We start from the raw sequence: 72,089 nt of genomic DNA, 5'->3' as shown, positions 1-72,089 counted from the left end.
TCAAAAAATATATAAATGTGACTAAATTGTATAATTCTGTGTCTTAATAAATGGAAAGTACTTATCCCAGATAGCCTGCAATCATTCCCTGTATTCAAACAGATTTGAAAAATATCCATTAAGCAAATTAGAAGATAAACTACAAAGACAACTGTAAACTGCAGTATTTAATGACTTCAAAATATTATAAATATTTAATCCAAGCTTCCTCTCTGGGATTTTCTGATTTAATACCCTACCTCAGTGAGTATCAGTGAAATAGTAAGATTTGTTGTTAATATTATTGACACATGCCTCATCATATTATACATAATACAGGTATCAGACCCCTTATCCGGAAACCCATTATCCAGAAAGTTCCGAATTACAGAAAGGTCATCTCCCATAGACTCCATTCTCTGTAGTAATAAAACAGTACCTTGTACTTGATCCCAACTAAGATATAATTAATCCTTATTGGAGTCAAAACAATCCTATTGGGTTTAATTACTGTTTAAATATTTTTTTTAATAGACTTAAGGTAGGAGATCCGAATTACAGAAAGTCCCCTTATTTGGAAAACCCCAGGTCCCAAACAGTCCCATACCTGTATTGTCTGGTTACTCTAAGGGGCCCATTTACTAACATTCATTTTTTTCCCCCACAATTTGTAATTTTTGTTCTGAAAACATGAATTTTTTATTAAAAAAAAAAAGTTATTTTTTGGCATTTATTATAAATACACCATCTAAAAGCTGTCAATTAGTGAGGAACAAATTTTTTCACCAGGCATGGATTTGCAGCAAAATTCGGTATTTCACAATCTGCAAATTTGTTGGCAAAACGGGCGCAAAATTGTGGCGCAGAAAATAAAGTTGTGTAAAAAAAGGTGCGGCCGCGTCAACAAACTAAAAAAATATTTCGCTGTTTGGCATGTTTCTTTTTACATTTTTTGGTGAAGCAAAACGGGACAGATTCACTCATTACTACTGTCGCGCTCACGTAGAAGCCAATGGGAGTTTTCCTAGGCAAATTGTAACTGTAACTTTTATTTAATTCCTGAATTTAGAGGTTTTGTTTCTTTTTTACTAACATGCTCCTGGTATGTGGTGTTTTATCTGCCACATTGAGGAGATACTAATTTAGGGAGATATACAACCCCATAAATCCTTTTTACCCTAGGCCCTGGCCATTTCATAATTACTATATCTCCAGCTGGATCCACCGTTATTAACATCATTGTGAGACATTATTGCACACTGTACAAAGGTACAATTCCGTATTCTTTAATTGACGTTTATCAAGATTCGAATTTAGCCTAATTTCTTTTATAATTTGTAAGACCTTTTTTATTTTTTGTTACGCTCAGTTTCTGTGGCAACTCAATTTAAGATATTACCTCTGTAGGCTTTATATCCTTTCAAACATTGCAGGAACATCTGATGCATGATCTCTGCTACTGAACTAAATCCAAAGGAAATACACTTAAAACAACAAATTCCCCAAGGTGCATAAAATAGGCACAGTTTTCTACTTTTGTTAGACAAATTGCCTTAAATCCATATACAGACATCTAAAACTGAGAATGATTCTTCATTTGCCATTTCACCAAGTATTGTATTTCTTGTAGGTAGTGATGGGCGAAATGGAAGGAAAAATTAGCTGCGTGTCCAAAAATTGCAGCAAGAAATGGGGCGTCAAAAGAATATTCACGCAGCCAAAATTGTCGCAAGTATAGTCGCAGGCGTCAAAAGAATAGTCGCACGTCCAAAATTGTCACAAGAATAGTCCCAGGTGGCAAAAGAATAGTCGTGCGGCCCAAATTGTCACAAGAATAGTCACATGTCCAAAATTGTCGCAAGAATAGTCGCACGTCCAAAATTATCGCAAGAATAGTCGTACATAAAAAATTGTTGCGGGCGACAATATTTTTTTTCCGCTCAACATTTTCACCGTTTGGCTCATCACTACTTGTAGGTATAAGGACATTTTCTCCCCATGCATTCAGATTTAAAGCAGACCTTTTACTCAGACATAAAAAGTTTTATAATAAAAGTCATTTTCAATTTAAACATGAAACCCAGCCCAACCCTCATAGATTACTGGAAACAAATAACTCAATTTATTCACCAGGCATGCATTCGCTGCAAATTTCTGCATTTCCGCATTGGTGAATTGTTTTGTGAAAAAAAATTTTCGTTGCATGTCAAAATGGGCGCGGTCGCTGGAAAAAAATGCAGGCGGCAAAAAATAGCCGTGGCGACAAAAAATAGATGCGGGCGACAAAAAAATCGTGCGACAAATGTGTTTAGCAAATTTTTCGCTGTTTCGCAAATTTTCTTGCCGTTTTGCATACTTTATGGAGAAGCGAAATGGGACAGATTCGCTCATCACTACCCAGTACACACAAAAGAACAGCAATAGCTGAACTTCTCTATTTAGCCCGCAAACACATAACAAGCAAATGGTTATCAACAGAATCCCCAACATTAAATGGCTGGAAGACGTGTAAACCAAGTACTCCCCTATAGAGAAATCACCTATAAGAACAGAGGGCATCCAGACAATATGATAAAGTTTGGGGCCCATGGCTCGGAAACCCCCACACAGCAATACACTAAAAATTAGTCACGCATAAATGATCACCATAAAGATGCCTAGTGTCTCCGTACGACCACGGTGTCTTGCATTACTAACCCATAATCAACCCCAGGATTTGTCTGCGAACTATGTATAAAACTACATGTAAAAATAAAATAATCCACTTATAAGTCTTGCCATACTTGAAACTACTACTGTATAAACAATGCAACAACCCTGTTTATATTGTTTTTATTTGTAAACTCAATAAAGTGTTGAATAAAAAAAAAAATGAAACCCAAATTCTTTTTCTTAAAACATACATATCTGTTATAAATTCATTTAGAAATCTCAAATGTCAATCATATTTTGCCTTCCCCACTTTAATTTCTCAGGCATAGTGGCAGGGCAGGCAATTACTTTCACTTTCCATTCAACACTTCCTAGATGTCACTATAATCCTCATATTCCCCCTTCCTCCTCATGCACTATAATTGTGTATCCTGTGCGTGGTCATAGGCATCAGGTCTCCCTTTTCTGGCAAATACACAAGATTTGGATGATGCAAAGCTTCTCCCACAAAGTGGTGCCTGTTTTCTTCCTGTGATTGTGAATTCTGTAAACTGAAGACTGAAAAAACCTGACTAACACAATAGAAAAATAATTTGAAATTGTTTCTTAGGGTGACAGTTGAACATTTATGGGATTGATAGCCAAACCCATGTGCCCATGTGAAGGATGCACAGAACAGCTCAGAGACATCTAATTCTCTCAGTCACTGCAGATTCCACATGGAGTTATTAAGTAGCAGCTACTTGTCATGGCTCTTAAACGCCAGAAAATCCCCTGCCATAGACAATACTGAGAATTACCTCTGTTAAAACACATGTAAAGACAATTATCAGTAAATAATCAGCATTGTTTGTTTTTGTAGCTGTGCCAAATAGCTGCTACTAGTAGCTCTGTGTGTCTTCATCCTTAAAGTTTTCTCTAAGTGCCACTGGCATATATGTTTTGGCCTGTGCAATTGGTTATATACAGGCATGGGACCTGTCATCCTGCATGCTCGGGACCTGGGGGTTTCCAGATAAGGGATCTTTCTGTAATTTGGATCTCCATACTTAAATGGGCTTATTTATCAGTTTTCGAGTTTGTGAATTTGAGCTTGTTTTTTGAAACTGAATAAACTCACATATAGAATGCTTCCTTATTTATTTAATAAAAATGTAAACTTGTTTGAATAAAAAAACCTGAATACAGTACCTTGATTTTTTTAAGTTTACAAACTTGAATAAATATTTCAATTTGAAAATATGGCTTTGCCTAGGATAAATCCCATTAATGTCTATAGAGACTCACTTTTAGATGGCAAAGTTTTACATTTGACATCTGAGTTTTTGAACCATAATTTGAATTTGAATTTTTTTAGTGCAACTCGAATGTTGATAAATCATCCCCTACTAAAAAATATTTTAAACATTAAATAAACCCAATAGGATTTTTTTTGCCTCCAGGACTCATTATATCAATGAGTTAAGTACAAGGTATTGTTTCATTTTTACAAAGAAAAATATGTTTTAGAATTTTGAATAATTTAATTAAAATGTCTATGGGAGATGACCTCCCCGTAATTTGTAATTTACTGCGTAACATGTTTCCAAATAGCAGATTCCATACCTGTATCTACTTTTAAAGAAATATTCAAAGTAACTAGTAGCTAACTGATACCTGTATATTTTATATATCAATATATGACTCATGATTGGTGATTCCTCCACAAAAAGTTTGTCCATTACTCACACATTGTCACATGTTTATAGAGCTAATATTGAAAACTAATTTCCAGACACAGTTTATCATTTGTCAGTCTACTGCAGGTAGAAATAGCAAACTAATGAGTTTCACCAGAAGGATGATTACAGCTCCATATATCATGCTGAATGCTTTTTCATCTTTGTTTCCCCAGTGTTATTAATAAATAATGCAACCATGCACACAATATTTGCCCAAATTCATCTTTTTGCTCCCTATGAAACTTGGACTATTGTCAGACTCAAAACTCAAGACTTGATATTGTGTATATACAGTATTAGAGTAGCCTTACAACTGAACCAGTGTGAGCAGTTATACTAAAATTAAGATATAATCTACTGTTGATCTGTACTGTTAACACTGGTGTGTTTGCTTTAGAAACTCTAATAAAGTTTATATAAATAAAGATGCTGTGTAGCCATGGGGGCATCCATTTAAGCTGGGAAGAAGGGAGAAAAGACGCAGGTTACATAGTAGATCGCAGATATGTCCTGTAGAATACAATGTTGCTTTATCTGTTATCTGCTATGTAACCTGTGTCTTTTCTCCTTTTTTCCAGATTGAATGGCTGCCCCATGGCTACACAGCAGTGTATTTATATAAACTATAGTAGGGTTTATTAAAATGCACAAAACCTTTACCAGTGCAGGGCAACAGTACATTATGTTTCAATTACTTTGATACATTTTCATTTCTTGGTGTTACTGTTCCTTTAAATTATACATACAATGATTGGTGCCACTATTTATTAAACTTAGCATTGTTAACATTTCACCATTCATGATGCTGCTTGTGCTTTGTCTCTTTATGGGCACTCCCTGGAACACATCACTGCATCAACCCCATCTCTTACAGCTCAGCATTCTAATATCCCCCATTTAAGGGTATCCAACTTGTATTTTATTCACCAGTGGGAGGTCACCTATATACCACAGTAATGGAATTATCTTGTATCTTGTATTCTTCTTCTGCTAGGTAGGTTATGAATTTTATCTACTTACTAGGGTCACTAAATACATGTGGTAAACACAGATTTATCAAAATGTGAGTTGAATACATAAAAACTTACCCATGTTCTGTTAATTTCTTGGGATTTTTAGATGCTTATTTATCAATAGGTGAGGGAGTTCACCAATTGATACATTTGTTTATTAAAATTCCATAGGAATGAATAGAAAGTGAGTTAGTTTTATGTATTTAGTGCTAAACAAACATTTATATAAATTTGCCCATTAATATATATAGTTTACTACCATGTATTTAGTCATTTCCATTGTCTTAAATTGACTAACCATTTCACTCTTAATATAGACGGTGGTACAAAGACATCAGTGCCTCAGTAGACATTACTTTTATTTGAGCCAAGCAATGATTACTGTGATAATTGCTATTCATTAAGACAGAAAGCTTTTTAAATGTCAAAAACCTATACTGAAATAGAACTCCAGGTGGCACTCTATATATTAATGAAAAAATATCAACATGCATTAACACGTAACAAATGTGAATGGATTAAATATGTTTCCTGATTTATCTGCATTATACAAGATAAGACTAGTATATGTTATCATGTGTTATATATTGTATATATTCTTGTATTATGTAATGCATGCATTACAATAAATACTGAATTATTAGACCCACTAATTGTGTACTGAAAATGTAAAAATTTATGTTACAAAAAGCTGATTCATTCACATGCCACTCCCTGCCACTCCGATGTACGATTGCCAAGATAATCATATATCTATTGGAGGTTATTTTAGGATTGCAGCAAGTAATTTGGTTCAACTTTTTGTGTAGCCTTCTGGTAAAATATATATAAGACAAACCAGCAGGCAATTTGGTTGCCAAAGAGTTATGAGCCAGCCACAGGTTTTACTACTGTTAACAAATGGCAATATAACTAGATAATTATGGGGTTTCTTTCTGTTTTTTTTTCACTTATGTCCGAGTGTTTCACCTGAAGGTTCTGGTTCTTACATCAAAATGTTGCTTGTATTTGTGGGTGTCCTCTTCCGAATAGCAAACAGAAGTGAAGAAGCTCAGCTATAGGCTTATTCAATGGCAAGTGTTTCTATACAGCTTACTGCTGGACAATGGACTGGAACCTGCATTGCCCTAAAACAGCTGATTCTCTAGGAGGTGATTTATCAAATTTCAAAGTTGTTAAAAAAAAAAAAAAAAAAGTGACCGGAAAAAAAACTGCCACCAAACTAGTGCAACTTGTTTTTCTTGAGCATAAAACAACATTATAGAAAACAATTTGCACCCAAGCAAGAATCACATTGTTCCATTCATCTTCAGTGAGGCTGACAATCTTGAATGTTTTAATAAACTTGGAATAAATAAAAATCTAAAGTTGTTAGAAACTATTTCCATTAACTTATATAAAAACTCACCAGTTCTTACATGCCAAGTTTTTACTGGCACATTTTTTTTTCTTTAATAAATCCCCAATACTTGAGTTCCAGAAAAAAATTGCATGTATAATTGCATTCATGAAAATGCCAACTCAGTATTTGGTAAATCTGCCCATAAGTGTGTATGATGTATGTGCAGCTGTGGGGGGGGGGGTGTACCAGTGTGTTTAGGTAGAGGATGCATGCTGTGACTGATTAGGTATATGTCATTTGTGGTTCTTAAGGGTGCCTCATTATCCTATCTCTGTAGGTATCAAAAATAATTTTGCCAATCAGGCTGGTGAAATACTGGGTAGGTGGCATCCCTAGTGGCCATATGTGTGTATGTTTGTGGGGAAGGAGTGCAAACTGATCTTTCAGTAACACTCCAAGAACAAGAATCACCTGCAAAATTTCAACCTGTCTCCACCTTCTGTTGCACAAAAAGCAATTTGAGTAACTGGTCAGTGCTTGAGGCTAGAAGAGCAAAACAGAGTGCATCTCAGACCTGGGACAGTGCAGCCTGGGAAGATGAATGACTATATACTTATATAAAAAACAGAATAGCTGCAATGTGGTCTATTACACAATTGCACACATTCATCATCAGCACAATGTTAGCCAAGCTATGTACTCCATGTTGCCCTAGGTTTGCCAGTTTACCTCTTATTATAAGGGTTCACAAAGGCATTGCAGCCTGCAAATAGAAATATATTCTTGATGCGGGGGTTACCCCATTCTGCTGAAATGCAAATGTTACATGTGTAGTATCTGAGTGCTTGCCACAGTGGCTAATGTGCTTATGAATAAGAGTTCTGCAGTTACCATCTGCTCTGAATTAGACATTAATGGCAGATTTTTAAAACTATCTGAACCCCAATACATTATTAATTTGTATTTGTTTTAGGCATAATTATATGCATTGCAACATCATACTAGCACCAAATTTTCCAAACACACATAGGCACAAATATGCAGCATTTTGAGATAATGGAAAATTATTAAAACAACATTGCTCTGGTGTTGCTTAAATGTATTTTTTTGCAATGCATTTTTTTGGAAATGAACATTGTTGGTACAAACATGGTTCAGTTTCAGTTATACCAAAGCAATGGGGAGAGTGTGGAATCCCTTTGGGTAGAGATTTCAGCAGGGCTAAAGGTTACAAAGAAAATTATCATTGGTGCATGCTATAAACCACCACAATCAAATAATTCAAATTTTTCAAAATTGTTTTTTTTTTCCTGTAACAATAAAACAGTTCCTTCTACTTGATCCCAACTAAGATAAAATTAATTTTAGTAGACAGATTATGGGGATACAAATTACAGAAAGACTCCATGTCCGGAAAACCCCTAATCTCGAGCATTCTGGATAACGGGTCCCATTGCAATAGTCTGGATCTCATAGTTACTAAAGATAGGCAATATGCATCAGAGGGAATAAATTATCCCTTAGTTGCTGTGTTTACACAAGCCTCCTAAACAATCAAAGAAGATTATCTAAGAACTACATCTTTTATTTTAAATCATTTCTTACATTTGTTGCTGTAAAATATTTTACGCTCATTTAAAATATGCCTCCTTCTGAGTAATGCCCTAAAAATCAAAAAGTTGAAATCTCATGACCCATATTAGCCAAGTAAGTATGTTAAAAAGCAGCAACTGACAGGTTACTAGACCTTGGCTAAACACCTTTAATTACATTACCTCTTAAATGTGTTTTTCTTGTGGGCTTTGTGGATATTTTTAATATTGGTACTTAACACTGGTGAGCACCAACTGCATGATTCAAAGGTTGCATAGAAGTAGTTAGGCTGATGTTTATTTGGATTGTTTCCCTTAAACAAGTATTTACAAACCACTTCCTTTATGTTATGACCTTAATGCATCATGCACAATAATTACAAAATAAAGGACTGGTTTTAACTTTGGCAAAGGAGTGCAGCCTCTTTTTCCCTTTTTTTTCTGTCATCATCCACAATACAAATGTCAGTGCAACAGATATCAATTAACTTTTCCTTTATCTCATATACAAACCCTGCACTCACTGAATGCTCATTCTCCTAATAACCTATATTTGTAAAATAACACCAACCATGCAATAACCTACAAGTACAAAAAAAGTGAGTAGGTATCTTGACATTACATTTTCTTACATGTTGTAGATCAAAATGTGGTGCTTCTTGGATGGATTAATGCAAATAATGTTTTTTTGTGAAAAAAGTGATAGCGCAATTAATATTCAGTTAACACTTACAATCCACTACCGGGGGGGGGAGGATTTGTGCTGGGCCCCGTGAAATCTTCTTCCGTAAGGGGCCTTGGTCGCATTGCAAAAGTTACGCAAATGCGTATAAGGTTACACCAAAACTTACACAATTTGCGTAAGTTGCATATTAAGCAAAAGACAATGCAGAGAAGCTTTGCAGGGACAAACTCCACTGACCACCAATGAATTAAAAAACTTAAATTAAATTTCACTGCCCCAGTGAACTGACTGAAACTTTCGTAACTTACATATTAAATCCACTGACCCCCCAATTAAAATGAACTACTACTGACTATTTACTGGGCCCCACAGCAATTTTATTGGGACCTAAACATACGCAGTTTACGTAACTTGTGCAAAAACTGCATATCATTACTTGCATATCAAGGTACAGGTAGGTGGAACGGAATTAAATCTAACTTCCCAATCAGGGCCGGATTTCCCAATTGGCTGCCCCCGGTAACACGCCCCTCCCCAGTGCGCATGTCCCCACTGCTCCGTATGGAGACAAAACTTTTAAAATTTTGGTGCGGCGGGGTGGCATGCCGCCCCAAGGTTTCTGCCGCCCTAGGCCCGGGCCTTTGTGGCCTCTCCACAAATCCGGGCCTGTTCCCAATGAACTTACTGACTTGCTAGCACATTAATAAATGGAACTCTTTATATGAGCTGCTTATTATAGAGTAACATCAGCTGTTTATATTGCACACACAAGGTGGTGGCTATAGTTTTGGTACCCCAAAGTTTCTGATGGTGGCCCTGAACATCTATAATAATACTTACACAATCTTCCAGCAATATGTGACCCTTCACTCAGTCACCGAAAAGCATTCTGCAGTATTACAAAAAAAAATTAAAAAAATCATAAATTGTTTTGGACCCCATGTGCTTTTTAACTTTTCTAGTGTACATTTTTAACCACAATCTTACCACTTGTATGGGTGAGATACTAAGCAATGCATGCCATTTATTTCTAGTATTCCCAAACTAGTTTACCAAAACTGCCTTTTCTACAGATTTCATACTGCTATATTGCTGCTCATAAGTTACCAAATGCTTCAATTACTGAAAACAGAAAGAAGTCTGTCAGGACTTAACAGAATATGTCTCTGCAGTTAAACAGACAAATAGACAGATTGTGTAATATATACAGAGTGGAATTGCAGTTTTTAGACAACATTGCTCCTATTACAGTACATAAAGCCTTCTTGATTGAACACACTAAATAGCACTACAAGGTGACCAGGTGCTGAACATAAGATTGCTTTTTACATTGCATGATGAAAGATAAAAAGAGACCTTATTGAAACCAATCTCAATTTAAGTATACAAAGTATAAGTACTGTAGACAAGAAAATCCTTCTATCACCATCAGTTCTCAGCGGTACAGTTTTCTGTAACTGACTACAGACTAGGGAAAACACAAGAAAAGTAGTTAAAGCAGAAAATATATCCAATGGAAAAAAATGTATAAACAATTTTTCTGTTGTGCATAATTAATGTACATAAAAGCAATTAGTGACCCATTCGCCAGTGTTTTATACTGCACTAATGCTCAGTGTATATAATAAAAATAGCCCTACAAAATGGGCCTCCTGCAAGTGAAAAATTGCAATGTAATAACTGTATAATGAAGGAGAATTACGCTGCAAATGCAATATTCTATTTGCTGTTATGACCTTTATTATATTTACCCAATAGTTTCAAAGACAGCAGAAAGGGTATTATGTGTCATGGCAATGTTTTATAGCAAACAGCTATTTGATCTTCAGTTTAACAATTTTGATAAATAATGTGGTTGTAATATAAATATCATTTAAAATTTGTAGCACTTTGAATTAACAGAAATTAAAATTTAGCATGTGGAAAAAGTAAGTACACACCTACATATATCACTAAACCTTTACTAGCATGCTTCAGTTAGGCTTAAGTAAGCAAATATCGGATTGATATGGGCCGCTGGGCTAGCAAATGTATCCATGTTACTACACTGCCTGTTGTGAGATCATCTTTGTTGGCATGAAAGACTGTTTGCTTGTGTTTACATGACTGAGTACAATAATCTATATGTATACAGTCATTATTTGCATAGAGAAAGATAAAAAAAACATTGCTAGAGCCCAATTTTCGGCCTGTGTATATTTATATTATCGGTGTTACAGCACACAATACGTAAACTCATTTCAATAGCTCATAATCTACATGAGGCCTTCTTTGTCTATTTGGGTACTAAACCTTACAGCACATTTAAAACCGTTAATTCCCCATGTTGCACTTACTCTTTACTCAGGAGCACAACATGGAAAAGCAGGGAAACCACAACTAATTAAGGTACATGCACGAGAGAATACTTCTTAAGGCTGATTGGCAGCTACTGTAGAAGCTGACCTATACTAGCTAGAATACTGACCTATAATTTGTACACAAAAGAAAACAATTAGACTAATATTTCCTCTAGCTGCCATTCAGACTTTATAATAAATATGATCTGTGTACCTTAATGTACAGGTGTTTCACTGCGAGCATGATAAGGTCTATGGGGTAGGATGTGGCACTTATTTTGAATGAAAAATTGACACAGATTATTATGAACATAACTGGATCCTTTTTTGTTTTAATTACTGTTGTCTGGAGAATATTAATTATGTTGCCTAATATTTCATGCACTGGCTTTTACTAAATACAGTATATCCTGGTAATAAGCACATAAATGAGGATAACAAAAAATGACATGAGAAGTGTTAGATGAAAAATAAGTCATACAACATGTAGTTTTTTCTGCCCCAATAAACAACGACAGCTATGATAGCATATTGATAGCATATCAGTCACGAGGCCCAGCTCTCTAAAGGTTGCCATAAATGTACCATTTGCGATCTTTCCTGCGCCTTCAATGGCCATGATTAATATCCAAAGCTTTTGCGGTAACGGTCATCTCGTTGATCCGCCATACACGTACCAATTATCGTGAGAAACAGGGTTTTGTACAATAATATGAATGCGTGTATTGCCAGCATAAGAGTGAAGACACATGGAGCTTCTAGTAGCAGCTACTTATCATGGCTACAAAAATAGACAATGCTAATCATTTACTGATAACTGTCTCTACCTGTGTTTTACCAGAGGCCATTCTCAGTATTCCCTATGGCAGGGTATTTTCTGGTGTTTAGTGGCCATGACACATAGCTGCTATAAAGCAGCTCTGTGTGTCTTCGCCCTTAGGCTAATGCCCTATGACGCCCTGGCGACCATCCCCCACAGTATCATAAATTACCCTAGGTCAGTTCATTTTTGCCTTTGGTGACAGGTTAGAAATGTTGCTAACAAATTGACAAATCCTGTATTTTTTAATTACCTTGTCCTTTAAATGGATGAATTGAGAAAGAGCAAAACGTGTTGGTCTCTACAATACCAGTATATTGTAATGTAGGCTCTCCAGCATCTTATCAGGCCCCATTAAGACTCTTCAGATATTGCAAATAATTGAAATTTTTTTTTCCAAGGGTAATAATGTGTTATAAACTGTCATTAGCAGAGGAAGCACTCTAACATACAAAGTTTGGTGTAAAAGATCCTTCACACAAGAATTTGCAAGGGACCAATAAAAGCATAACCAAATAGGCATAAAAAAATCATGTGACTCCTGAAATACTATTGTATGGAGGAGAACTGATACAATATTACAATATTTAAAGTTAGACCTAAAGAACAGAAAGGGATAAGCAACTTAAATTAGAATTACTTTATCTTTCATTATGCCAAAAAGAACCGACGAAAAAAGAACAGTCTTTGGGTGGGGGGTCCCTTTAAGATTGAGACTATGTAAGAATAATGAATGTTAAGGACATAGGAAACTGTTTAAGGGGATAATGTTTTTAAATAAGACTGATGGAGTATGTTTTTATGGATTTTTATGTATTAATTTTTGCAGATCTATACCCATTGTTTGAATTATGCCTTGCTTATGGAGGTTTCACTTATGGACACTGAATACTGGGAAGGATGGTTCATTTTGTATAATGTAATTCATCAAAGTTTTTGGGAATCATGTATTGCACAATTTGGATAAAGTTTTTTAGAGTGTTTTAAAGGTTAATATATCAACCAAACAATCACATATGTTAATGTTGTGACTATTTAATCATGTGCACTGGTGTGTCTGTATGCCTGACGAAGGGGTACGCCCCCGAAACGTTGCTTTTTGAATAAACACGCAGGGGCCAAGCCCTGCTTGCACTTTACTTGTTGTGCTGGCTGAAATATTTTGACCGGACTATGTGGAGAGTGCTGACTCTCTAGGCTGTGCACCAAGTAGTAATTCTCTGGAGGAGGTAAGGTTGTGCTGGTATAAAAAAAAATTTCCTATTGGGTCCCTTTAAGATGAAAAGGTTGTTTTTTTTTCCCAAAGTTTCATACATTCATGTGAGACATGCTAGACTAATAACAAGCTGGATTTCAGAGATTTTAATTTTTTTCTTCATTTCTGAGAAATGAAATATTATAAGGGCAAGGCAGAGACTCTTTGCCTTGGGGTTTGTATAGGAAGAAAATCCAGTTTGGGCAGCTACTTTTACCCTACCTGTGTTAAACCTCTTCATTTTTGCGGAAGCCATAGATGTAAATGTCAAGTTGATAAACTACTAAAAGTCATTAAACGTTCCACAGCAAACTATTAGCAGCTACCAAGCTATGTTTCATTTTTGTGATACTACATGAGAGTTATCTAGTTTTGCCTTTATGCAGCTGAAACTACTGAATGTCCCCTGAGGACTGTTCACAGAGGTAATCTCTAACACAGTTATGCTTCTAGGTTGACATGATTTGTTATTGCTGACTAATATATTACAAAGAAAAGTATATAACATGAATTAATATTTACATTTAAACAATATAAAAACATGATTATGTTAGTAGTGTACGTTAAGCTGCATCTGTAAATGTTTTCTTCTTCCTTTTATCTCTATTAAGCCGTTTAGGTGGGTCCTAAAGGGCACCTATTGGGGAGAAAATTGTTTCCCCCACTGCAGGCTGAAATAGACTGTTCCCCATCGCAGACTGAAATAGACTGTACTCAGGTTAGGAAAATAATACAATTTTCCAAAAAATACTCCCTCCCCCCAGTGTTATGGAGCTCTCTCTGGGAGGGAGTTCCCGATGTGGGCGGCCATGTTGGAAAACAATATTTGCGGCCCCAGCTGTTCTCCTGCAATTGTTTTCCCCAACTGGAGTATGGGTTCTATGGTGGGGGAAACTTCTAGGCAATATTAATCAGTTACATTTAATCGGTTTATTCAATTTATAATAATCACTTGAACAATGAACTTCTCAGATTTGGGGATACCAGGGTTGTCATCATTATCGTAGTTATCAAGTTCTCTAGTGAGCCCTTGATTTTCCAGTCTGAAATTGCCTGTGATTAAGGCTTGGCCTAGCTTACTGGCTTTTATATTTGCAATGAGCGTTTAGCAGTTTGCTCTTCATTAACGTAAGGAGCAACATACACTTGCAATTACTAATGCCTGTTGCCCTATCTATTTTCTACACACACAGCTTTAGTCTTATTACAAATTCCCACTTTAGCATTTTCAGCTCATTCAAATCATTCCTCATATATTTAAATAACCCCTCTTCTTCTTTCCTATTCAAAATATGGTATTGCCTACAATATTTATTCCCAGTCACGTAACTCATTTATCCAGGTGTCAGCATTACCATACTACTTATACTATGCCATATATTCAAGCTCAAACATTTTACCAGTAAGTCTTTGATTTAGTGAATATATATTTGATATACTGAATAATTCTAAAAGTGAAAACCCACCTGCACCTCACATGAAAGAATGCTCCTTTGAATATACACAATATAACAAGCCATTTAATACTCCATCTAAATTACTGCTGTACCACAAAAGTTTGGTTCCTCCCTTTTAAAACCTTTTCTTTAATATGTATATTCACACACAAAAGTTATTTCCCTTATAGCTGAATGTGTAGCCTCTAACTAGCAATAAAATACACATTACAATTTAATTAAATCATGATTTGCTGTTCAGGTATCTTTCAAACTTATACAATAAAAGATTTTAAAATGTCTCATGCAATCTGGTCACCCAGTCACTAAAAACAGACCTAAAAATAGTATTTTATTAACAGTATGGGCATTTCAAATGAAAGTGCCGGCAATAATAAGTAGCCTGGGTAGCAAGAAGCATTTAAAAAGCTGTTAGCTGTCAGTAAATTCAAAATCAAATTCTTTGATGGACTATAATCTGTAGTGCGAGCAATCAATTAATTGTTTTTTATGTACTTTATTCTGCTTTCTGCCTATTATTTGATTCTACTTACTTACTGTAATTAGTATTATTAAATATCTAAAAATGCGTTAGGGACTAATTTGGGCTCATTATTTAAGGATTTGTATGCTGTATTTCCAGAGGATTTATATAAATAACACTTTCAGTTAAGTATAACTATTTGTTTTGAATCAAGCCCTCTTCAATAGAAGAAAGTCTTAGAATATGCTATTCTGGCTGTGCTGTTCTTTTACTGTATGTTTTTAACGATGAATTAAGGAACTTTTTTTGGTTATCGTTGAAATTTGTTTTGTGTATCAATGGTCACATTTTTTATGTTATGTTTTTTTGTTATGCGGAGATCTGTTTTTAAAAGTGGACAAAAGAGAAATGTTTGTCAGTGGAGAAGATTGGTAAAGAATTATTCTAAATATACCGGTATGGGAACCCTTATCTGGAAACCCATTATGCAGAAAGTGCTGATTTATAGGAAGAACATCTCCTATAGACTCCATTTTAATCAACTAATTCAGATTTTTAGAAAAAGTTTTCTTTTTCTCTGTAATAATAAAACAGTACCTTGTACTTGATCCTAACATATAATTTATCCTTATTAAAGGCAATACCATTATATTGGGTTAAATTAATGTCTAGATTATTTTTAGTAGACTAAGGGGCACATTTATCAATGTACGATTAAGTCCGAATACAACATTTTTTTATTTTTTCTAAGTTTTAGAACTGTGTGTATTTTAAACGATATTTTCGGTAATTTGCGTAACTTTTTCGTACTTTGCACAACAATTTGTGCGACAAAATCATATTTGTCGCAATGAGTAAGAAAGTTTCGGAATTGATTCAAGCTTCAGTATCGTGACTTTCTTTGGCCAGGTTGGAGCTGCAGAGTGCCATTGAGTCTTTTGGAAAGCTTCACACATCATGTATTGAAGTGTCAAAGTCAGAAAGGGTTTTGCGCCAATTACGAACGTTGTGATATGAAAATTTCGTGACTATCGGATCGCCATTTGCAAACGATCATTTCAATACGAAAACTTCAGGACTTTCAAGTGCAAAATTTTCGTATTCAAACGAAAACAATTTTTTTTTTCAATTGCGATCATCAGAAACGATCGGATTTCATGATTCGGATTCGGACATTAGTGAATCTGCCCCTTAAGGTATGAAGATGCAAATTACATAAAGACCCCTTATCCAGCAAACCCCAAGCCCTAAGCCTTCTGAATAACAAGTTCTGTACCTGTTCCTTTAAAAGAGAGGACGCCTATCACATGTTTTACTCAAAAGTTTGTCTTGTTCTTTGGCTACTGTAGAACAGTGCAAACATTTTTATCTGAGCTATTAAACACATGTATGTATAGAATTTGGAGGTCCCTCTTTAAAACAGTTTGAAATAGGGCAGTTATGTCACAGGGGCGGAGAAGAGGCAGGTCAGTGATGTCACAGGAACGGGACTATGATGCAACAACCGGCGATTGGCTGATCCCCGCCTCAGTCTCAGTGAGTCCTGCCCAGTTTTCCTAATTTGGAAAACCGGGCAGGAGGTTTCGACCTGGACAGCACTTCTGAAAACCAGGCTGTCTGGGTCAAAACCAGAAAGGTGGCAACCCTAGTTAGAGTGCTCTTCAAAAATAAGAAAAAGAAAGAATTGCATGCACACCAGTTATATGTTACACATAGAACAGTATCAGTAGAACTTACTGTGCTGCTCTGTTTTGTCCCGCCTGGTAAATTATCTTTCTGTTCATGTACAGTAGCATCATAACAGCATGTGGATTATCCCAAGTCTTGCTGGATCTTCTACGCATTAGTCTAAGCATCATTGTTAAACCTTTTTAAGCCCCTCACTAAAACTAGTTGGAGCAATCTATTCACATGGCATGGCCTATGAATGGGGGTGGTGGTGCCCGAAACGCGTAGGCTCTTATGTTTAAAAGCTGAGCAAATAAAGATACTGTTTTTGTTGGAGGATTGCCCATTGTACTCACCCAAATTAGACAAAGATCCAATAGGAATATGTGATGCTAGGTGCCTAGGCAGCACATCAAGCAGAAACTAGGCAGCATGTTTTCTTTTTACATTGTATTTCTACAAAATTGTGACAACGATGGTGGCTGTAAGGTATCAGGCATGGGGACTTGTAAAATCTCTCAGTATTTTGATGAACAAATATATAGTTTAGGAGACCACAAGGAGTCAAATGTGTGCATTTTGCTAGATGTGTACCTTCATTCTCCTTTACATAGGTAGTGGTGAGCACAGATCTTTCTTTGCTACTAAAATACTCACTTGGGAGTCATTTATAAACACTGGGCAAATTTGCACCTGGGCAGTAACTTATGGCAACCAAACAGATGATTGCTTTCAGTGTTCAACCTGCAGCTGGCTGGGAAAATCTAACCACTGATTTATTGCTATGAGTTACTGCCCAGGTGGAAATTTGTTCAAGGTATGGGATCCCTTATCCATAAACCTGTTATCCAGAAAGGCCATCTTCCATAGACTCCATTATAAGCAAAAAATTCTAATTTTTAAAAATGATTTCCTTTTTCTCTGTAATAATAAATTTTTCCACCACAAAATAATTTTGTTTCTAGAATTTTTGGGGAGGTAGTTGTTTTTATTTTTTTTAAAGTAATATTGTTTGTAGTTATTTAGTGACTCATAGCCACATAATATGCTTCATACTTGTTAAGCTATATTTGTGATTCCATTCTTCAGACAAATTTCTTCCCTCACTTCTTGTGTGGGATAATGTATGATTTCTGATAAGATCTGTTTTGAAAAATGTAGCACTTGTTATATTTAACATAACTTCTGTTATATTTAGTGGTTTGTAGTAATGAGTGAACTTTTTCACCAGGCATGGATTTGCAGCGACATTACGCATTTTACCATCTCCAAAGTTTTTTACAAAACTGCAGCAAAAATTCACAGAAACAAAAAAAAAAAAGTTGCCGCAAAAAACGCCCGTTGACTTTAATGAATTTTGAGTAAGAAAAATGTTAAAATTTGTTGTTTGTAAAAATTGTCGTATGTATAAAAAAGTCGCCCATTGACTTGTCATGTTGTGGTCGTGTCAAATTGGTCACGGTTCCGCTAAAGTGGATGCCGTCACACCAAAATAGGCAGGGTTGTGTCAAAATAGGTGCTGTTGTGTCAAAATGGCATGGTCGCATCCAAAAAGTTGCGTGCCCAAAGAAATTGCGTTTGGGGAATTTTTCGCTATTTACCATTTTTTCTGAAGTTTCAATAATATTTGGGGGATGCAAAACGGGACAGTTTCTCTCATCACTACTCATCACTAGTGGTTTGTAACATATGTCATTCATACCTAATTTGAGTATTTCTTTTGTACCTCTTCTCTACAGGTTAATCCAGGGCTTCTTCACTTTTTTCTGTTCCCCGTTTATTCTGCTTCATACAGTTTCTTAATAATTATACTGTCTCCCTGCAACCTCTGCAGTTCCCTCTGTAGTCTGACCCTAATATAAAGCTTGTAACAGAAGGATATTTGGCCAAGTTTTTCATTAACCTTAAATCCTCCTTCAGCTTAATATTATTGGCCCTTAATTATCCTCTAGTCCTCTCTGAACTATGACCCAACAATAGCAGTATTTCAGGTTTCCCATTACTCACGCTTTTCCTCTATATTATTTAGTTTGTCAGAACTCACACCCAATCACTCCTCACAAGTCTTCTGCAATCACTCTGCATAACCTAGAACATGTATATTGAAATATGAGTAATATAGAGTCATGTGAAAAAGGAAGTACACCCCATGTGAAATTTTGAACATGTGGATATATCAATATTTGATCTTCATTTAAACAGTATATAAAAATAAAAGCGATTCAATAAAATACAAAATAATAACCCCAATACCTAGTATTGCCCCTTTGGCAGAAACAACCTCAAGTAGGTGAGTGAATCCTGTTAGATTTGGCTTTGTTGAAAGATTTGTGAAACTGCAAAAATTTGCAAAAAGCATTGAAGTCAATGGACTTTTTTCACTGTGACTCTTAATATTCTGCATTATCTTTTTTTTGTGGCCATTGGCATTCTTGGCCAATTTTGTAAGCCAGAAAGGGAACAGCCCTTTTCATAAATGCAGATCAGAGTTTGATTCTTTCTTCCAACTAGAAAGGCAACTTCCAGAGGTGGCCAATCACGTGACTATCCAGGTGGGTCATTATAGGAGCCTATCTGGCTCTGAATTGTGATTGCAACAATCACAGCTAATCCTGCAGGGCCAATGGGTTGCCTTTTGGTGAACATGCCCAGTTTAGTCTGTTTATAGGATCCATACAGTGCACAGCTCTTACAGAGGGTCCTGGCTTTTTTTGTTGTCAAGGTAGGGCTCAATTACCTGGGGAGGATAGGAATCCTGACTGTCTACACAACATGAAACACACAGAGCAAAGGTTATCACTTACATACCATTTGGTGCAACAGTTTAGGAGGGGGTATTGGGAAACATTTAAATATTTCAGATTTTTCCCTTTAGATGAATAAAGTTGTTTCATAACACTGAGAGCTACCTGTTGGTCCCGTGATGAAATTCTGAGGTTCCTAGAGATATCTGTTGGCATCTTACTTATGATCTTAGGCTGAATTTGCTGGAACTGCCGGGCCTGGCAACTCTTCAGTTTGAAATGATCTCCAATTGTAGATGATCTTCTGAACAATTTAATGATTCATGTTTCATTTTTTGGGAACCTTTTGAAACCCCTTCCAGACTTTTAGGCATCTATAACTTTTTTTTAAAGGTCTCAAAGAGCCTCAACTAAATGTTTGAGATTTAAATAAGACAGGTTCCTCCACAAATCGTGTTCTAATAATTTGTCTGATTTGATGCATCTCGTTATAATTTTAGATATTAGAGCTGGTGATAAATATCATATGTACATACTTTTTATACAGGTATCAGACCCCTTATCCGGAAACCCGTTATCCAGAAAGTTCCGAATTACGGAAAGGCCATCTACCATAGACTCCATTTTAATCAAATAATTCACATTTTTAACAATGATTTCCTTTTTCTCTGTAATAATAAAACAGTACCTTGTACTTGACCCCAACTAACAATAGCCCAGGTCCTGAGCATTCTGGATAATGGGTCCCATACATTACCTGTACTAAATTAGCATTTATGTTTCCTTTTATTACACAAAAAAATAAAAAATGTAAATGGTGCATTCTTTTTGTTATATCACCTTTATGTATCAATATGCATTGAAATGAAGATAAAACATCAATAAAATATCTTTATGTTGATAATAAAACGGTCACGGGGTGTACTTTTTTACACGACTGTAGGCAAGTTTATAAACTACTTTGGTATGGAAGATCCCTCTGATATACTGTATATACTGATTTTAATCCACAAAGCCTCTAAAAACATCCTAAATATTCAGTATCTATGATATGTCTTGGATATAAAGCATGACGATACTTGTTGTATCTTGTATGTAGCTTCAGAGATATTTAAATATAAGCTATTTTTAAATTCAATTGCAGCTGCATGTTTAGGGTGGGGGAAATAAAAAAAATGAAAAAAATCACAACTTTTCTTGTGCCAGAACTTTTCTTATTTAAAATAACATAAGATTTAGAGTTCTTTCTGTAAGGACGATCTATAATGAACACTATTTTGGCTCATTTAACGTGATTTAGTTCTGATCTGGTTATTGTGATTGTTTTCGTGTTTGTGCTTACCACTGGAGATGTTAAAAGTTGCATTTATGATCCAGACCATGGCTGAAGCGATCTGGCTGGGTGTATAAGTGCATTGATATACTGTTTACATTAAATATTAACTTAGTTTCCTATTTTCATTTAATGGGACCTACAATTCATAACATGATATTACTGCCCAAATCATTATAAAGCCCACTACTTGTTTAAAGGGGAACTGTCACCAAAGCTATAGCTGTCTGACTAATAGGACACACAATAAAATAATTCTAGGTACCCACATTCTATCAGCCTTTTTCAAATATTAGTTTCAACTTGCAGCCTTGTGCATCCTATAGCTGGCTGCTTATGGTTGCAGACTTTACATCATTCATTGGGATATGAGTTTCTACGAATGAACCTCTGACTGTCTCCTCCACATGCATACGTGCTAATGAAAACTTTCTTTTTCTGCCTTTCAGAAAGGCACACCATCCTTTGACTTACAGAGCTTGTCACTGGCTAGTTTGACAGGTTAGAGGTACTGACTGCCTGGAAACTCTTTGTACATTTATCATTGTGCCTGCCTGGTTATAGTTACAATATCTATAGTGCTTACCTCCCAGTGATGATGCAGGGCAGTCAGTACCTCTGCTGCATGCTGTACTGACAGATGGGTAGGCAAGGTGGGACTTGCTCTGTTGTAGGATGTAGCCCTGGCAATGCCTATTTCAAAGACTGAAAATAGACCATTTTAAAAAACAGAAAGAGGAGTGAGTCGTTGCTGGGAATTAGCACCTGTTCTATTGCACACAGAGATGATATTAGAAAAGAGGTCAGAGTTTCCCCTTTTCTGTTGGCTCTGTTGACAGTAGATGTCACATGGCATATTTCCAATCACTTGCCTTATTGTTCCTGTGGCCATGGTTCTATTTCACCCTTTTTAGAAGTTGGCTGTGCTGTAGATGTTGGCAAACATTGCATTCAGTTCAGTACTGAATTCTACAGTTACCTGTTACAATAGTGTTTTGCATTTTTTTTTACACATTTTAGATTCATGCCCCACAATCTCTTTCAGTTGGCTTAATTTCCCCATGCTTTGTGAATTATATGAGAACCACAGATGCAGTTAAATTGTACAGTTTATACCCCACAGAGATCTAAATATTTGGACAAAGGTATAAACAGAAAAAACAGTAAAAAAAAAATTGTATTACAAATTGATTGCATTGTTTAGGTATTCAAATGTGTTAGGAAAGGTTCATGCATGATATGTAATTATTGAGATTTTCACAAGGTGAATTCTAAGATTTATTGATGACTTACTCTGGTGACTCAAACTACATGTCATGAGAATTATTTTACATTGTGTTTTAATCTTCTCCCCACTCATCTATTTAATCATGTATTATACTATACCAATATTTCAAGTAGACTTATCTGTAAACTGGATTGATTAAACAATTACTTTAAATGAATATGGGTCCTAAGATTTAAAACCTCTTTTTCTTTAAATCAAGCCTGTACCATTCATTCAGGTTGCAACCTTTGAAATGTGCTTCAGGGGAAGGGACTGTTGCTTTGGTAGTTACTCTCCTTAACATACAGATACTGATATGTCATGTAACTCAATACAAATGAGGAAAATAAACAGGTGAAGAACTTTGTATGGTATGCAGTACATAGGCTTACAGCATTTTAAAGGTGTAGAGATTTGCTTGGTGCCTCCATAAGCATGAAGAGTATTGTTTTATAAACAAGTAATAAGTAACCCTTTCCAAAGTAGTAGAACAAGAATAGTTATGTCTATAAGTAATCTATTTAATTATAGCAATTGATGTAAATGTGCTACAAAAATACCAGCCTGTTTCTAACTGTCCATAAGTAACCCAGTGCTTAGTGCTGTAAATTATACATGATGTCACTTTTGTCACAGGACTCAATAAAAACTGTACACAAAATAATTTACCCTTTAAAATATAAAGATGTATGAAGTCACCTTGCTGTTGCATGACCTTAATAAAACATTTTCATTGCCTTTAACTGGCCATAGAACCCCTCAGTGATACAAATATTTTCATATATAACAGTAAGTACATTATTCCATATATATTATCAGGGTCGGACTGGGGGGTGAAGGGTCCACCTAGGCTCCCGCCCCAGGGGCCCTGCAGGTGTCCCCTAACCTGATGCCCTACACCAAGCACATAAATTTAACGCATCAGGGGAGGAGCAGTCAGGCAGGGGGAGTGCCCCAAGAGTCAGGTCCAGTCAAACCCTGTATATTATTAAAAAGGGAATGGGAGAGTTCATCTTTGCTGGTAGTATGGAACACATAAAGAACATTTTACTGACTGAAAATATTTTTAAAATGTTCTTATTTCACAGCTATATATGAAAAACTCGACCCGCACCCGACCCTAACCCACCCTCTCCCAACATGAACCCTACCCAACCCGGCTTCTCCCCTCTATTAATAGACCTGCGCCCGCCCTGCCAATGACATTACAAAAGAAATTAGGAAGCCACAAGTCGGCAATGTATGGTTGGGGACAGGGAGAGCAGGTGAAAGAGCTCAACCCCAACTCGCCTGCCACACACAAATGGTGTGTCGAGGTTGGTACAAACCCACCTGACATGGGTAAACCCCAGGCCACACATCACCAATATATATTTGTGTGCGTGTGTTATAACCAGAATAAAGTAAGCACATGGTGTGTTGTTCCTCACATCTGCTGTACATAAGATATGCATTTGCTGATTTTGCTGATTTTGAAGATGTTGAAAGAAAAGGCAAAACAGGTGAACTGTATTTGTTCTGGGAACTTGTGCAGACACTCATGAGCGATCGCATTTGGTGCTTTGTGCCTGTGGCAAAACACACCTAATATCAGGTATGACACCAGGTGATTCATAGTATGTCACAAGTTGCAAGAAAGGAAAAAATATACAATGAAAACAGTAAAATTGAAACAGAGGAAACAAGAGTAAATTGACACTCCCTTGTGCGAGAATAAAATGTATTCATTTATTTATATATATTTAGGACTGTCAAGGTGTGGAATATATTCACATCTGTAGAAGGTGACAAAACAATCTTTCAAATATAAGCAAAATGAATTTGTATCAGACTTTTTATGGAGTTTGTAGTTAAATCTATGAGTTAGAAATTAATGCCCTAATTCAAAACATGAATTTCCACTTGGATTCAAAGTCACATGCAATGTTCTCCAGACCACTCAGCCAGGTAAAAAGGCAAATTATTGTTATATACATTGTATTATACTGTGACAATAGCGCCAAAGTATCAGCAACTGGACTTGGATTTGAGAACTTTATTTCTTTATATATTGTGTGTAACCAATATATAATATAGCTCTAATATATAATTATCTAATATAGCTCTAAATATATATATTAAGAATTCTAGTGCCTAGTAGTGTCTACTAGAGTAATCCTGAAAAACTTTTACCACTTATCTGAGTGGCTTCACTTGCTTTAGACTTCACTACTAGATACTATATCAAAAACATGGATGAAAAAAACCCTTCATAGGCATAGCAACCACAAGGGTGTTCTGAAGGTCAAATTATGAAATATTAATAAGAAATACAAAAAATGACAAAACATAATATTACCATATGAAGAACAGATTCTAATGGTGGTGTAATATTTTACTTGGAAGTGGTTGCACAATTACTTAGAAGGGAGGTTATTAAGGTCAATAAGCAAACAAAAAATTGGGCATAAGTTATTAGGTACAGTACAAAGTTATTAAAGCTTGATACTTTATGGCATTCAAGGAAAGTCTTCCTATAAAGTCTGGAGTTTTAAAAATTAAAATGAGTTTCATTTCATGGGGCATCACTCCTGTTTAGATCACTGTATACAACTCTAGCTTTAGCAAATTTCGGCACACAATTCGGACTATTTGGTGGCCCCACTGGTTGTAACATTATTTAAAAATGTAGTTAGGTGTCAGTATTGTAAGTATGTTGAGAACTGCATTAACCCCTGTCATACAAGTACCACTGAAAGACCACCTAATAATCTTGAATAATTATATTGCATATTTCATTACTGCAATTTATGGATAAATAAGGGTCTTTATCTGTATAATGTTTTAGTGGTGAGCACAATTTTCCTTTTTTGCTATAGTTTATACAGGAGCAGTGGGCAGCTCCATGTTGTAGCTCCCATCATTCCCAGCTACAGTCCCAACAGCAATCCCAATGGCCAATTAAAGGGAAACCATTTAATTTTAACATTAAAAGCAAGCAAGTTGACAGTGAAACATAATGTATAATGAAGTTAATAGAATTCTTAATGAAGCTGATGAAAGTGAGTGTAGCCACAAATTGTTACATAGTGACTAGTCATGAGCAACATTTTTTTCTAGGTTTTGCTGAGGAAAAAATGCCCATAGACTCCAATAGCTGCAAAAGAAAGCTGTATGGTAAAAAAAGGCTTGTGGTATGGAAAACTTCACAGGAAAAATGAAAAATTGACTTAAATGCATTTTGCAAATTGAAAAGGGACAGATTCACTCATCACTAACAATGACATATACTAATATGATGTTACGCTGACCCTTTGAAAATAAACACAATGGGGGGAGTTCACAAAAATGTCAGTAAAGGAAAATGTAACAATGTTGTATAAAAATGTCATATTTGTGCCGACTTATTCACAGACCAATTTTCTGTAATTTTTCTGCCTCTACTAACATTTTCAAAAGATGTAGTTAAAAAGTGGGCCTGGCTATTTTTGTGTCATATGTACAACCTTTTTTAAAACATTTTTACAGACAACGTAAATGGTTAGTTGAGCATCACGTACACACGTTGTTAGTTGTTTACCATGTATATGACACTTTTTAAAACTTGGAAGCATTACGCCAAATCCATAAAACTATAAAATATCTTCTGTGAATTTGTCATGCTTATGACCAACCCCTATGACCTCAGCATAAAAATCTACAGTGAGCCCAGTATAATATGGTTTAGTGACCCCAAACATAAAATGTTCCAGTAACTGTGACATAAAATGGCAAAGCAACCTTAGTATAACATACCAGTGTTCCCTGAGTAAAACATGACACAGTGAGCCACAGGCTTTCTGCTGAATGGGAGTGGGCTTGCCCTTCCCTAAATTTATTATAGTAATGCAAAGGTACAGAGGTAACAACAATTCTGTGTAGGGCCTGTGTTGCACACTGCTTATCTACAAGCAGATTTGACAGAGAAGATCATGTTAGGAAACCTGAAGAGTCAAAATTCTTATACTCTGTTCTCTCTGATCTGTTAAACCAGCATGCATTTAAATTGATGCTATACCAAAACACCAAAACATTCTGCCAATAAAGCTACTAAAATGCCCACCCTTTTCAACATAAAAATTGAGAATTGTCCATATATTTCAATATATTTGAGATGGCCAACTGTAGCACGATGGTGAGCGACAATTTATAAAAGGAAAATAAAGGCTGCCCAGATTAGTCAGGCTCTGTGGTTGGAAGGCATAATTGGGCCATATTGTTCAAATAGATCCAAGGACAGCTCTGACTGCATAAATACCATAGTGATCACTTTCAGTAGAGTGGTTCAACTATCCTTTAAAGTAATGGTTAGTTAAACATCATACACACACAGGCAGATCTGACTTTTTGGCATGATCACTGACCACACACTTGGTAGGTTAAGTTGTCCAATAAATGTCAGATCTCATCTTTCAGGGGTTGATTTACTGAATCAGTTATGGGAGTAAAATGGTGTTTTGGACACAGCTGACAATCATTGGTCGAACAGCTGTAACACCTTTCATTTCAGAGCATATTCCAGCCAGAAACAGGTTGGATTGTGATAGAAAAAATTATTGGCAGGTTTGGGCCAAATTGCCTAATTAGCCTGAATTAATGTGCCTCTGTGAACCCTAAGGCCAGAAACGTGCAGTGATATAGTAAATATTATATCCCTATAAGTAATACAACTGTAATGAAATTATGTATTATGTTTTCTTGATTCTTATAGATTTTTTTGTTTACTTTTTGTTTGTTTTGCTGGCAGACAAGCATTTTTTCTTATGTGAGTATGGATGACCCATTTTTATATCTAGATTGGGGACTGCAAAACTTGCTTGTATGGCTTCTGTGTTAGGGATGTAGCAAACCTCAAAAAAAAAGTTTGCGAACCCGTTTGCGAACTTACGCCAAAAAGTGCGAATATTTGCGAACTTTGTGAACCCCATAGACTTCAATGGGAAGGCGAACTTTAAAACCTAGAAAAGCCATTTCTGGCCAGAAAACTGATTTTAAAGGTGTTTAAAGGGTGCCACGACCTGGACAGTGGCATGCAGGAGGGGGATCAAGGGCAAAAATTTCTCTGAAAAATACTTCAGGGTTGCGTAAAACCGCAAAGGCAGCTGGCAGACCTAGCGGAAATACGCGGCGTTTTTTGCTATTTCGCACTATTAGCACCATGGAAACGGGATTTGCTGAAAAACGCCATGTGTGGCTTGTGCGGCGTTTTTAGGCCGAGAAAAAACGCAGCGGAAAAACGCCACGTGAACCCAAATTGCGAACATACGCGAAAAGTTTGCGAACATCTCTATTCTGTGTTTTCTGTGGCCTTTTCATTATGGGTTGCTCATTTTGTGGTATAGGTTTTGTTAGAGGTTCATATGTCATCCCAAAATAAACAAAGTCATTAACTGTTTTTCTGGGGTAGGCATGTGTCTAGGGTGCAGTGGTGGGGCACTAGGTATGTACCTCTTCTGCACCCCTAGTCTGCTCCCCCTTCATTCCATCACCAGATCCACAATGTGCCCCAGGCCTAGGGTGCCCTGCCGGCTTGAACCGGAGCTGGGTGTCTGGAGTTCTTTAGAGCATAGGTGCTCTAAACTGAAATGTGATCACAACTGCAGTACAAATAAAATAAGTCATACCTACTAGACATTGTGCTTTGATCAACATCCCAGAAGTTAAATATATATTTTGGTAGCGGTAACCTACGTTTTATCCAGTGACTTATAGTGATGGGCGAAAAGTTTCGCCAGGCATGGATTCGCGGCAAATTTCCGCGTTTCGCCATTGGCGGATTGTTTCGCGAAACGGATGAAAAATTTCGCCGCGGAAAAATTCGCCGCACGTCCAAAAATTGTCGCGGCGTCAAAAAAGAATAGTCGCGGGCGACGAAACAAGAGCCGCGCGACGAAACAAGAGCCGCGCGACGAAACAAGAGCCGCGGGCGACGAAACAAGAGCCGCGCGACGAAACAAGAGCCGCGGGCGACGAAACAAGAGCCGTGCGACAAAATAATAGCTGCGGGCGACGAAACAAGAGCCGCGCGACGAAACAAGAGCCGCGCGACGAAACAAGAGCCGTGGGCGACGAAACAAGAGCCGCGCGGGACGAAACAAGAGCCGCGCGACGAAACAAGAGCCGCGCGACGAAACAAGAGCCGCGCGCGACAAAATAATAGCCGCGCGACAAAATAATAGCCGCGGGCGACAATTTTTTTTTGTCGCCATCATTTTCGCCGCTTCGCGAATTTTTCGCCGTTTCGCGGATCTTTTCAAAGATTCGCGAATTTTTCGGCGAAGCGAAACGGAACAGATTCGCTCATCACTAGTGACTTATAGTTATGGCCTGGACCTTGACCTCTTATTTGTAAAGATATATATGAAACATTGTAGATTGCACATAATACATCACTTGTTCACCATCATAGACTTATTAAATGTCCATTTGTATATCAACTTTCGCTATGATTTTTTCTAGTAAAGATGGGCTAAGTGCTTGTTTTAAGTTCCCCGGCTGGGATTAGAAACAAACAAATTCACATAAATTATGTCTCGCTCCAAAGCACTTGTTGAATGCTTCTATTGTTGTGGCTTTGTCCAAACTATGGAAGATTTACTTTCATAAAACTGCACCATTATATTTTTCATACTTTAGTGCTTGTTCACAGGGACCTTTGCCTGAAAGGCCCTCGTGATCAAATACTCAGTAACTTTATCATTTTTATGTTTTATTTATAAAGCACAAACATTACTTGGTACTATACTATACAGTAATATAAACTCTGTTCATTAGAGCTCTATTTATAAGGCAGCAAGTGATACAAAAAACAAGATGAATGTTTGGAGTGCAGAAATAAAACTATCAAGTACTTAGCAGTTTTTAATAAAGCAGTCGCTCAGCAGGTTCGCCTGGACGCAGCTATAAAGTGCTTAGGGTAGAAGATGTCACTGGAGACTATAAAAGGAAAGTACTACATATGCAGACCTTTATACTGTTAGAGAAGAGAAGATAGCCTGACAAAGGAGCAGTCATCAAATGTGATAAAAATCCCTAAAGAGATTATTATGCGTTATTTGTATAGTACCAACATGCAGTACTTTACAGTGAATTATACAATAAAGCTGACCATACATGTAACAATTTTTATTTACTTAACGACCGATTTCAGAGCAATCTGACAAATACGTCAACTTATTGTAAGGTTGGTGTGCAGCGAACGATCGTACATCTGGCAAACTTTTTTTCACAACATTGGTCAGAAAATTCATAAGGCAGGTTTAAAAAATGTTTGTCTTTAATGATTGACAGGATGAACAGATTTTGATTTCTTAACAATTTGGAAACTATGCGTCAACTGTTTATTCTGGTAGAAACGTTCAAAGTTTAAAATAATTACACCAGGTTATATATTACCTTTCTTTTAACTTAAAAAAAACATATACTATACATATACTAAAGCATATTGCATTCTCTTCTGGTTTGAGCGTATTTATCATTTCACTATAAGCTTGGTTGTGTGAGAATGAAATGATGTTTTAAAAATCTACACATGTATGGCCACCTTTAGTCTATGCTCCAGTGGAGCAATCTAAGGTCCCTATCACTCACACACGCTAGAGTCCATTTTATTAGAAGACAAATCCTGAAGTGTGAAAAGAATACAGAGTATCCAAAAGAAATAGACACATTCAAACTCCTTTCAGATACATAAATGGAAGTAGACCCTGCAAGGCATCTGTTCCATGCAGAAAATCAAAACTGGAAAAGGCAGGCACTCCGGATTTTTTCTGTTCCATGCAGCACTATGCTGAAATAGGCACTGCTCACAAACAATGATACTTGAAAATACATTCACATTAATGGCTCATCAAAATTGCAAAAACATTTGTTGGTTCAGTCTGCAATTGAAGCTATAACTGCATTACCTGATGTAACAGTATGATAAGAATTAGACTAAGAATACATCATTTTCTCTGTAATTCTAAAGAAAGGTGTGACTTAATTTGACTACAGAATGTGAATGCATTAGAATATGATTGTTGTATATATTTATGCTAAATTTTCCCTTTCACTTGATCCTAATCTGCTTTCATTCAGTTACTACTCTAATTCAGGCATAACTTCCTGCCTGTCATTTCCTGTGCTTTCTCCTTGTTTTGTCACAAATGAATGTATGTTTGCTCCCAATATCCAGATGCTTTGTAATGTTTTTCATTGAAGCTGCAGGAAATGTGCCAAATGTTGCTATATTGCCTGCATAATCTCTGACTGGTGACATACTTACAATTTGAAAAACACACTTTGACACAGTTAAGTAAGTTTGGTATTATCGGTCATTTTTACAAGTTAGGTTAGTCTCAAAAGCTGTATTTACAGTTGTCTGAATCAGATGTAATGCTATGACCTCATTAAGGAAGACAAAAAAAGAGGCATATTCAAACGGTGTGCCACATATGTTTCAGGGCAAGGGCACCGATTTCCAAGGATGTGCTTGTCAATGGAGCTACAGGAAGGAATCCAAGACAGCAGACTTGCTTTCTACCCCTGGAGGCAGAGGAAAGCAGATAATGCATGCCCTTACCCTAAACCTTAAAAAATAATTGCAAAATAAATGGTGTATTAATAAAGCTCTGTTATTGTATTTATGCTGGAACTAATGCTAACAGAAACTATCCATTATAAAGAGCAAATGGCTGTGTGTATTTTTGGTGTTTTTATAGTTTTTATTGCATTTTCCAATCTGTTTTTATATACTGTATATATATATAAGCACCAAGGGCCTGTGCCTAGTGGGGGCAGCCCTCGGATGCTAATATAATAGATTTTCTTTATATTAAAAAAAAAAATTAAAAATTTCTGCAGAAATCCAGCGCCGGAGCTGGGGAGATTGGTGAAGGGTGTAGACTGTGCAAAGTGGTGCGGGTAATGTCAGTCGGGGAGGTGACATCACTCATATTAATTGAGGCCCTCAAGGCTGCCCCCATTCATGCCCTCCCCCGCATGCACAATTATATATATATATATATTTTTTTTTTTTCAAGATAAAGTCCGCACACAATACTTTTGTGAGCTGTGGGTGCACGGTCAAAGTTTTAGTTTATAAAGGATAAAGGACCAGTGCTCCATATGTCATGAATAATAACTGCACTTTTATTGCACCATCGGGCTGAAAATTCCAACGTTTCGGTCCCACTAGGAGACCTTTATCAATAAACATTTATTATGTTTATATATAAACATAAAGACAGTCTGCTACATGTGTTTACAAAATTATTATGAACATAAATGATGTATTAGCTTTTTTTATGACCCTTAGGCTAATGCCAGACATGACGTATTCACAGCAAGCCAACAGACGCTACTGTAAAATCCTCTTACTTGTGCCTGTACCGGGAATCATTGAATATGCTCGGGTACAGGCACATGTAGCCAATATCTGCCTAAAATGCAAAATCTTGCATTTTTTGGCAGATATCGGCTTTGTGTTCCTGCATCCGAGTATATTTCTGGTGCAGGCACAAGTAGGAGGAATTTACAGCAGTATATTCTCGGCAAGCGTTTTTTGTGACACAGGCATATGATTGTGCATCTGTTGAAATGCAGCAAAACCCACCTTTATACACATTTTCTAAAAAATGCAAGTTTATTTTTGTGAGTTCCAATTATGATTGCTTTAATATATTCTGAAAACGCATTAAACATGCATAACAACTACAGAATGTTTCTAAAATTCAGAATAAAGTGGAATCAATGAGCTTGTATGTTTATGTGCAAACCTGTAACTCAAGGCATAAAAACAAATACATAAATAGGGACGTTCGGTGTATTTGACCACTGTATTTTACATACCTTTATAAATATACCCCTACTTGTACTATCATTAAATCGGCTAGAAGTATTTCTTCCCCAAGTATGATTATGTGTTTAAAATATGCTCTTTCATTTAACAACACATAGCTAAAATATCTGTGTCTCTTGGATGATTGTTAATTACATCTTACTGCTAATTTGCTGTAAAATTCTAACTTCCAACAGAAACCATCAGTTATTATTAATGTCAAAATTCAAAGCAGGCATACTGGAAAATGCTACAGAAGGAAAACATTATGCAAATACAAACTGATATTTTGAAATTAAATAAACAGAACAACCTCAAGGTATAGAAAGTCCTATTAATAAAACTATCCCCAAACTGCTTACAAATAACCGCTTTATAACTGCAACTTTGTTACATCTACAATACCAATGAATGAGTTGTATTATTCTTAATGTAGAACTTTGCCAGCGTAGATTGTAACTTTCATAAAAAACCCAGAAACCTATTTAGTTTCTTTACCAGTGAAGCAAACTTTAAACACCCACAAAGCTAGCTTACACTGCACCAACCAAACTTCAGAGCAGCTTAATATCATTAAAATCACAAATCATTAAAAAAAAGATTTCCAGTGCACTGTTACAGCTTTTCCCTCAGTTCCTAAGCTGCTACACAAAGTAAAATCTTCTGGAACGCCTACCTTTTTTTTTCCAACTTCAGTAGAAGGGATGGGCTTTGAATTTAAACAGGTTTGCACAGCTATTAGCTACTAGCTGGTTTCGAATGACAAGTCATTTGCATGTTACAACAGGTAACACACCTGTCTGGAAAGAGCTCTTTTTTTCCCAATGACCTGCCAAACCCAAACATGCTTTTTTCAAATTTCTTCCAGAGCCGTGACACATAGGATTTCCTGAGACATAACAAGGGTGAAGGTTCTACAGAGCGGCACCTCGAGTGCTTTTTTTGACATTTTATGGTAAGTAAGATACACTATGTTTCTGCTTTCTTACATATATTATACTGTATACCTACTATCTAAATGTGAGCAGCAGAAGTGACAGAGTGGATATAGAATAACTGAAACAGCTTTCTATTGATACACTTGAAATGTGTATCAAGTACACACATTGGACCATGTTACATTTTCTAATTTGTTGCATAGCAGGAAAAGATTCTGAAGTGGAACACTGTCAGTGTAGATTGTGTTTTCATGGTGAAGTGTGCGACAACTACCATGAAGTTAACAATAAGGGGAAGTAAACTTATTGGGATCAGCTAACTGGACTCCCTCTCTCTAATGTAATGTATGAAGTGACAGAGGTTAGTGTTTAACTTGATTACTTACAATGTTTGCTTTGTCCGCTTATGTGGTACAGCACTTCATTCACGGCCTCTCTACTTATCTTTCAGTTCCTTTGTTAGAAAGAGTGTTTTACTTTAACCCATTCCGTTTTGTGGGCAACATATATATATATATATATATATATATATATATATATCAGTCCTGATGGTGTCTGCACTCCAAGGCTTTAGTATTCTATGGGGTGCACAGCCAAAATTCGAGTATTTAACATGAAATAATCTGTGGCCGGCACACCCGTAAAATTCAAAAAAATCTTTTTATTGAAGACTCATTGTTCAGAACCAACGTTTCGGTCCTCATTAGTCCACACGACAGCACCACACTCCGAAAGTTGCTACAATAAAGCTGCCCCTGTGCACTGAATACCATATAGATACCAAATCAAACACAACCAGCACCAAGGGTCTTGTGGTCCAAACAAAAATTAGTGTATATTATAATTGCATGTACAACCGACGTTTCGGTCCCTTTTGGGACCCTTGAAAAAGGGAAAAACACTAATTTTTGTTTGGACCACAAGACCCTTGGTGCTGGTTGTGTTTGATTTGGTATATATATATATATATATATATATATATATATATATATATATATTTGTACTAAGTGGCTCCTTCTAGTAGTGCCTGTTCTACCACTATGCTTTCATACAATTCCGGGTCTCTAAGTAAATGCCCATGGGCTCAGAATGCCCAGGACGTCCCACGTCCTAAAAGATGCCCATATTGCAGCAAAGTTTAAGGCCAAGGTGTAAGCAAAATTTTGTTCCATTAAGTTAACTGCAAGGACATTGTTGGGTGAAAATGATGGCAAAGTAAAGGAGGCTTATATTTTCTAAGCTACTGATTCCAAGTAATTTCAATGTTTTATATGGCATTGTAACTGCAACAGATTTAGCAGAATAGTACAGGGATAGGTAAAAGCTGGCATTCCAAATGTTATGACTACATGTACCAGCCGTTCCCCAGTAGCACAATTGATAAATATAGTTGGAGCGGCAGTTCTTCAACATCAGTTATGTGAAAGACTGTCTGTCTCTATAATAGCCAATGGAATATTTATATATTTATAAAGCTGTGTAATAAAAAGGGATTAGAATACATCACACTATGCCAGGGTTAGGGTGTTGTCAAACAATAGAAGCATTTTTGGTAGACCAGATTTATTAGGCAGCTTGCCCATGGTATAGACTAGGAATGGGTGTCTGGATGGTAAATTAATTGCCTAAAACCATTAATTAATCCAAGTCCCCTACAGTTAAACAATGGCTTTATTTTATATGTGTTTCTTCTATAGTGCTATAATACAATAGCATGCCATGGTTTGGGGATTAAAACCCCTTAGTTGTTACAAATGTTTCAGCGTGAATAGAATGTCTGTTCAATAAAAATTTCATATGAATGAAATATATAGATAGGAAGTAGTGATCTGACTATCTGAGCAATGAGTAATGCATTTAAAGGGTTAATTTAATTAGAAACAGGGTTAATTTAATTAGAAACAACCTTATCAGAAGTCATTTATGAATGTGACCCCCAAGTGCGGAGGCCGTAAATGGACAGAATATAGATTTCAAATTGATGTAGTTCATTAGTGTGCTTGCATCCCAACGCACTCCTACACTTCCACATGGCTGCTAATGTGCGCATCCTGCCTCTTCTGATAAATTGTGTGCAACTGTGGCTATTGATGCTGGGGAAACCTAACGCTACGTGGACCAGGACACCAGGGTTCACACAGCAGGTTGCATCATTAGATGCAACAGATTTGTACCAAGTGAATCAAGTCAAAATGTAGAATGCCACCATGGGGAGAGATGCAATAAATAAAATAACAATAAATAAAGCCTGAAAACCAGGCAGCATTTTGAGCTGAAGGCTATAAAAAGACAGAGTAGTCCATAAAAAAAAAATTAACTGAAACTTTTTTTTTTATTATAAAGCTGTTACAAATTGGTGTTTTTATAAAATACTAAAAGTTATTTGAAAATAAAGTAAAAATCTTGATATTTGAAAAGGTTTATTTATGCGCAAAACCACAAAAGTCAGTAATAGTATTTCAATATTACAGAAAGGTGGAATTAAAAAAAAAAATTCTTTAAACACTGAAAAAACGTTACAGAAATGATATTGTATAAAAGTGGATGATATGTAATGATGTGAAATGACAAGGGGCAGACTAATTACCCACATGTTAACTGTCTTCTCTTTGCCCTCCTCCATAGTTATTTTCCTTCCTTATCATCCCCCATTTCATACCTCTTCCTTGGGCCATACTTTGTCTTGAACCTCCTTTTTTCACCATTTCACTGTACTAAAGTACATTTTATTTCACTACCCATGGCCAGCCACTGCATAAAATGCACTTGTTATTCCAATACCCACTCCCTTTCACTTGCCCACCATGGAGGAGGGCTAACACAGGACAGTGAATGGCAGTAGGAAGTCCGGAATGGGGATAGTGGTGGGGGGAGGGGCCAGATATGTAGAAAGGTTCCAGAAGTAGGGAAACTATGGTAATAGTAAGAATAAAGGAACTCACTGTTTCTCCTTGAAATCTGTCCTGTGTTCCATGTTACTGTAAATCAATATAAAACCATTAGTAAATCAGAGAGTCTCTTATTATTATTTTGTGTGTGTGAGAAATCCCACATTTTCAAACTAGTGGTAGATGTTAGCTCATCTCTAGTGCTCAATGATCAGAAATCACTCTGCAGGCTGCATAGGGACCAGCACAACTCCAGCAGTGACCAGCAGAGTTGATACTGATAACAACCACAACAAAAACAATTTATTTTCTTAAACACAATCACAAATAAGCTTTCTTTCACACCCCCCAGTTTTTTCCATTACTCATTAAGGTTTAGCCGTGAATCATCTGGGCATGCCAAATATTTCTCTGAAGGTTGTGGTTAAGGGTTTCATTTAAGTTTGGCATCCTCAGACACGGTTTTGTAATCTCATTGTTAGTTCTTCATTAAGGCCAAACAAACTATGATCTATAGGGAGACACTAGTGTGATCTGAAGGATGATGAGTAAGCACACTGTTTCTGCTGCTCTCAGCTCTTACTGGCCAATAAATCTAATTTTCTGCTGGAGACAACTCCTTGTCGTATTTAGTGATAGCACAAGATTTTATAGGTTTAGTTTTGTACAGGTATGAGATCCCTTATCCGGAAACCCATTATCCAGAAAGCTCTGAATTACAGAAAGCATGTCTCCCATAGACTCTATTTTAATCAAATAATTCAGAATTTTAAAACTGATTTCCTTTCTCTCTGTAATAATAAAACAATACCTTGTAATTGATCCCAACTTATATATAAATTATCCTTATTGGATGCAAAACAATTGGGTTTAATTAATGTTTTATTGATTTTTTGGTAGACTTAAGGTATGGAGGTCCAAATTATGCAAAGACCCCTTATCCGGAATACCCTTGGTCCCGAGCATTCTGGATAACAGGTCCTATACCTGTATAAACAATATGAGCATGTACTGTGCGACACAGCTTAAGTTGCTCTGTGTGTTGGGTCAAAGGAAGCTATAGTAAAGCAGGTTTTTTTTGTGTAATATGGTACCCTGTTGTGCCTTTAACACCATCTGTCTTAATAGATATACCCTGGGGGATGTTTGCACTGCCCTTAACAATAACAATGCATGTTGTTTCCGCAACTGCCTAGGGGTCACTTATAATGACCTCTGCCCTAAAAGTCAGCAGCATTCCTCACCAATTACAGGAGTCAGCGTTTCCACCACTAATTAGGGAATTCATTGCATTGCATGTACTCTATGTCTACTCTATCCATTAGTCTATGTCTTCTTTTTCTAAATTGTTTTATTGGAACATAGCATTTCATGCTGATTATTGCTTCTTAAGAAACCTTTAATGTTCATATCAAAACTCACATTGTCTTAACCATCTAATTTTGTGACATTACAAGTACATGCCTAATAGCTAAATCCTTACTAATCCAAGCAAACGAATCAGCTGCCCAAATATGATGGAACAGTTTGTTCTTCACAAATTATATAGACAGTGTATATATTATTTACAAATATTTATATACAGTGTAAAAGATTTATGATGAATTAGCAAATATCCAAGGCAGCATTCCTTAATTTTTAGTTAAAGGCAAAATTAAATTCAAAACAAGATTTTATACTTTATGATACATTTGCACACTTGCTCATAAAGACACCACATACAATTTAGGCTTAGAATTAGAGGCAGATTTATTAACATTCTGATTTATGTGGTCTTAGACATTTTTAAACTACAAATAAAAAGCACAAACGATTGTATTGCAGAACAATAAGAATGCAAAAACCAAAAAAATTGTATGGTTTTAATGTTGTCAAATGAAAAAAAAAATAAAAAACCAAAAAGCTTGGAAAGGACAAATTAAATAAAGACTGTTACAATTTGCCTAGGACAACTCCCATTGACTTCTATATGACCTCATTAGTTAGTGGTTTTTGTGGTTTTGATGCATACACACACACACACACACACACACACACACACATATATATACCAAATCAAACACAATCAGCACCAAGGGTCTTGTGGTTCAAACAAATATTAGTGTATTATAATTGCATGTACAACCGACGTTTCGGTCCCTTTTGGGACCTTTTTATATATATATATATATATATATATATACAGTGTAAGGATTTATGAGGATTTAGCAAATATCCAATGCAGCGTTCTTTATTTTTCAGTTCATTTACTTTGATTTAATACTTCACGATTTTACATTTGCAGCACACATTTTGATAAAGCAGCCATTTAGCCAGTTTAGACTTAGCAGAATTTGATTGATTTGTGTTGTTCTGGCTTTGTGGAAGCAACACCTTGGATAAAATGTACCATGTATGCAAATAGTGGGTGAGCTAATAGATAGTATCTATAAATGTTATTGAGTTCTAATTCCTGCAATACATTTGCTAGTCAAATTCATCTCCATTGAGTTCTGATTCCTGCAATACGTTTGCTATTCAAATTCTGTGTAAGACTTCTGTGCACTGCATCTATGAAATAAATATTGCCAATGTGGCTACATAACTGCTTTTCCAGTCTTGAATTTTGCTCTCAACTGGTCAAAATCAATTTGCTTACACACAAATAAAGTCTTCAATAAGAACAATGAGGTCCACTTATCTAAGCCACCTTAGTTTCTTGTTAATAAAGTTTATAAATACTTAACTAACTTGTATACAAATACCCTGTACTGATTGCAGGGACCCAAGCAGATGTGCCACTTGTTTTTCTAGAGCCCCATGTATGACAAGGGTGGCATGCTACAGAACTTGAAATTTATACAGAGGCAGCCTGTCCTGAGGAACTTTGTGCAACTGAACACGTGTGCAAATTACAGGGCATAATTGTTAGGTAGCGAAACATCCGGCGCTTACCAGTCAGTGGGTGGCGATGTCACTGAACCGCGCCCATATGACAGGGGCCTACTTTCAGGCATATGCCACTGCAGCCTCCCACTGAGTTGAATAGGATACGCCTAAAGCTGCCAGCACTTTTGTTTTTCAGCCTGAAAATGCTGCATAAACGTGTCAGTGCTATATAAATAAGGATTAAAAATAAATCAATTGTGCATTTTCATGCAGACAAAATACAGTGCTATTCATGAATGCTCTAGTGAGACTTTAAACAAAATGAGCCAGTCCCATAAAAACAACATTGCAGGTGAAATGATTCACTTATTTACTGCTCACCTTTGTGCCATTCAGGGCATGTCCAAAGTTTGTGTTAAGATAAGAAATCTATTTCACAGCAGTGCCTGCATTCTTTCTTGCTATAACCCTTAAGTGTTTTGTTTACATTTTACAATGTTAAAATTCTTTGTTTTCAAGAAGAAAATGGAATTTACAGAAGATTCTTAAAATTGTTTTGTATGAACAGAATTCATCCATGTACAATGGTGTGATGTTTTTTCAACACAGTTTTTTAAATACAAATATTTGATGATCAAACATTTCTCAGTATCGCTTTAAGCTGCTCCAATCATTCAGAAACCTAAAAAAAAACCTCTAGCGTTGGTTTGAAATGATTAAAGAGGTGTTGAAATCTTTTAGAGGTGACACATAGCTGGATGATAGCAGACTGTCACTATGTCATCTGTCTATACATACTTATTATGGGTATGAGTCATTCCCTTAGCGTCAGTGCTTCAAACAATGAACAATATACTTACACCAATATGGCTTTGTGAAACATCCTCAAATCATTTACCTGCTTTAGTGCTGCTTTACATGCAATTTTGGGGCGAAAAATCTGCATTACATCATTCTTAGATTATTGTCTCACATATATAATGTCATTGCTGAGTCCTGCTTAGCTGTACATTGGAAATGTAAGCATATCAAGGGTAATATGGTCATTACTCATGTGAAGTCCCCATTTAGTTAAACATTTATTAGAGTAACGTACAAATAGAAAATGTTGCATTGCAAATAAGGGGATTATCCATCAGTATTAGAGAGTAATATAGCATTGCTTGAGGTAATCCCATTCAGCCCTGTGCTGTCATTATGCTCTGTTTAGGCACAATTACAAATGAATTCTTTAAGGCATATAGTAATCTGTATGGTTCTCACTGTTCACTCACTTGTGTTCAGGATGAATTTTGTGTCTTGTTTATTGTGATTAAAAAATATTTATTATATTATACTTTGTACCACTGAAATTCCAAACCGCTTTTACTTAGAGTTTTGGTTCACATTTAAGTTATCTTTTAGTATATTATAAAATTGCCAGTTCCTAGCAACTTTTCAGTTGGTCTTATTTTTTTTTATTTCATATTTCTAATTAGTTGCTTTCCTCTTCTGTCACTTTCCAGCTTTCAAAAAAGGGGTCACTGACCCCAGCAGCCAAAAAACTATAATTTCATTGTTATTGTTACTTCGTACAACTTATCTTTCAATTTAGACCCACTCCTATTTATATTCCAGTTTCTCATTCACACCACTGCCTGGTTGCTAGGGTAATTTGGAACCTAGCAACCATATAGCTGCTAAAATTAAAAAATGGAGAGTTGCTGAATAAGAAGCTAAATAATTAAAAAAAACACACACATACTGTAATAAGAAATTAAGACCAAATGCAAATTGCCTCAAAATAGCACCCTCTACAATCTGCTAGAAGTTATAATAAAGTTGAACAACCCCTTTAAACTGAATCAGTCTTCATTATTTAGGTCAAATGCGGGGGGTGATAATGTCCATAACAGCTAAACTAATTTATATACAGCTTCCTCATACCTTATGGCAGTGGTTGCCAAGTTGTGGGGCTCAGAGTCCGGTCTAAAGGCAAGTTTGGGACACATTTGGGGAGAATGCCTATTTGCTTTCCTAGATACAACTGGAAGGCAGAAGCAAATGTCTGGGGTCAATAAGTGCAATATTGTATTGTATTTATTTATATAGCACCACAAGAGTGCTCAGTGCTTAGAAGGCATAAATACAAACAGAGGATTAGCTGGTATACAGATTAAACAGTGAAAACAATACTTAAGTGCTAGGAGTGTCAAAACACAGTTGGTATGAGGTCCCTTCCCCAAAGACCTTTAAAACTATTAGGAAGAAGAGACAAAATGAAACAAAACTGGGACAGGAACAAAGATCAAGTGTGTATTGCTGCAAAGGTAGCCTAGCACCTGATGCACCTTGAATTATGTATGCTGGACAACTCTGAATGAAAACAAATTGACCATGCTAATTTTGCCTTGTGTTTTTTCTCCTATACAGGTTTATATTATTTAATATATTTAAATTTCTTCAAGAATGGAATCACTATCTATGCTTTCATCCTTGCATGATGAAGTGAAATCTGAAAACTGCCTAGAACCCCACTATAAAGAATGCTACCGGATAGCAATTGATGAACTTTTAGAAGGAGGTATTGATTCATACAAAGACTTTCTACAGAAAGAAAGAACAACAGAATTCCTTGCAGAGGATGAGCTTACTTATATTATAAATCACATACAGAAGCCACCAGAAAGTCTAGACAATTCACAAGGTGATGTTACTGACGACAACTCTTCTTCTGGAACTTATTGGCCTTTGGAATCTGATGTGGAGGCACCAAACCTTGATCTTGGTTGGCCCTATGTAGCTCCCAGTCAAGTAGGAACTACAGATATAAGTTTATATTTTCATCCTCCAAGAGGACATCCTTTCACAATAAAAGAAATGGTTAGAAGGATGATTAAGGAAGCAAGACAGGTACGTCCCATCTACTGGTATTTTAAGCCATTATTTTCATTGTATTTGGTTTGGCTACATTATTTTATGTATAAATTGTATTTCTTAAATTCTGGAAATTCTTTGGAGATCAGAGAATGGGGAAACAAAAATTCTATTTTGCCTTAAGGGCAAACATGTCATGATTTGGCCACAATTAGTGATAAATTATTTTAGAATTCTTGACATTTTCGATCTAATCATGGTTCTTTAGGCAAATATGAGCATTTATAGCCTCAGAAAGATATGCATTCTGTTTGATTGCATGTTCAATACTATAAGTAATAAAATTCTCATTAATCATACTCCTATTTGAGAGAATTCTAGTTGGTTTGTGTGCATTTATTTTTTTCTAGAGGACACATTTGGAGGAAAATGTGCACCAGCCCTTAAACAGGATTAGAGACTATGATCTTTATCTGACTTGTCCTGCCCTACCTACCTCCAACTACATCTGCCTTGCTCAGTTACTGCAAGTTAAGCTATTTCAGTTTCAGCTTTCAGCTATTTCACTCACATGTGTCCCTCCCCTTTGAAATCTAATTTCCCTCTGATATGCAAACACTAGGGTCGGGCAATTACCAGTATGTTTTGTACTGTGAGAAAAAAACAAAGCAACTGAAAGAAAACTACAAACTCACAGGTTAAACATACAAATAGAAAACAGATTGGGCCTTGGTCGGAATAAAGGGTGATGGCAATAAAGTAAATTGCAGGTGGAGAAACAAGTGCCCCTTTGGGATTCTTAAGCAGCCTGAAGTTTCCTCGCAAGGCAATCAGAAAGCCAAAGTGACTTGTGTATCTCCTCTGGCTATTAACATTATTCCTAGTGGGAAGGACACTAGGAATACATTGACACCCATGATAGCATAGCGTTATCACGCATGCAACCTCATGCAACAAGAAGTCCTGTGTGCAATTGCCATTAAGGACAAGGAATGTGTAATTCCCTATTTGTGGCAGTTTGTTTAGAAGCTCCCCTCAGTAAATACAATTGCTGTTTAACACAAAGGATACATTACTTAAAAACTACACACAAATTTAAGACCAATAGGTAATTTTCTCAGAATACCACTGTCTACATAATATTACATTTTCATTTTGAGATAAACTTCATACATTTTTAACTTAATTTACCATACAAAGTAATATAAAATAAAAATTTACATCATTAAAGAACAGGGGTATTTTTTTTTTTTTTACTGATTAAAAAAGTTAAAATTGATATAACTTCTGTGTAATAGTCTTTTTATATATACATAACGCTTGCAGATCTCCAATGCAAGTTTTAAAAACCTATCTGACTGGCCAAGCAAATGCGCAGATCGAATTCTTAAGCTCTGCACATGCTCACTCTTCTGAATGCATTTGCTGTTGTAGTGATGCACATTGAGCAATGGCAGAGGGTGGTGTATTTTTATTGCTAACTTGTCAAGCTTGGGCACACCTGGAGGAGCAATCACAGCGTAATAAAAGTGTATTGCTTAAATATAACAATGTGTTCAAGAGACAACCATCAGGCAACAACTTGTAAATTTTACTTTTGTTTTGTTCATTTCCAGTTAAGTAATGGACAATATATAAACCAAAGATGCACTAAGATCTGCTTGTTTAGAGATTTCATAAAAGAATTGAATCTTTGCCAGATTTGGCCGCACACACAGAGAGCAAAACTGGGATGATGCAAATTGTGCTCCCCAGGCCATTGATTGGATCACATTTGGGGCCTGTACAGACTCTTAGGCTAATGCCAGACGAGGCGTAGGGCGGATATTTTCGGCAAGCGGAAAAGCGTTTGCTGAAAATTCCGCCCTACGCCTCCTACATGTGCCTGCACCTGAATGAATGAGATATGCTCGGGTGCAGGCACATGTAGGCGATATGCGCATAAAAACGCGAGACAATGCAAAATCTTGCTTTTTTAAGCGTATCTCGCCTACATGTGCCTGCACCCAAGCGTATCTCATTCATTCGGGTGCAGGCACATGTAGGAGACATATCCGCCCTACACCTTATCTGGCATTAGCCTTAGAGGGACGACAGCATCCATACCCCAATCCTCACTGATTTTTCATGTGGATCTGTTTGTTCAGCTTTTCCCTAGTATGCTGTATTAGTATTACTACTAACTTTGGTTTATGCATGTTTTTATCATTCCTATCATCCCACCTGGAATAGGATTAGACTCACATTTTTCCTGCTCTGTGAAGACTGCAGCAGGATTAACCTCACAGTTCACAAGATTCCCCTTTCTAATTGGTCCTTGCAGAAGGATTATCCCGTTCAGTGTTACAGAAATATCTATCAGCCTTTAGCAACAAAATAATCCTTAAGGAATGTTCCAGAGAACCAAATTTAAAGGGGCTTGCTCAATTCTATCCAACTTGATAGCGGCAAATGTTTAGCTTGAAATAGTAATCTGGCTTTAATCATTCTTAATCATCTTTGTCTTCAGTTTTAATATATGTGAAACTAGTATGCTGGTACAGGAGAACTAAAGCCTAACAAAGAAGTAGGGAAGAAATGTTGTACATTATTTTTTGTGATTCTGTACCAGCCCAAGGCAACCACAGCTCTTTAGCAATGAAGATCTGGGCCTCTGAAAATGCCCCAGTAGGCCCCCATCTTCTTTTCTACTGATTCAATGCACATGCTCTGTGCTGCTCTCAGTTAATGAGCTTAGGGACTGACGCACAATATACTGTATATGTATAGAATATAAATGGCTGATTAGTAATTCATTCTGATTTTCATTACTGAAACCAGTAAATTTTGCACCAGAAGTTATTAATCAGCCCTGTAGCATCAGCTTCTGTTACATGTGAACCTCATTTTCTGCTTGATGATTTGCAATGACCCCTAAGCTTGGTTTCTCAGTAGCTGCCCAGAGCACACTGAGCTTATGAGTATCACTGACAGTCCTAACAAAATCCAAGATGGTGACCCCCCCCCCATCCCCCATGCACAACTTTGAAGGCCTGGATCATAACTGTTACAGAGACGCTGAACCTTTAGGCTGGTACAGTAAGATAGGATATAAAATACTGCATTTCTGCCAAAATTTGTTAAAGTTATAACTTCCAATAAACCATAATTTGATGTACATAAATGTGCACTAAGAAAAAAAGTAAATTGCTAAAAATATTGTAACATACAGCTACAGCAGTAACTAGGACTGAGGCATGTATTTATTTTTAAATTCTGTATCTTTACATCAGAATTTAAACTACGTATGTATATTTGCTTTAAAAGTATGCTAATGAAAAAATGAACTAGAAATAAACTAGAAAATCCAGTTACAGCTAGGTCTGCAGGGCCATTACTGCTGCACCTTCCTGTTGTTACCTTTTAATACACCTGTCTTTGTCCCAATCTTCTTCTTTCACTGACATTTCTTTAATACCTTTAGACATATCTACTTTAACTTGTAATTTTCTCTCCCATTCCCTCATCTTTCCCCTTATTTAAACTTTTTTATCCAGACACACCAACCACTTTTTCTTTCACCCAATTAATCTAAATTGTTTCTGTCGCAAAATTACTATACTTGTCATCAGTTCCACTTATGTCTGTTCCTACTTATTCTTATCCACAATCCAGAAATGTAAAATAGCTTGAACACACTCTAAGGGCCATGGTAGATGGGGAGATTAGTCTCCCGCGCCAAATCTCCTTTGTTGCGGGTGACTAATCTCCCCAATATGCCATCCCACCGGCTTGAACGTAAATTGCTGCATATGCCATCCCACCAGCGATTTACATTCAAGCCGGTGGGATGGCATATCGGGGAGATTAGTCGCCTGCAACAAAGGAGATTTGTCGTGGGCGACTAATCTCCCCGTCTACCACGGCCCTAAGGATTAAGACACACAGAGCTAGTAGTAGCGCTACTTGTCACAGCTACAGAAATAGACAATGCTGATCATTTACTGATTATTGTCTCTACATGTGTTTTAACAAAGGCAATTCTCAGTATTGCCTATGGCAGGATATATTTTGGCATTTAATAGCTGCTACTAAGTAGCTCCGTGTGTCTTCGTCTAAAGTTTAGAACTCCACCGCTTGAATAGGTCCCACATAGTATGCTATCTCCAAAAGACATACTATATATATAAGGGCTCTGGCACACAGGGGAGATTAGTCGCCCGCGATAAAACTCCCTGTTCGCGGGCGACTAATCTCCCCGAGTTGCCTACCCCTGCCATTTTCCGGAAATCGCCGAAAAAGACTCGCGAGTCTTTTTCGGCGATTTGCGCGAAATCGCGCCGCCGCGTCTGCCATCCCGCCGGCGACTTACATGTTCGCCGGTGGGATGGCAGGGGTAGGCAACTCGGGGAGATTAGTCGCCCGCGAACAGGGAGTTTTATCACGGGCGACTATTCTCCCCCGTGTGCCAGAGCCCTAAGGATCCCTCTGGTGCACTCCTGCCCAAGATGTGGAATCAGAATGAGGCTTAGGGGCACATTTACTAAGACACGAATTCGAATCCGAATTGGAAAACGAAAATTTTGTGACTTTTTCGTATTTTTGACGATTTTTTCGGCGCCTTTACGACTTTTTCGGAAATTGTTGCGACTTTTTCGTTACCAATACGATTTGCGCGAAAAAACGCGAGTTTTTCGTAGCCATTACGATGCGCACGTATCTTGTCACGACTTTTTCGTATTGAGCGCTCGTAAGCGGCGGGCGAAACTTTCAGACTTAGCATGATTTTGGAAGCCTCCCATAGGACTCAATGGCACCCTGCAGCTCCAACCTGGCCCAAGTAAAGTCACCATACTGAAGCTTGAATGAATCCGAATCTTTCGTACTTGGCACGAAGGCTACGAAAAAGTCATGACAAAATACAAGCGCATCGTAACGGCTACGAAAAACTCGAGTTTTTTTGCGCAAATCGTATTGGTAACGAAAAAGTCGTGACAATTTTCCGAAAAAATCGCCAAATACCAATCATTACGAAAAAAACGCAATCGGACGCATTCGGACGGTTCGTGAGTAAGTAAATGGGCCCCCTAGTCTCAGGCTTGAGAATGGGTTTCGGTTAAAGTCTGTAATGTTACATTATTCTAAGCTATGTCACTGTTATATGCAGCCTTCAGTGTCTAATGGTTTTGCGCATATGTGCACCATGTTAGTCAAATGTTATAGTGATGTAAGTAGTTTTAACTAGAATAATTTGCATTTTTATGTAGTGTACATGAGAGAATCTAGCTGCAGCCTTTTGACCTAAACTGTTGTTGGTGTGTGTATAGAATATAGTATAGAATACAGAAGTATGGGGATTGGGAATTTATACCTACACTCACACCACACAAAATTAGTTTGACCATTCTATCTCTTGTGTAATCCAACTGAAGTTATTCTTTTAAAACAGAAACATCAGATCAAGCTATATTCTAATATGATGCATGTCATGGCCTGCTGATGGATCACCATTAGCACTGTGATCCAGATGATCATGCTTTTTGCAAAATTGTTTAAATATCCTGCTGATTGTCCTGTGGGGCAGATATATTTAACACTCCTTCCTGTGAGTAGCCAGCTTTATGACCAGTTTAAGGCAGATGTGTTTTCAAATCTCTGCTGGGATCTAATTGTATTTTCTTTTGTGATGCATAATATCACAAGTATTAGGTCACTATGTTTTAAAAACCTGGTAGTGCACCACAGGGTAAATGGAAAATAATGCTAGCATGGCAATTATTGTAAGAAGCATGTCGGAATGTTATTAATGACCTACTTCTTTTTCCACCAAGTGTAAATGATCAGTCCTAGCAAACAAAAGTAGCACAGGCACACACATCTCTAGCTATTTTATATTTGTAATGTAAACAAATTATTGTAATAATAATTTGAAAAGACAAGTTGAAAATATATTTATCATAATTTCTTGGGTTTAAAAAGATTTGCGATTTCGGAATGGCTACGAAAAACTTGCGTTTTTTCGCACAAATCGTATTAGTAACGAAAAAGTCGCGATAATTTTCAGAAAAAATCGCAAAATACAGATCATTACGAAAAAAACGCAATCGGACGCATTCGGCCCGTTCGTGGGTTAGTAAATGTGCCCCTAAGGGGCAGATTTATCAAAATGTGAGTTTAGAGCTTAGTAAATAAAAACTCACCCACGTTCTATTCATTCCTATGGGATTTTTAGAAGCTTATTTATCAATGGGTGAAAGTTAGAACTCACCATTTGATAAATACACTTCTAAAAATCCCAAAGGAATGAATAGAACGTGGGTGAGTTTTTATGTACTAAGCTCTAAACTCCCATTTTGATAAATCTGCCCCTAAGACCATGGAATTTGTGTGTATAAATATATAATTCTGGTATAAAAAGATATTAGCAACATATTTTTATAGCTGTTGAAAAAAGCAGTATGAAACTAATACAGATATTTCCAACTTAAAACCTTGATATAGTAGCAAAACTGTTTTTATGTAACTGTGCAGCCAAGTATAAAAATTTGGCGTTCAAATAAGCATTGGTTTGAAGAAAATCACTAAATCTGTCACTGTCTCATTTTGTAAAGTATTTCATGCCTATTTTCTCCACAGAAAGTCTTTATAATGGATTATTTCTGTGATTGTGATGCATCAAATGATTGTGTTGGAACACACAAGCAAAAACAGAGCTCTAAAAATATATCTACTTATTTATGGCAACTCTTGCACCATTGTTTTAGGTGTAACAATTTAAACACCTAAATACAACCAATACTGAACACAACCTAAATATTTTCTTTAGCATTATATAAGGCGTGCAGAGCTACAATTTTTTTCCCAAAGATTGCTTAATAAAAAAAATCTACAACACCTGTGAGTCTGGGAAAATGTAAAATGAGGGAAATGTATTAAGGCAACTTAAGCTTTAAGTGTTTAAAGGATATAAGCACAGGAGTTGTTTGTACTTTATATTACTATGCTAATCATGCAGTTTACTTAGTAACGCATTAATGTGTATACCAGTGATCCACAACCAGTGGTTCGTGAGCAACATGTTGCTCCCCAACCCATTGGATGGTGCTTCCAGTGGCCTCAAAGCAGGTGCTCATTTTTTAATTCCTGGCTTGGAAGCAAGTCTTGGTTGCATAAAAAACCGTTGTACTGCCAAACAGAGCCTCATTTAGGCTGCCAGTCCACATAGGAGCCACTAAATAGCCAATCACAGCCCTTATTTGGCACCGTCATGAACAATTTTTATTCTTTTGTTGCTCCCCAACTCTTTTTACAGTTCAGTGTGGCTCACAGGTAAAAAGGTTGGGGATCCCTGTTGTATGCTTTGGGACAATATTTGCAAGACCATTCTAAAGGCCATGGCTAACTGGGAGATTAGACACTTGTGGTTAATCTGGGCTACCATGGTCAACTAATCTCCTCAACATGCCTTTCCACTGGCAATAAAGTGAATCACCATTGGGAAGGCATACACATCAATTCCTTTTCTAAAGCCACTCAAAATGTCCTCTTGCAGATTTAGCTGCAGGCAACTAATCTCCCACTTAGCCGTGGCCCTAAAAGTCTGATGTATTAATGCAATAAATGATTTGTGCATGACCATAGGAAGTGAAAACTAACTGGAGTTCACTATTTATAGAAGGACCCTGGGCCAGATTTGCATGTACAGGTATAGGATCTGTTATCTGGAAACTGGTTATCCAGAAAGCTACAAATTAAGGAAAGGCCATTTCGCCATAGACTCCATTATGAGCAAATTATTCAAATTTTGAGAAGGTATTTTTGAAAATTATTTTCATTTCTCTGTAATAATAAAACAGTACCATGTTCTTGATCCCAACTAAGATATAATTAATCATTATTATTATTATTAACAATCCTAGTGGGTTAATATAATGTTAAAATTATTTTTAGTAGACTTTTATAGTATGGAGATCCAAATTACAGAAAGATCCCTTATCTGTAAAAGCCCCAAGTCTTAAGCATTCTGGATAGCAGGCCCCATAACGTTTGTAATATTCTAAGCAGCTTCCCCAAAATTAACATTCACAGAGCCATTTTTAGGAAAACCAGGAACCATGGAATGTGGAAACACTTGTTGTAAAATCCATGAAATACACCTATTAAAACCCACCTGAAAAAAACTGCATAAAATGCAGGAAAAATTAAAGGGCTTGTTTACCTTTAAATTTACTTTTAATATGATAAAGAGTATAATTCTGAGACAATTTGCTGTTGGTCTTCATTTAATTTTTTAGTGATATTTTCTATTTATTTAGCTTTTTTCCAGCGGCTCTTTAGTTAGGAAATCCAGCAGCTATCTGGTTGCTAAGTTTCAGTATCAGTGTATTCAGGATTTTTTGAAAATGAAAACGCTCTATAAAAGTTGACTTTTCTACAAAAGCAAATTGAATTTTTTTTTCACATGCTATTGATAATATATACATTGTTGGTATGTATTGCCTTATGATGAATTCAAACACAGTTCTTTATAATATGCAAGGACATGAGGTAAATAATAATGGTTGTTATATTTCAGTCAAATAACTGTATGGATGAATCATGTTTAACTACAACAACATATTAAACGTTCAACCCATAATTATTTATGTGAACATTTTCTTCCTAATTAATTTCTGGTTTCAAAACTGTGTCAGTAATAGCTCCTTCATGCAGTATGTAACTTTGTGATGATAAGTATAGGTGTGAGATTTGTAACAAAAAAAAAAATCATACTCCAAAAAGCTACAAAATACTCATCACCCTTTCTATAACGCCCTATTGCATGTATGTATAACTTTATTTATAAAGCGCCACAAGGGTACGCAACGCTGTAAAATCTTACGATATACAAAATTACACACAGGGTGGACAAGTGTTATAATAAATACAATAAATAAGTGCTCCAGAAGGTAACAGCTGAGCTTTTTCTTAAAGAGAGTGGGTGAGTGTTCCCTACGGAGGGATTCAGGGATAGAGTTCCAGAGGTAAGGAGCAATGAGATAGAAAGGTTTAAGACGAGAGAGCCCAGTGGGTGTGGATGGTGTAAAAAGACGGAGGCTCTGAGAGGAGCGGAGGAGACGACCAGGAATGTGCAGAGAGACCAGTGAAGAAATGTAGTGAGGAGCAGAGGAGTGATGGGCTTTGAATGTTAGCAGAAGGATTTTGTAAGCTATCCTTTGCTTAACAGGCAGCCATGCCAGAGATTAAGTGAGGCTGAACAGGTTCCCTCTTAGGAGAGAGCAGGAGGATCCTGGCAGCAGAGTTTAAGACTGATTGCAGGGGAAAGAGGTGGGAGTCTGGGAGGCTGGTTAGTAGGAGATTGTAGTAATTTAAGCGGGAAAGGATAAGGGCATGGATTTGTGTTTTAGCTGTTACTTGTGAAAGAAAGGGGCGTATCTTGGCAATATTGCGGAGGAAAAAGCAGCAGGTTTTGGCAGTGTTGTTAATATGGTTAGAGAAGGAGAGTGACTGGTCAAAGACGACCCCAAGGCAGTGTGCTGAATAAACAGTGTTAATGGACATGCCATCAATAGTAATGGTGAAAGGATGAGAAGGGCTAGGTTTGGGCGGGAAGACCATGAGCTCTATTTAAATTCAAACTAATTTTTCATTTAAAAAAAAAAAAAAATGTTCCTTTGTACTTAATGGTAACTAAGATACACAAGTTTGTTAGTAACCTAAAAATCCTATTAGGGCTATAACTGTTAAATGTTGTTAGTAGACTTTTTTTAATAGATGTAAAGTGGTCCTCAGCCCAAAACTACTTTTTGCGTGAAGGAAATGCAAAACTAAACAACATTCCAATATTTATACTTTTTGAATTTAGCTTAATACCAAATATTCCACAAAAGATTCTGTAGAATATCAAAATCCAAAAGAAAAACATTATTTTTGCATTATTATTACCTTCACTTGTCAGATGACAATGGTTTGGATTTGGCTTGGCTAAGCACTATGAATCTAATGTATACAATAAATGCTTGATTGTAAATTGAACCCTATATGTGGTGCATCCCTAGTTACTGGTGCAGGCAATTATAGCCAAAAGAATCTTTCTTAAAAATTGCCATACCTCATATAAATATTAAATAAATTACAATTATAATGGTTTATTTACAATTTATAGAGAGAAAGGCAAGCTTTGCAAGCTACATACTGCCTTAGGCTTACTTTGTACTCTTTTTAGGGGTATGACGCACTCCATGCTGCCTAGGGCTGATAACATTTTCTTTAGAGTGTAATTCCTCATACCAAATCAAAAGAGAATAAGGACATTATAAGAATTGTCAACTTCGAAATATATAAAAAAAAATAGGTAAAAAATACAAGAATTAAAAAATGTTTATTCAAAAGTGGTGTTGATTATACACTGTATTATATTAAAGATTTCTTAGATTCATTACACAACACTAAAATGCATATAGATATTTTGAGCAAGGTAATAATTTGCATAACGCTAGGGTCACTCAGTCAGTCATAGTGATGGACAACTTAAGTACTCAAGGGGCATTCAATCACATGCCAAGAAAATCACAGAATTACTAATTAAACTGTCCAGGGATATTCATTTTTAAGACCACGGCTTGTAATAACCTGTAGGGCCTTGGGTTGTGTAAGGCTGAAAGCTTTAACTTTACCCTTGGAGTAAGAGAAGGTGTTTTCATGCATTTCTAATAAAATTGTTGTGTTCCACTAAAAAAAAAAAAAAAAAAAAAAAAGCTTTAGTAGAACCTTTTTTTTTAATCTTTTCTCTTTACAAGGTACCAGTGTCCAGAAAGTGAAAAGAGACCTTTTTGCATGACAATTGCTTGTCATGGTATTACCTTTCTGTGGCTATTTATTTGTTTATTTACTACTGTATCTTACACATGTAGGTGTTTTGCCCATAAGCAAGGAATTTAACATTGAATTCTAACAGAACTCCATCGAAGAGAAAAGTGATTTTTTAAAATGCTAATTTAGTTAATTATAGAATACAACACTGTATCTTTAGTGTGACAGAACCACACAGATTGCACCCAAATTGTATCTCACTCCACTTACCCTTTACACTGTAAGCTCTTTTGAATAGGGTCTTCCCCGCATTGTTGTTAACACTATGCAAACTCTACAGTGTGTATCTGCTTCAGTAAGATGTTATTGCCTTTAGATCTTGTCTTGTGTTTGTATCCCCTAGTTTATAAAGCACTGAGCTAGACATTGTTCCTATGTGAATTATAATATTGCAAGCTTCTAGGACAGCTAAACCCATGTATATATTAAAGGACACAAAGGTTGTCCAGGTACAGTAACCCAAAGCAAACAAGAATATGTTTACATTTTAAACATGCGACCAGTAAATACATCATATTGATTGTTTTTTAAAGGTGATAAGACCTGAGAACTTTGCACTTTTTATTATATAAACCATATGTTTCTTCTTCAGGCCTGGCAAAACTTTGAGCTGCAGGCCTTTGCTCTCTAAAATAAAGACCTGCATCTGTCCCATGAATAAATTGCTGCCAGTGTTTGTCAGACCTGTATTCATCATGCGTGGGTACGGTGAGGCATCATTTTGCACCTTTAGAGCTCATGCACTTTTGACAGGGGCATTGTTGAATAAGACCTATATAGTAATGTATGATGAATAAAAATGTGCAAAAATACAAATGAAAAAAAAATGTCACATTGTTCAATGTAATAATGGTCATTAGACAGCTATTTATTATTATTGTTATTATTATCTATTATTATTTTTTAATTGCACAAATTTCGAGGGTGCATTGCGCATGTTTATGACCTTCTTGAAGGTGCTGTCATTTATTTTGCACAAATTAACTGTGATTTCAATAAATGTTTAATTACATGCAGTGCACACTGGTGCAAATGACAGAAATCTGCAATAATTTTTTCAGCTGGCTCCACAGTCCCAAACATCAGCACAGGGTGCTGGGGTTCAGCTGTCCCTGAAAGGTTGCATTCTAAAATCTGGCTTCATATAGATATTGACTAAATAGAAGGTGATGGAACTGAGATAAGCAGATAAGAATGGATCATTTAACCCTTTAGACCTAAACAGTGATTGCGGAATGCGCGACTGCATAGCTCACATTGTGACATGATTTAAGCCTTGGGGGAGTCCAGCTGAGGGTCCAGCTGTCAGATCACAGAGGTCTTAGATGCTATCTACCAACCTTTGTTTATATCTCTTTAGGTTTTCCAACCTCTAACAGGCCTAGAAGGCTGACAAGTTTAGCCAGCCAAAGGGAAAACACTCTATAGCAGTATAAAGAATGTCATCTTATGATGAATGGGTGTGCATTTTGTAGTAAAAGAAATATACAAAGTAGAGGTGTAAATAGAGGCCCACCTAACCCGCTGCAAAATTACAGGTTCTGTTGCTTAGCACTTATATACCTTGGTTAATTTTAACTAGATTTTCCTATATTTTTCATCCTCTTTAGGTGAAATTGTAAACTGTGGTCATGGGCTAGGCTAATGTCCCACAGGGAGATTAGTCAACCGCAATAAATATTTGCTACCGAGGTGATGTTTGTTATCTTATTATATAAGTACCTGAGGGCCCATTCCAAGGGTGGCATATATATATTAAATAATATTTTGTTAAAAATTCCACCTAGCTCGCTGCTGGACACTTGTGGCTAAATTCAAAGGCAGAGGGGGTTACCAATCTCGTTATTGATTTGCACACGCACAAAATATCCTGTAAGGGGAGGAGGTTTGTGGAGATGTGGTGCCTAGGGCAGCAATGGACCTTAATACAGACCTGGCAGCACAGATAGCTCAGACAGAGCTGCTAAACATTTAAATACTTGTATAAAATATAATGAATATAAAAATAAAAGTCCAGACTACACATATAAATGTACAATATTGCCATATAAATATAGATTAATACTAAAACAGTATATAAACACAAGGCAAAAATTAAGATAAGATAATCTATTATGCTAGAAATTGGACAGACAGTGATTCACTGCAATTGTAATGTATGTGACCTACAAAAAGCAGCCCAATCAAAATAATGGCTGCCTATTATATTAGTTTGAATAAAACTACTTATATCTATTTATAAATACATATTAGATATTGCTATAAATTCACATTTTAGTCTTTACTGACCCCAAATTTTAACTTTCGTGTTTTAAAAAATACCATACTGTATTACATTAGGGATTCAAAATATCAATAATGGCCTAAATTAAATGATCCCTTATCAGTCCTTAGCAAGTTCTTAGCAATATTTGCTCCTTCCATAATTACAAAGGAAGGTAGGTAGAGATAAGAGGATTTGTTGAACCTTGTAACCCCTAAACAGAGAAGTTTGGGAGATCTCTAGGAAACCTAGTGCACTACAACCCCACCTTCACAATGTTCTGAAAAGAATAAAAGAAAGAGTAAGAGCATTCAATTCCAATTCCAATTTCCTGTCCCTACCCCACCATACACTATTAAAAGTGGATCACATAACCCTGACAGGGTAACAGCACTAAGAATACATTAGTATTTACCTCAAATTGCTAGAGTTCTTTCTTGTCAATTTAATTTGTTTCTTACTGTCTTTATTTTTCAGTATGGTGACTGCATTGCAAAAAAAATATACATGTGCACGGATTAGTGGTAGGAAAACACAGAATGGCATGTTGTGGGCATGCATGTAATTAATGCATGTAATTATGTTAGCAGGTGCAGCATTAAATGCTTATGAATGCTTTACTCCAGTGCAGACTTTGTATCATGACAGGGAGATGCACAAACAAACTCAGGGAATTCCTTTATTAAATCACTTTCATGTGTGAAACTAATTACCAGCATCCATTTCCTTCTTCTAAATTAAATGTGATTGCCTTTCTGATGCAAGCACAAGTTTAATTAACCAGGACCTGATTTAAAAAGGTTTTAGCATAAATTATAATAAGTTCAAAGCATACAAATTTGTAAAATAAACAACTATAATGAAGGATAAATTCAGATAACACTTATCTGTCTATCCACGTGTTCATTAGCTTGTTATATGTGAATGGCTGGTTTTTATGACGTGTATTTAAGTGGAAAGGCAAAGCAGTTTATACAGAATATTAGATATTAAGGCCGATTTCGTGTGTTTAGATAGAAGAACATACAGTAGGGATATAGCAGACCTAGCTGAGCATATTGGTTCCCTTTTGTACGGGTGGGTTGTACTATTTAAAAAAAACAAAAAAAACATATGTAAAAATATGGCTTAGGTGGCTGTGTTAACAAATGTCTTAATCCGTATATTTTGTGAATATATTTTATGTATCTGTCTTACGATCTATCTTGCAGCTAAGTCAGAGTGACGGCAGAAGGCATGCTGCAGGGGCAGGGTGGGGTTGGGTGCTGCAGGGTGGGGTTGGATAAGGAAGGTGTTGCTCCTTTTGTCTGTTAACAAAATGCTGTATGCTGTAGTTCATTTAGCAGGTAGTAAAATGTATTATGGTTATGGTTCAATATCCCTTCATCTAAAGATACCTTCTTGACAAACACTGCACCTCTGTCTGAAACAATATTTTTATGCCAAATGACAGAAAACCAACACTGAGGGGCCCATTTTCTAACATTGGTATTTTGTTTGGTTTTACAAATCATATTTTTTTAATGCTACAAATCGTTTATTTTTTATATTAATTGCTCTGAAAAATGTGTAATGTATTAATCTTAAAAACCTGAGGTCAAACAATCTTTATATAATTTGTGGTTTTAGGGAAAAAGTTAGAAAGGGTGATAAGTCGGTGATGAGTCAAGTAACCATGTCTCAGGAGACATAATCAATGCTCAAACTATATGCATGCCAGTGTGCCATGTACCACAGTAAAATCAGGGTTACCTTAGAGTGAGAAGAAGTAAAAAAGGTTAGAGCAGTGATCCCCAACCAGTGGCTCTGGGGCAACATGTTGCTCCCCAACCCCTTGGATGTTGCTCTTAGTGCCCCCAAACCAGGGAGTTATTTTTGAATTCCTGACTTGGTGGCAAGTTTTGGTTGAATAAAAACAAGATTTACTACGAAATAAAGCCCCCTGTAAGCTGATAGTGTGCATAGAGGCTGCCTAATAGCCAATCTTAACCCTTATTTGGCACCTTCATTAACTTTTATGGTGCTTGTGTTGCCCCCCAAGTCTTTTTTACATTTGACTGTGGCTCACCTATAAGAAAGGCTGGGGACCCCTGGGTTAGAGGAACCAAATCTTTATTGTAGGCATAGTAAGGTACTGCACAAACTCCTTTGTACACTTTAGTTAAAATGGTTCTGCCACAGGTACTTCCTAAATCCTTCCTCATCCATTAATAATGGTGGAAAAATTGTGCAGATACTGTAACTAAAGTACCAAGAATAAAGATGGCTATACATGTTAAAAGATCGGCAAATGAGTGGATCTTCTCCCGATATACCCAGCTAAAAGTAGGTGATATCAGGCTAATTCGATCAAATTACAATTACGGGCATAGGGGCTTTCAGACCGAGAACCACATCAACGAGCTGATCAGGTCCCTGATCTGACAGGAAAATCAAATGTGCCTGATTGACACTAGAGATGTAGCGAACCTCACAAAAAAAGTTCGCGAACCCGTTCGCGAACTTCTGCCAAAAAGTGCGAACTTTTGCGAACTTTGCGAACCCCATAGACTTCAATGGGAAGGCAAACTTTAAAACCTAGAAAAGCCATTTCTGGCCAGAAAACTGATTTTAATGTTGTTTAAAGGGTGCCACGACCTGGACAGTGACATGCCGGAGGGGGATCAAGGGCAAAAATTTCTCTGAAAAATACGTTGTTGACACAGCGTTGCGTTTTGTGCTGTAAAGGGCAGAAATCACACTACATTTCTAAACTTGTGTAATAAACTGCTTTTACAAGGACTATTGGGTTACAGCAGATGAGATCAGCAGGACAGCTGCCCACAGCAGCTACATACAGAGCAGTAGAAAGTAGATCACTAGTCAGCAAAGCTACCTAAACTCTCCCTCAAACCCCTGCACAGCTCTCTCCCTATGCTAACTCATCAAGCAAACACAGGCAGAATGTAAAATGGCTGCTGGGCTTCGGTTTATATATGGAAGGGAGTGGTCCGGGGGTGGTCCAGGAGGGAGAGCTGCCTGTTTGGCTGCCATGTATCTGCTGGCTCTGGGGTGAGAGGTCAAAATTTGGCTCCAGCTAAGGCGAACCCAAAATTGCGAACATCGCTAAAAGTTCGCGAACTTGCGAACTTGCGAACACCTGATTTTCGTGCGAATTAGTTCTCCGGCGAACAGTTCGCTACATCTCTAATCGACACATGCCAGATTTTCACCCAGATATTGATTTGCCATGGGGCTCATACATGGGCAGCGGCTGACATCGGTCTAAAGGACTCGAGTCCTTAAATCTGCTCTTGTATGCCACAAAAATGTAATATCCTGTAACTGCCCAAGTGATTCATTTTCTTAAGCTATATTTATATATGACAAGGGCAGCGTCGACCCCCCACAGGAATAAGGAAAGAAAGGATAACCACCAACTGACTCCTTTACTTACCTTATACGTGTATACACTTTCTGGAACCCTTTTTCCTTAAGACACAAATAATGACATCCAGGTTTTGGGATAGAGAAGGTTTAATTACAGATTAAGATAAATGTGCATTAACATTATCAAAGTAAAAAAGGAATTAACCAATATTTTACAACTCTGAGAAAAGAACCACATCCAAGGAATACTTGCCCAAAACCGCTGCTATATGCCTGTGCTACCTGACATGCCAGCTACCCAACCCCATAGGAAGCAGATGGGCAAGTGCGAACCAGGTAACCAACTTGTCACCCCACTTGCGGGACCCATGTCTGACAAGAGCCTACATAACCACCTGTCGGCTATTCAGCCGTAACAATCCATGGCCGATGGCAAGCATTCGACCGCTCGCTGCGACAAACAAATGCTCTGGACCTAAGTGGGTCCCCACAGGTAACTACCATGATCTCAGCTATAGGGTGGGTGGGAGGGATGCTGCTCCGAATCACCCAAAATGGCGCCGCTCCTCCCTCACTCTGCCCCTATGTCTCTTCTCCCTGCCTTGTCACTTGTCCTCCTTCCTGCACTGTGGTCCATCTGGAATCCCTTTTACAAATGCACAAGGGTGGCCTATATTATATTATGCTTTGAGCAACTGTACAGCTCATATATAAATGAAACCTTTTGCAGTTTTTTTGATGGATATATAGCGCTTCATACTACTTACCACACCTAGCAGTTCTTTTCTGCATGGTTTGTGGTTTTTGGGGTTAACATTTGTCTGGAATTAGCACATTTTCAGTGATCAACGTACCACATGCAGTGCGCCTTTAAAATTCTAAAAGAAAAAACCACTACACCCGCACGCATGCACAACATAATCATGTTTTTACATCATCACCAAATTCAAGTAACATTGTAAAATATAGTGCTCAAATAAACAGTGAGTTAATACAAAATACACATCCCAAAGTATGCGGCCTTGCAATATTTTTCATGGTTATATCTGTACCACACAGATATCTTAATGATGTGTGCTAACTGTGTCATTAAGGAAATTCCTTCCTGAATTCTCTCTCATTTTATTCACAAGAGTCAGTGCTTTAATGCAGGCTCCTCATAAATTAACATTAATATGCAGCAGCTTCTATTTTATATGATGGACTTTTTAGATCATAAGGGAGACCATTGTTTAAATTGGGTCATTTGCAAAGACCTGGGGCAGAGGTGTTTTTCACTTTTCCAACTTTACTCTGTTGCACAAGTGCACAAAGTCCAATCCCAAACTGGGGCACACACAGTAAATTAGCCAATACTGCCTCCCAAATGTAGGTACAAAAATGTCAAATCACCCCTGCTGCCATCTGCGTGAACTCAGAAGTTCACAGTTTAGAAGGACTATTGGTTGTAGGTTGCAATGATAAAAGACTTTTGAGGGATGGTCAGCAAAAAAACCTTTCACATGAAATATGGAGATATTCCTGAATAGAGGTGTGTTGTAAGCAAAATGGCTGTCTTGTTCTCTATATATTTGTTGAAGAATTATAGGTAGTGTATAGGAGGGTATGAGTATAGGTTGAAAAATTTGTTAAAACCAACTTGTTAATATCAAATTTCTATTCAGGAATATTGGGCAGTACACCCTGTGCACAGTTTTAAAATGCAACCGTGAGGGCACACTTCACTTGCTTCACAAGTGCAAATTGAAAAATATAAAATCATCACATAATTTGTCATATCTCTGAGCTCTGAAAGTGTTGCTTCCTGTATTCTATTAAATATGTATTTTTTGCAATAGAGACAACAATCCAACTTTCTGTTTGTTTTGCAAAACCTTTAGGAAGGAACTACTAAAATTAAAGGTTTGCTGAAATGTCTACTCAACCTTTTAGACTGCCTGTTTCAATGTTGTTTTATAGCTGATAACTTATAAGTGACTGTGTGACAGTTAGGGTGTGTCTTTATAATTCCTCAAGATTAAACAGGAATAACACTTCAAGTGAGCACCCAAATATAGACCTATTGTTTAATACATAAATAAATGATTCTCAGTAGCTAAAATGTTACAAAAGAAATTAGATTATATGTTAGGAATCAACCTAGTTCTGCTGTAAATATGATGCAAAGCACAGGCTGGCATAGAAAGAGTTAAATGTATATACTCATTGTATTTATATAGAATTTATGTTATGGTTCCCAGGGGACTGCATCAAAGTGTTGTAAATTGCCTTTCCTCAAAATAGCACATTTACAGGTGCTCATAAGCAACTTTCTTCTATACCTGCAGAGGGTAAAGCTTCAATATCACATTTGTAACATATATATATATATATAAATATATCCTCCTTAAGAAAGCACTCACGGTATTTGGGAAAAAAAGAAAATGTTTATTTACACAAAAACGTCTACGCGTTTCGATCCATATAGGACCGTCATCAGGACCTATATGGATCGAAACGCGTAGACGTTTTTGTGTAAATAAACATTTTCTTTTTTTCCCAAATACCGTGAGTGCTTTCTTAAGGAGGATATGTTAAGTTGTGGTTAGCACCCGGTCTATACTTTTTCGTTTTGGTGAGTGCCGATTTTGGGACTATATATATATATATAAATATATATATATATATATATATATATATATATATATATATATATATGTGTATACATTTATGTATATATGTATATACAGTATATATATATATATATGTGTATATATATATACCTATCAACAGGACCAGCACACCATTTCACAGCAATTCTTCTATTTATTCATTCACCGTGCACATCTGTTAAACTGGTTTAGAGTGCGGACACACAGCTTGACATATATATATATATATATATATATAGCTGTCTTCAGGAGACACGGCTTAAGTTTAAGCCGAAACGTTGAATTAAACACCATTTTGTTGCTTTAACACAAGTCCTGAGAGTGCATTTTTTGTGTGCTAACTGAATATATTTGCTTACTATATATATTTAGTATAAGTCCTAAAAGTAGATGAAGAAAAACTAGTGAAACAAATTAAACTATTTTTTTATATTTGGTCATGTAATTATTGAAAACTTCTCTTGAAGCTTCATCCCATGTAGGTGTAGATGGAGGTTGCTTATGGGCATCTGTAGATGTGCTATTTTGAGGAAAGGCAAGTGTGTGTTAGAAAATAAAGGTATCTGAATGAAAATATAAAATTATAAAGGTTAGGTGTCATGTGCTTAGAGATACAGGAGGAAGCGCATTTGTCCCACAGAGTTACAGCATAAGTAAGTGGATAAAAATGTTGTTTAGTTACCGAAACATCGCTGCCAAGAGAAGGCCAGATACTGTACTAGTGATCAAAGAATTAATCTTAAAGAGGCTGAGGGTCTAGAGGTAACGAGGAGCAAGAAAGAAAGGTTTAAAATGGGAGATGCCATTGGATGTGGAAGGTTTGAAAAGACCTTGGAAAAGAACAGAGGAGACAACCAGAAAAAGAGGTGTTAAGGAGTGAAGGACTTTGAAGGTTAGCAGAAAGATTCTGAGGGCACTCATTCTTGATTATATGACTCTGGCTTTAAGATATAGCTCTGGCTATAAGTTTGGCCAATATAATTTACAGTTAAGACATGCAGAAATGTAGGACTTGAAACCTGGTGACTTCTGATAAACTGAGACAAACTTTTTTCTGACTACATGTCCTAGCAGCTAACAGAAGAGTGGGGGTGTGGATAGCAACTAATCACAAGGGTGTTGCTGCTATCCTCATTTTTCCCACAAAGTCTCAAAGTTAATTTGTCTCCTTGCCTCTGAGACCCATGGCAGTTTCAGGCTTTGCTGTCTCTGAAATGCCTGAGGCAGAAAATCCTTATTAGCATACTGTTTTGATTAAGCTAGGCAAGGTGGCTAATAGTATGCAAAATATGTTAACTGGTAAGCAGCACTTATGTATCATGCTGCTAAGTTAGGCTTAAGGCATACTGTGCGTGTTTAACCAAAAGGGGACAGCAATAATCCTTTTTGCAGATGATGGTGCTACCAGGTTAAATGACTTATGTACAGGAAACAGCTGCAGCTGGACAAGCGAGTTCGGACCAATCTGGCTTGCACCGGGAGCTCAATGGTAGTCTAAGAATTCAGTATACAATAGCCCTTAATTTGTAGGTAGCATTTTTACCTTGAGAAGCTTTCTTTAATTATGTTCTTGTTATAACTTAACTTTATGATTTTGGCTTGAAAACAGGTGTGGCAAACATAGTTGAGCATAATGGAAACTCCCTTGGCTTCCTTATTTTTTGGCAGACATATGCATACATATGTATATACATATACGTATATAAAAAAAATACATGTATTGAGCATGTCTGGATAGTAAGTACGATAATTCTATGATGCAGTTTTAAAATCTATAAAAGAATCGCTCAGCAACTAGCTCAGAGTTTATTCAAAGTGAAGCCACTCACAAACCATTTATTAAAAGAACAGAAAATACTGTAGCTAAGGTCACCAGATCATCATAAATATTAGGTATATATCTAGAATGTCACAATAATTCAGAATCCATAGGTGTAATATTTATGAATTGAGACATTATAGTGTTTTAGTAAATGTGCCTCTAGAAGTTAATATTAATGCTAAACTACTTTTTAATTATTTTGTTGTGTTTCTCTTTGTGAAAAAGTACAAAAGTACATAAATAGTTTAACCCAAAAGCAACTTATCAAATACTGATTTAGTTAGACTAACTTGCAATAGCCAATACTGTCCAACATTTTCCACATAGAGGGCAAATATGCAGTATATTTTTGTATGGGGTGTTGCTTGGAAGGTATAGTTTTATAATTCCTTTTCATGTATGCACATGAATGTGCTTATTTACTGGATACAGTAGTTGAACGAATTGACAGCTGTTGTTGAAAGTACAGGTATGGGATTCCTTTTCCAGAAACCCGTTATCCAGAAAGCTCTGAATTACGGAAAGCCTGTCTCCCATAGACTCCATTTTAATCAAATTATTCAGAATTTTAAAACTGATTTCCTTTTTCTCTTTAATAACAAAACAGTACCTTATAATTGATCCCAACTAAGATATAATTAATCCCTATTGGATGCAAAACAATTATATTGGATTTAATTAATGTTTTATTGATTTTTTTTCAGTAGACTTAAGGTATGGGGATCCAAATTATGGAAAGACCCCTTATCCGGAATACCCTTTGTCCGGAGCATTCTGGATAATTGGTCCTATACCTGTACTTGCATCCAACTACACTCTTTGCACTCCTGTATTGTTTTGACACCAAGGGTTGGAAATAGCGTAATCCAGACTTGGATTTGTTAAATTTGTTAAAGCGCTCACAGCTGCACATATCGACTGCAATTGCACCAGATGCAAATTTCCCAGTGTTGCACTTATGCTGGAATTATGAGGAAAGAACTGCATTCTTTGTAAGAAAATATGGCAAATTGCATCCAACTTGCAATTGCAGTTGTAAATGAAAAATGACCCCTAATGGGATAGCAGTTGACCATAATTTATATCAATCAATCAAGGGTTTTTTTTAGTCACACAGGCCCGTAACTATACAGAGATATATATACATATGATACGCAACTCCTCTTTCATTCCTCTCATGCTGTACCACATATTTTTTTCCACTCTGTTTTCCTTTTCATCTTTTCCTTTTTTTGCTTTTGCTTTCCACATCTCCCGCTCTGCCCTCTTCTGCTTCCAACCTTTTATCCATGCAATTCTCTAATCTGTCATTTATTTACTGTGGTTTTTCACTAGAAAACTGTAGCAATCATAACGCCTCATTTGACATTATACTTACACAACGTTATTGCCTTTGTCACTGATTCAAGTGCTGTTTTGCAATTTGAATTGAAATTCATAGTTTGCTATGGAACAAAATGATTCAAAAGATTAATCAGTCAGTCAGTAACTGTCCCTTCATCTGCTAAAGAAGCCACATTGGGTCCCTTACATACAAAAGCTGCGAAGTAAGGTTTTAATTCAATTGCATGGATCCCTCTAAAAATGTGTGTCAGCTTTGACAGCAATACAAATAGGCTCCAAGGCGTGGGCAGTTTGGCATTCAACGTTAAAATTTTTTAATCAATATAAACAATGAAAGATGTAATTGCTGTTTTCTTTGGAGTATTGTAATACAAAGCACAGTGTTCTCCATTGCAAATCACTTTGATTTTCTTTAGTGTGGTTTTATTTGAAATAATAATTGAGTCTAAGGCTACTGGATATTTTTACATTTGTTTCAATTTTATGCTTTTTTCCGACACGCATTAACAAACACAAAATAAAATATATAGGGCAAAGAATAATTTAACGAAGAATACTTACTGGATTATTTTGCAAATAATATTTGGTTTTTCAATAACATAGTACTTTTTTTTGTTACTTTGTATCTTTTATTTAGAGAAAATGCACTTTTTACCGTTTTACAAACTAGAAAATGATCATAAAATGGAACTTTTTTTGCCTAATTTGCTTAGTGCAGGGCTGTCCAATTTATTACATGTAGTCATTTCTTATGTAGCGTGTATAATAGCCAGATATTAAAATGTTGAAGTCATACATTAAAGTCTATATCGCTTTTGAGCAAACGGGGGGGGGGGGGGGGTCAGGCCCACCCCTGGTGTGGGGACAAGGTAGCTCCTGTATGTATAGGACAGTCAAATGCATTTTTTAGTCCAAGTCCAAGCTTACCAAGGCATAACCTGGCCACGGTTACATTTAATGGGCATGTTCACGGCAAAATAGGCGTGGTCAAGTTGGAATAGTCACGTGCATCAAAAAAAAGTTGCATTATTACCATTTACCCAATTTTTCAGACATTTCACTCATCGCTACTTGCCACATTACATTTGCCACATTACATTGTTTTAAAGGATATGTGGGCAGTTTTAATCTCGCAGATTTATGTCTTTAGTATATATAATAACATATTATTCTTTCTTATTCTAGGTAATTGCTATTGTTATGGATATGTTTACAGATATAGATATACTTAGAGAACTTGTGGAGGCATCAAGCAGAGGAGTTCCAGTTTATCTTCTTCTAGATGACATAAACTTTCCACATTTTCTCAAAATGACAGAAAAACAAGGAATTCAGGTGCAAAGACTCAGGGTGAGTAGAGGTGCCCTTCTATTAGTTTTAAGGATACAAAATGTTTAATACTACAAATCTATCTGGGTATGCTGAGTCATGTGATTTTACAGTTTAACAATTTTAGCTCCTGAAACAGTGTATACCTGAAAAGAAGAACTTATCTTTCCAATGGTGTTGTCTACCACTAATGTCAATACAAGGCATTAAAAAAAAAAAAAGCCTTCACGTTTAACCCTTCACTGGTTTTAAAGTAATTTCATCGCTTAAAATATATCAGTGGTGCTGCAATTATTTGAATACTTTTGATTAGTGGCAATATATATGATTTAAACTTGATTGTTTATATAAAATAACAAAGATACATTATAGTTAGTGATGCGCGAATCTGTCCTGTTTCGCTTCGCCGGTAAATTTGCTAATCTCTTAAAAGATTCATCATTTTTTGACACCCATTTTTGCAAAACAATCCGCTAATGGCGAAACATGGAAATTCGTCGCAAATCAATGCCTTGCAAATTATTTCACCCATCACTAATTATAGTATTATAAAAACAGTACATAATGTTTAAAATGTATTCTATTTCTTTCCTTTACAGAACTTAAGAATAAGAACTGTCAAAGGTCAAGATTATTTTTCAAAGTCTGGTGCTAAATTTTCTGGCAAAATGGACCAAAAGTTTTTACTGGTGGATTGCGAGAAGGTCATGTATGGTACTTACAGGTAAATTTACATTTGTTAGCCTTGATGAGTAAATCTGTCATGTTTTGCTGAAAATTTTGCAAATCTTGTGAAAATGTTGTGCGTAAAAACTAATTGTTGCATGTGTCTTTTTTTGATGTGGATGACAATTTTTTGACATGGACGACATTTGTTTGTTACACACCGAATTTTTATCCCTGTTTCGCAAAACAATCTGCCAATGGCGAAGCACGGAAATTTGCCACAAATCCATGTCTGGCGAATAATTTCGCCCATCACTACTAACCACAGATGAGAAAATGTTCTGTTTTGAGGGGGCATAATTATAGATTCACTTATTGAAAGTGTTGGCTCTTGAGGCTGATTATGGTACACCATGCTACTTGGATGACATCCCTTCACTCTTGTTCAATTTATGACATTTAAAGGAACAGTAACACCAAAAATTGAAAGTGTATAAAAGTAACTAAAATATAATGTGCTGCTGCCCTGCACTGGTAAAAGTTGTGTGTTTACTTCAGAAAGTCTACTATAATTTATATAAATAAGCTGCTATGTAGCCATGGAGGCAGCCATTCAAAGGAGAAAAGGCACAGGCACATAGCAGATAACAGATAAAACACTATTGTATTCTACAGAACTTATCTGTTATCTGCTATGTAACCTGTGCCTTTTCTCCTTTTTTCCAGCTTGAATGGCTGCCCCCGTGGCTACACAGCAGCTTATTATATAAATTATAGTAGTGTTACTGTAGCAAACACTCCAGTTTTACCAGTGCAGGGCAACAGTGCATTATATTTTTATTACTTTAAAGCTCTTTCATTTTTTGGTGTTACTGTTCCTTTAATTCTGAAAGACCACACAAAACATTTCCTGTAGTCACATTAGTGATTTAAGGGCATGGAGGTGAAACTGGGAAATTGTAATACTTGATGATTGTTGTACTCTTGTATTTAATAATAAGCTCTAAATTACTAATTGTGAAAATTACTTTTTTTTTTTTTACCAGAGGCAGCAGATTTGCACAAAATAGATTTAAATTTTTGTGGTTTTAGAGGTTTTCGGGGTTTTTTTTTTTTACATTTGCAATCCATGAAGATTCACAGGGAAATGTAAAAACCACAAAAAAATTGTGTTTTTTGCATTCTTTTCATTTTTGTTCCACAATTTCATGCATTCATGCTTTTTCAATTAGGATCTTTTAATAAATGATTAGGCATTAGTGGAAATTAGTTTATTTGTGGTTTCACAATACTCTAAAACCTGATACTGATAAATCTGCCCCATAAGACCCCATTTACTAACACTCATATTTTCTTTTTCATTTTAACAAATCTTGGTTTTTAGTGCTAAAAATATTGGATTTTACTAGTTACACTAAAACTCGAAAACTTCAAAATTTATTAAGCAAACACGAAAACAAAAGACAAAACTTCCCTAAAAGCTGACAAGGTCATGTAGAAGTCATCGGGAATTGTCTTGGGCAAATTGTAGCAATCTTTAATTCATTGTTTTAGAGGTTTTCTTATGAAAAATTCTTACAAAAACAGCAGGTTTACATGTTCTTTTCATTTTCGTTCCACACTTGAATTTGTGCTGTTTATATTTAGATCTTTTAATAAATTATTATTCATTTGTGGAAAGAAATTATTAGTGGATTTTAAAAAAATCTCAAACACTAAAATCAGAATGTTGATATATGTGCAATTCATTCCACAGAAGATAAAAACAATTAATAGGACTAATAACAGAGCAGATCTTTTGGTTATATATCGGATGGTAATTTTTTTCCTGAGTTTTTATAGTACAAATATTTGCTTATTTTGGGGACAGGCAATTTTATTGAATTTTAAAATACTTAGCAGTGTCCAGACTACAAATAGCCCCAGACTTCTTAAATGATCAATTCCTACTATATCCTGGTCTGTATTTATTATTCTAAAATTTGATTGTATCTCTTCACACAAGTTATAAACAAATATAATGGATTTGTTCTTGTTAACAGTTAATACCTGCTGCTGGCTTCTTGGTTATCTGTAAAAAATAAAGGTTATAGTCCAAAACTGCAAATTAGTTCAAACCTTCAGAAGACAAGGGACAATAAACAAGATAGAAATAATGTATTCAGCCCTTTATATTTCCTTTAAACTAAGTAAAACGTATAAAAGCTCTTTAATAGGACAGATGCTGCTTCTGGTTGATGTTACATAAAGGCCATACTGTTGTTGTTGTTGTTGTTGTTACTTTTATTATTATTATTTTGCTCTATTATTATCTTGTATAATGTAAGTATTAAGAGAAATGCAAAATTATATTCCCATTGTAGGGATTTCCATGCACCTAAATATGCAAAATGTTATATTTAGGAATATAATCCTTTTTGATAACTTGGTTATTTTTAAAAAGTTCAAAAATAGCTTCTAATTTTTTTATGTCTTTTCTTTTTCTTCAGTTTTATGTGGTCGTATGAAAAGATACACTTAAGTATGGTCCAGATTATCACTGGAAAACTAGTAGAATCGTTTGATGAAGAATTTCGAACAATATATGCCCGCTCTTGTATTCCTGGTGCATTTGGTTCCGAGGAACTGGTTTCTGGAAAACTGAAAAAAATTCCATGGGAAAATGGCACATACCAATATTCAAGGTCTTCGTTACTCTCAGCCTCATCCCAGCGGAGTCTTTTTGGCAGGAAAGAACAGATTCATGCATTAGATTCTACCTATTTAAAACCACGGACTCGATTTATGAACAATGAAGATGATAAATTTGGGATGAGAAATGCTTCATATCGACCTCATCAATTGGGATTCAATGTTCAAAATAAAATTCAGCACTTTCAACAGTTTGAAAGGCATGACAATTGGAAAAGACATAGCTATGCTGCAGGGGACAAAACAGAGATGTCACCTTATATGATGCTAAATAGAGCAATGAACAATAGAGTAAATAATGCCCCCGCTACCTGGAATAGACAAGTAGATGTTGCCAGCATTGGGTCTTCATCAAGGGGTGGCTATTCAAGTAACTACAATGGGTCTACACAAAGTTTTGCAACCCGATTAACACCAAGAATAGTTCCAAACCTATCAGAAAGAAGTGTCCGAAGATCTTTCCATGGAGCTGATAATCACATACGATCTTTACAACAAAGAATGCCAACATTGGAACGCACCACTAAATCATTTCTTCGAAACTGGAGAATTGAATCATATTTGAATGATTACTCAGATATTCCTCCTGATTCAAATGACACATTTAGTGAGAGGAATGAAGTAGCTGAAGGAACTGAAAGCATTACTGATAACTCTCTCTACAGCAATTCCCGACTTCGCTCATCATTCTTATATAAAGCCACATTGCCTGAACAAAGGGAAGCAAACAGTACCACTGGCTCTTCCCATTCAAATTCTACAATAGTTGACTCCCAGGGTAGCCTTACACCAATAGCATCATCACCATCACCACATAATATGAGGTTCTCAGATACTATGGATCAAAATAACTTTACAAATTATGACAACCAACACACAACTCCACAGGATACTTTTAAAAGGCACAGTCTACAAGTTCCAGAAAATTCAGGACTTGGTTCAAATTACACTTCTCATTTAGGGCAAACAAGTTACTTGTACACAGCTCTGTGTACAAACAATCAGACTGAACCTACTAAAACACAGAATGATACCCTTTTCAAAAGGAGAAGTTTGCCTCTCTTTGAACACAGAAAAGTAAATGGAGGTCAAAATAACACCATAGTGCCACCGAATTATATTTATAATTCATTGGTCAGGAGAAAACCTGAAAACATTCTGCATCAAAATACTTTGAATTTTACTAGCACTCCAAATCTGGAAAATGCTGTACAGCATACTGATGAAAATACAAACAGTAAATCACAGTCTTCTCTTGTTACGCAAGCTACATCAACAGAGTCATTAGATGCAACCAGTCAGGAAGACCACAACGCCCATTCACCAACAAAGAAAGGCTCACCCAACTTCCTTAAAAAAGGATCACAAAAACTGAAATCTCTTCTTAATCTGGCGCCTGAGAAAAAAGAAAATATTTCTAAAAACAAAACTCCTGCATTTTATAGAATGTGCAGTAGTTCTGATACTTTAATTTCTGAAGGCGATGAACATGGAAGCCCCAAAAAGTCTGACACAAAAAATGATGTCTCACTGAAAAAAGAAAAGTTAAGACTCTCAGCTTCGCAATTTAGCTTGAATAAGAGTAAAGAAAGCATTTGCACAGCCCCTCCTAAATCTCCAACACCCATTTCTGAAGAAACTGACCAAGTAACGCAAACTCCAGAAATGATTATAACTGAAAAAACAGGAGATGCATCTGCACCACGGTTTAATACAGAGCAAATTCAGTATCAAGACACCAGAACATATGCCACATATGGAAGAGTGATGCCACCACAAAGGGATCTTACTTGGAACACACAGACAGAGGTATTGCCTCAACACAATGAAATGCCTACAATGATGCAGAGAGAAATGCATCTAAGGCACTCACAGCACAGGGGAATGCAACAAATTGATATGCAGCAAAGGGATATGTTTACACAACATAAGCCTCAAGAGGAGGTTAACCCTGCTAGAGTAAATGAGAGAAGAGTGTATAGTCGTTTTGAGCCTTTTTGTAAATTGGAAAACACAATGCCTGTACACAACAGTAATCTTCAGATTTCAGATTACCACAATAAAGGGGTGATGAATACTTACAACAGACCCAATAATATTCTTAGTTACAACTCTTCAGTGTATAATCCTATACAACCTCCTGAGAATAAATTTGGCCGGTTTATGCAAAAATTTGGAAGTTTTATTCACAAAAAACAATAACTATAAAAATAAATGGACTTTACTTATAAACAACATTGGTAAAGGAGATATGCATATGCTTGAGAACTTTTTGTATATTTTACAACTTTGTAATAAAACTGCATATATGCATTTCTCTGAGACTATTTTCTTGCTTCAAGGAAAAAAATAAAGCAGCTTTTTTTTTTTAAAACTTGCTTTCATTTTTTTTTTAAAGAAATACACACATTCTGGTCTTTAAAAACCAAGGTATGGCAAGGTAAGAAATGAAATGAAGAAATTCGACATAAAGGTGTTTACAGTAAAACAGCATACTTACAAAATGCGTTGTAGAAATCAATGTTTTTGTTTTGTTTTATTGTTTTTGATACATGGGATTAGGTGTTTTAAAAAAAGCTCCATATGTAATTAAAGGGGAACTCTGGTTTCCAAACCGGAATTTGTTGTCTACTCCAAACAACACAGAAACCCTAATATCAAAAAATATGAATAAATACCATTTTAGATGCTAAAATCCAGCTGCAAAACAGTTCTTCTCTTTCTGCATCATTTCAATGTCTGGCAGGAGAGAAGGGACTAAAACACTGATGTTACAAATTGTAACAACAACTCCACACCTTACAGACAGCATGCAGGAACTTCAAATGCGAGAATGTATTGCACAGTAACGTTACTTTCCTTACTGAGATCCCATGTGCAGGAAATTCTGGGTTTTGGAGGATGCAGGCAGGCTGAGAACAGCTGAATACTGTTACATTTTTGGGGTCCAAGCTTAGATAACTGTTCCAATCCATATTATTAAAATTAAAAAAAGCTGCTTTAAATTATGTTTTCATTGTTTAAAAAACTCAAGTTGTGTTTGGTGTGTTTGGGTGGCATTTCCCCCACCCCACACATTTATACAGACAACATTCTTGTTTATCAGCTTGTAGGGTTTTAAATGTATTTAGTCTTTTGTACTTGTTTAATAAATACTGACATAGGGTATTTTGCACAGTGAATCTTATTTTTCAGCAGATGTTCCTTTATTCATCTAAGTTGCTATTCCAATTCTTTTCACTCCTTAGTATTCTTTCTAACATTTACAATGAAAAGGGAAGACTGATCTAATATAAACCCAAAAGATTACATTTACCTGGAAAATTTAATGCGTAAAACTTCAAAGAAAGGTACACAATTATCTCTCCCAGACGAACGTCATAAC

At 36.3% G+C, this 72,089-nt stretch overlaps 1 protein-coding gene across 1 annotated transcript; it reads left to right on the top strand.

Moving 5' to 3' along the window:
• The first annotated feature begins 32,938 nt into the window (after window positions 1–32,938).
• On the top strand, window positions 32,939–71,078 carry fam83b (family with sequence similarity 83 member B). Its single transcript, XM_002934851.5, has 5 exons — window positions 32,939–33,123; window positions 41,275–41,754; window positions 65,204–65,368; window positions 65,947–66,071; window positions 68,503–71,078. Exons 2-5 carry the CDS (start codon window positions 41,311–41,313, stop codon window positions 70,904–70,906), a joined length of 3,138 nt encoding a protein of 1,045 aa, XP_002934897.1. The 5' UTR covers window positions 32,939–33,123; window positions 41,275–41,310; the 3' UTR covers window positions 70,907–71,078.
• Window positions 71,079–72,089: the final 1,011 nt, after the last annotated feature.

This window comes from Xenopus tropicalis, chromosome 5 (assembly GCF_000004195.4).
Source record: "Xenopus tropicalis strain Nigerian chromosome 5, UCB_Xtro_10.0, whole genome shotgun sequence".
In the NCBI taxonomy this organism is placed as follows: domain Eukaryota; kingdom Metazoa; phylum Chordata; class Amphibia; order Anura; family Pipidae; genus Xenopus; species Xenopus tropicalis.
The sequence above is the reverse complement of the archived record's forward strand: the minus strand, read 5'-3'. Positions and strand labels throughout refer to the sequence as shown.

Excerpts from the sequence above, each read along its gene's own strand:
- fam83b (XM_002934851.5), top strand. The coding sequence starts at position 41,311 with ATGGAATCACTATCTATGCTTTCATCCTTGCATGATGAAGTGAAATCT. Across the intron at positions 65,369-65,946 it reads TTCAGGTGCAAAGACTCAGG|AACTTAAGAATAAGAACTGT; the intron begins GTGAGTAGAGGT and ends TTTCCTTTACAG. Across the intron at positions 66,072-68,502 it reads GTCATGTATGGTACTTACAG|TTTTATGTGGTCGTATGAAA; the intron begins GTAAATTTACAT and ends CTTTTTCTTCAG.